The sequence below is a fragment of the Dipodomys merriami genome, unplaced genomic scaffold (assembly GCF_024711535.1).
Source record: "Dipodomys merriami isolate MVZ:Mamm:240054 unplaced genomic scaffold, mDipMer1.0.p SCAF_3, whole genome shotgun sequence".
NCBI classification, from domain to species: domain Eukaryota; kingdom Metazoa; phylum Chordata; class Mammalia; order Rodentia; family Heteromyidae; genus Dipodomys; species Dipodomys merriami.
The window spans coordinates 75,791,526-75,863,614 of NW_027204492.1; the positions used below are offsets into that span (position 1 = coordinate 75,791,526).

Here is a 72,089-nt window from a genome sequence, read left to right on the forward strand (position 1 = left end):
ATGTTAAATTAATTGGATAATAAAATTAGAAAACCACAAGGATATTTTCTTACCTAATTGGAATTCTAGAAACATAGCACCTTAAACATAAAGAGGTAATACCAGACTGACCTCCCTTCAAAAACTACCTCTTGAGCCTTCAGTTCCTCTACCAATTCTATTCTTCTGGCCATTTATTTATTTGCTTTTATTTTAGAATTTGAAGTGAATTATAAGGGGCTCTTTCTGTGAAATTAATTTCAAATGAAATCCCCAGAAAAGATCTGCCTCAAATACTACTATCTTATGAACCCTTTTTTTCCCTTGTCAACTAACAAAATACAGTTTATTATTCTTCCTTGCCATGTTGTACTAAGCAATACTGAAAAATAGGCAAAAGTTACTACTAAGACTATGAAAATTAGCTGGTGGAAAATTTTAAGTTTCATCCTAAATAGACTTAACCACAAGGGTACTTAACAAGTCAGGTCAAATTTCACTTTTTAATAAGGTTACTTTAAAATCAAAGGCTCACTCTTCCAAAACTCCCAAAGCCTTATAACTTAGGCTCTTCTGGACATAGAACTGACAGAAGCTTAAAAGTAACACCTCATAGTTGTCCCTTTTAAATGACCCTTTAAATACCTAAGGAAGAAGGCTAAGGGAAAACCAGTAACAAAACCAGCCAAATGTTCCAGCAATTGGCTTCCTGCCTATGTTCCCATTCCAAAGAAATGCAAGGTACTACCCTGCAATAGCACTTCATCGACAACTGGGCTTTGTCAGGGCCAGTCGACACTTGATACCCCATATCTCCTGGTACTTTTGGCTGGCAATAGTAGGCCTGGCGATGGTGGTGAAATAAGCACAATTAATCTGCAGGTGAGGAAGGGCTTCCCGTAACAGTTGAAGGGTATCATCTGGCACAATTCCGAAAACTTGTAGTGTTTTTAATGTGGGAATTTCTCCAAGTTCAAGTAGAGTTTCAGGTATGATATCATAGCACCGACTAAGTGAGAGGTGTTGGAGGTAGTGGAGATGGAAAAATTCCGGAAAGCAGTCAGTCTTCAGCATGATACTATCACTTAAGTCTAGGTGAACAAGGTTGGGGCATCTTCTAATTAAGGTACAAAGATCTGATTTCTGGAGATTCTTTCGATAGCCACTAAGATTCAGCTGGGTGACAGTCTTTGACACATGTGCCACAGCCACTTGCACGTGCTTTTCAGTAAACTCAAAGCACCAGGAGAGGTTCAGCTCATCCAGTCTGGAACAGCTGCTTAGCAAAGTCTTCAGGGCAGATTCAGAAAACCCCCAACACCCAGAAAGGTTTAGTCTCACTAAGTTTGAGTTCTGTGCAAGCTGATTGACAATGGGATCCGAAAGCTGCAGGCTTTCCAAGCTTACATTCTGTAACTTGAAGCACTCAGACAGAAAACCATGAAGAGCTGACACATTTATAACTGAGTTCGACAAATCCATGTGCTGTACACGAAAAGAGCTGAAATGTTCAACCAATGGTTGCTCCATAAATGATCGTTGGCAATGAAAAGCAATCACCCCTCGAGACAGCAACCGAGCAGTGACATCCGGGTGCAGATTTCTACCTGTGAGGTCTAAAGAATGCCAGAGAGACTCATCAAACGCAAGGCAATACCATCTCTTACAAACCCCAGAGACTCTCAACAGCTCAGGGAGGCACAAACAGTGGAAGATCCCCAGGAGCAGCTCATCAGGAAGACAGTCCCAGGAAACACCTGGACAGGTCTCTCGATTAAGTTTAGGTCGACGGATGATCACAAAGTCTTTGTCATTCCCTTTGCTTTTATGCCTTTTCCTTTGCGGACTCTGGGAGTGGCCCAGGATTGGGAGTAGTTCCTGGGGGATGTTCTCACTGTCCACATCTTCCTTCTCCAGGGTGGAAACTCCCATGCCTGACAGCAGTTCAGACGTTTTGCTGGAATCCCATCCCCACGTGAAGCTGGTGGTAACATTACTACTCTGATCCGGAATCTCTTGGAGATGCTTCCTGTGCATGGCATCCTCTGGCTCGAGAGTTTTAAACTCGTTCATTAGTGACAGAGTGACCTGTCTTCCCAGTTCCCGCTCAACTCGCGTGGCAGCCCCCACAAGCGGCCCGGCCGCAGCAGCCTAGTCCGAGAATTCTAGTAACGTTCCATCCTCCCCGCGCACGCAGACTTCTTCTGTGTAGGACATCTTTAGGTATCTTTTGTGGGGCTGGTTTGGTGGAGATGAATTGTTTCGATTTTTCTTTGATGTGAAGGTTTTTATTTGCTCCTCCATTATGAAAGAGCGTTTAGCGGGGTCCAGTTGATAGTTGTTTGTCTTTAAGGCGTGGCATACACCATTCCAGGCTCTTCTTGCTTTCATATTCTCTGCTGAGAAATCTGAAGTTATTCTGATTGTTTTCCCTTTATAGGTGATTGATCTTTTCTCCTTGACAGGTTTAAGGATGCTTGGTCTCTTTTGATTCTTGGATGTCCTGTTCTGGCCTGTTCTATTTGTGTTTCTAAAGACTTCTTGTATCTGAATAGGCCTATATTTTTGCATATTTGGGAAGTTCTCTGCTAGGAACCTGTTTAATAAATTTCCTCGACCTTTAACTTCTCTCTCTAGGCCCTCCTCTACACTCATTAGCCTTAAGCTAGGCCTTCTGATAGTGTCTTCTATATGTTGAATACATTTATCATGGATTTGCCTGAATACTTGTATGCTCTTTCTCTATAATTTCTAAGATATATTCAATCCCAGAGATTATATCTTCTGCATGACCTAACCTGTCAAGAATTTTTACTTTGTTTTTTTTTTAATTTCCTTTCCTTCTAATTGGTCAGATTTGATAGCTTTAATTATTTGTTGGAGCTTTGTTTTAGATCTTTCATGGACTCTTTTCCTCCATAATTTAGTTTTCAATGTTCATTTTCAAATCCCTTAGTTCTTTGGTTATAGTTTAGTTAGACTCCCTTTCTTTCTCTTGGACTTCATTCAGCATACACTTTGTGGCCTACATGGATTCCTCCAGCTTTCTGTGTGTGGATTCCATGAATGCCTCTGTTAGTCTGTTTATTCTCATCCTTCTCATGAAATTTCTCTATCAATCTTTGATTAGCCTCCTCACGCTGGTGAAATTCCTGTATTAATAGTTGGTTAGCCTCATCACACTCACGCAATTCCCTATCACGTTCACACAGAGCCCTTTGCAGGCTTTCAGTCTTTTCATTCAGCATGTTTACCAGTAGTGTTTGTAGAGCATTTTGGGAGCTCTCCTCTGGATTATTCAATAACTGCTCTGTTGCCTGATTATCATGAGCAGAATTTGAGATACCTGGATTTGCCATTTTTCTTGGGTTTCTATGGCTTGTTCTCCCCATTTGGGTATGAAAGCAAAACCAATTCTGGGCTAAAACACTATTTTAAGGTAAGCATCATCCCAGAGACCTGTAGCTGCACAGATTGTTTGATGCAGTCAAAATGAATACAGATATAATCTAGTTCAACAACAAACAACAAGGGATCAATGCCAGTCCGATTCTTTAGAAAGGAGGGCAAAAATCATAGTTCAAAAAATAGACACCAGGAAATAGACTTTAAAAAGATGGGGTGGCTTAATCACAATAAAAAAAAGAACCTTGGGGAAGGGAGGGAGGGAGGGGATGGTAGGGGGAAAACAATGGAGGGGGTAACAATGTTCAAGAGGATGTGTACTCATTACCTCACTCATGTAACTGTAACCCTTTGTATAGTATCTTTACAATAAGAAAATTAAAAAAAAAGATGGGGTGGGTAATAATGGGGAGAGAGGTGGTTAAACAAATGAAGAGAAGTAGGAAAAAATGCAGTGAAAAAAATGTGTCACCTATACTTTTTAAAAAATTGATTAAAGAGGTTGATTGTGAGGGTTGGGTAAGAATATTAAAAGGGGTGACATTGATTAAGATGCATAAACTGCTTTCTTGAATTACAACTCCTGTGTAGAGCTACATAAAGGTAATAAAAATAAATTTTAAAAAATTACTGCAGCTCAAGTGAAGAGTATGAATCAAAGTGCATCATAACCAAAGTGATCCTTATATCAAGAAGTAATTTAGTCCTCACATTGTGCACATACCTTCATAAATTTACCATCTTCTACATGTTTAAATTTTGACATATCAACACATGGTATTATAAAGCTATGCTATTCAGCTACAGTTATACAGAAAATGTTTTCTCACAACTGTATTTCTTTTTTTAATTTTTATTTATTATTTTTATTGTGAAAATACTGTACAGAGGGGTTACAATTACATGGGCAAGATAATGAGTACATTTCTTATCAGGCAAGTATTTTAGCCTCCTCCTTTGTTTCCCCTTCCCCTCCCCCCGAGCCCCACCCAATCCTCCCTACCTCCCCCTACCGGCACCAAAGTTGTAAAGTTCGTTTTTGACATAACGACTTATACATCTCATTGTTGCAATGGCTCCACCTGTATCCCTATTTAAACGATTTGTTTTTCCCCTTCCCCTCCACAAATTATACCGACATCAAATACAGTGAAAGCAGGGGTTATACTGTGGGAGAGGGAAATACAAAGCAACAAAGAAATAATCTTATAAATGTGTTAGAAACAATTGCATGAAAGAAAAAAAAACATTTGAATATATATCTTAGGGTTCATTTCCCTAACATCAACTTATCTGACCTTTTCTGCTTGACTCATACATATATAGATATTGCAAATAAGGGAAACCATGGGACCTATGTTTCTTTGGGCCTGGCTTACTTCACTTATAATTTTTTCCAAGTCTTTCCATTTCCTAACAAATGGGGAAATATCATTCTTTCTGATGGAGGCATAGAATTCCATTGTATACATATACCACATTTTCTTGATCCATTCATGTACTGAGGGGCATCTGGGTTGCTTCCATATCTTAGCTATAGTAAATAATGCTGGTAGCTTTAGTGTGGTCTTGTTTGTGATCGTTTGGGTAAATGCCCAAAAGTGGGATTTCTGGGTCATAGGGGAGCTCTATGTGGAGTCTTTTGAGGAACCTCTATACTGCTTTCCAAAGTGGTTGAACAAGTTTGCACTCCCACCAACAATGCAGTAAGTTTCCCTACTGTCCACATCCCCTCCAGCATCAGTTGTTATTAGAGTTCTTGATTTTAGCCATTCTAACTGGGGTGAGGTGGTATCTCAATGTTGTTTTGATTTGCATTTCTTTGATGGCTAGGGAGGTTGAGCATTTCTTCATGTGTCTATTGGCCATCCTTCTTTCCTCTTCAGAGAAGTTTCTCTTTAAGTCTTTAGTCTACTTGTTTATTGGGCAGTTGTTTCTTTTAAGAGTTTTTGTTGGTGGATTTAATTTTTTGTGTTCAAGGTATATTTTAAATATGAGACCCTTGTCTGTTGTATGGCTAGTGAAGATCTTCTCCCAATCCGTGGGCTTTCTATCGATCTTGCTAGCTATGTCATTTACCATGCAGAAGCTCTGCAATTTCATGCAATCCCATTTGTCCAACCTTTCTTTGATTTGTTGTGTTTCTGGGTCTCTATTAAGAAAATTTCAGCCTGTGCCAAGGAGACCGAGGGTTTCTCCTATTCCACCCTGAAATGTTTTCAGGGTGTCTGCTTTGACTCCGAGGTCTTTGGTCCATTTGGAATTGATTCTGGTGCAGGGTGATATATAAGAATCTAGCTTTAGTTTTCTACAAGTAATTAACCAATTTTGCCAGCACCATTTACTGAAGAGGCTGTCTTTCTTCCATTCTATTTTTTTAGCTCCCTTATCGAAGATTAGATGGCTATAGGTCTGTAGGTTCATTTCTGGGTTTTCAATTCTATTCCATTGGTCCTGAGGTCTGTTCTTGTGCCAGTACCAAGCTGTTTTGATTACTATGGCTTTATAGTAGAGTTCTTTCTGTTTAGGATCGTTTTTGCTATTTGGGGTCTTTTATTGTTCCATATGAATTTTTGATTGCCTCTTCTATTTCTTTGAAGAATGAGGTTGGAATTTTGATAGGTATCGCATTGAATTTGTAGATAGCATTGCCATTTTTACGATTTTCACAACTATATTTCTGAATTGAATGGTTTTCCTAATTTTATGCATTGTATCAATCATATGTTCTGTCTGTCACTATCACAATGGACTTACAATACAATACATAGTGAGAGGTTATGTAGTTTTGCTCATGGTTTCATACTATCCTAGTGGAGCAGACATTGTGAAGCCGAGCGGCTCACAGAATAACATTCAGGAAAGAGGGAAGAGGAAGAAGAGGGAGAGATGGAGAGAAAGGGAAGGAAGAGAGGGGGATTAGTAGGGTGAGAAGGAAAGAAATTCGTGGTATTGGTAGTTTTCTGCAATTTCGGGTCTACTTTTTTCCCTCTTTTAATCCATCTGATAAAAGTAATATCAAATTATGTTCTACCCATCCATTCTAGTTTCTTCTTCTTATAATTTTTTGGAGAAAGAAGTTGACTTTAAACAAATGATTTGCTCTGTGCTACATTTTTGTTTACTTTATATCCAGAAAAGATAAAATCTTACCTTAACAATTTCCTTAGGCTTCATACTCAGGGTTTAATCTCTGATAGCTGAAAGATAAATATGTAAACACTTTTTTTTTAAACAGTGGCTCAATTTAGGCTGAGCAATCGAGGTACAGCTACACTCATGCAGATAGGATTCATCAGTCATGAGACCATGATATCAGAATGTTAACCAATGTTTACTGATATCATGGTGATGAGATTTTGTGCATTACAAACAGTGGTTATTAGCATTTGTTTTGTAATCAACATCATTTCACGGGTTAGTTGGTAAAGTGAGACATTATCTTTAGAACAAAATTTTAGGATGCATCCAAAATTAGTTACCAAGATATACTTCATTTCACACAATATTTTAAAAGAACAATTCAAGTTGCAAAGCTCTGCAGCCATTGCAAGTGTTCAGACGAGGCATTTAGGTTTACTTTTCTCAATAGGATGATACATGCTTATTGGAAATACCTGCTTCTTGTTCCTACAATGTGGGTATACGTTAGTAGAGCGTCTATGCATTCACTCAGTTCAACCTTTTGAGGAAGTTGAACCTCGCCTTATTTCCCTGTGTGGAAGATTTAAGAAAAAGCCTTCCGTTATTGTGGATGCCACCTATATCCATATATATGTATGCATGCTCACTTGACATATCAGCATCTTAATATTCCACTGTTGTTGTTAGCCAAGTGACCTCTGCCAGGCACACTGAGAATGAGTTTCTGAGCCATCCCAACATAACAACATTTCACTGATTACAATGCTTCTTAGGAAGAATTCCAGAGTTTGTACCACAGGTGCTCCTGGGTAAAATCTTCTGAATACTACGTGGTTTCTTCTACATATTTGAAGTTTGACAGAGCAACTCTGTTTGATTTGTGGAACTATTGGATTTGGAGAGCTCTGAAATGGTTGCAAGTGTTCAGAAGAGGAATTCCAATTTGCTTTCGCCATAGGTTGATACATGCTTTTTGGGAATATCCGTTTCACCTTCTTAAAACATAGGTATTGGTGAGTAGAGCTTTTATGCATTCATCCTTATTCCTCTGTGTTGAAGATTTGAGAACAAGACTTCCATTTTCTTTGATGCGACCTATATCCATACATAAGGACACACGCTGGAAACGTATGCTTCTAACTACTTCACAATTGTTGTTAGCCTAATGACCTTTGCAGTGAACACTGAGAACGAGTTTCTGAAGCATTGCAATATAACAGCATTTCACTTTGTTCAATGCTTCTTAGGAAGAATTTCAGATCCTAGGACCTAGTAGGCCCACAGGTGCTCCTGGTTAAAACCTGCTTCTGAATTCTCCGTGGTTTCTTCTACACACTTGAAGTTTGGCAAAGCAACTCAGTTCGAATTGCTGAAGAATTAGAGTTGCAGACCTTTGCAGGGATTGCAAGGGTTCAGATGAGGCATTCAGGTTTGCTTTTTCCCATAGGACAATACATGCTTATAGGGAATATCTGCTTCTCGTTCCTACAACGTGGGTATTGGTGAGTAGAGCTTTTATGCATTAATTCAGTTCAACCTGTGAAGGAAGGTGAACCTCACCTTATTGTACTGTGTGGAAGATTTGAGAACAAGTCTTCTGTTTTTTTGGACCCAACCTATGTCCATACATATGTATGGAGGCCAACTGGAAATATTAGCTTCTAAATACTCCTCCATTGTTGTTAGCCGAATAACCTCTGTCGGGGACACTGAGTGCCACGCCTACTCCGGTGGAGTCTGCTTAGCATGGGAAACCTGCTTTCAGACCTGAGAATGGGGCTTCACAGAGACCTATGTCTGAGAATGGGACTTCACCGAAGTCTACCTCAGAGAAGGGGGCTTCACAGAGACCTATCTCTGAGAATGGGACTTCACCGAAGTCTACCTCAGAGAATGGGGCTTTAAAGAGGCCTGGGAAAGATGTGTTTCTGTCCCTGCTTTTCTTTTCTTCACTGTATAAGAGTGCCTATTAATCTTTTACTGTTTCTGCTGTTCATTGTACTTACTCATGCTCAAGGTTCCCTTATTCAAAGCTCTTTCTTAAGAGTGTTGACGACTCCAACATCTGATGAGTGTCTTAAAAATATGACTAACTCACCAGAGTTAAGGGCTACCCTGAAAGCCCCTCTTATGGAGGCTAGTAGACAAGTCATAAGTAAATATAAAAGTATTGGGGGTTTCATGACGTCACTTCAGCAGAAGGAATTGTTTGTAAGAGATTTACAAGAAGCTGTAGGCCAACTAGAACAGAAAGAATGTATGGCAATTGCTGGGAGAACTACTTAGGAGAAAGAACTTCCTATTACTCTCTTTTATTTACTAAGAGACTTGCTAGATCTAGGCCTCCTTGGTGCTTACTATTAAAGAAGGAACAGGAAAGATCTTATGGGACAGTTAAGGCCTCTAAAAAAAGGTAATGGTTAATTGGTGATAAACATCGAAACCCATTGTATTTCTTAAAAATAGAGATAAGCCGGAAACAAGTGCCTATCAGGCGACCAACTGGTGACTACCCAAGAATGAAGCCCTGCAGCAAGATTGTGTAACCTTTTGCCCTTTCTCCTGGAGACTTTTGCTATAAAAGTTTGTTATCCTCTGCATTAAATCGCACTCAGCATCCACTCCTCTTGTGTGTGAGTTGTCTGTTTGCCATCTCCCCACCTATTCCAGTTCCTCCACTAGGTGGCCTCCGTTGTCCCGACAGAGCCGGTCCGCGGCAATTGAGAATAATTTTCTGAGCCATACCACATACAACATTTCACTCCATTCAAAGCTTCTTTGGAAGAATTCCAGATTCCTGGACCAGGTAGGTCCACAGGTGCTCCCTGTTAATATCTGCTTCTGAATCCTACATTGTTTCTTCTACAAGTTTGAAGTTTGGCAAAGCAACTCAGTTTGAATTGCTGAATGATTGGAGTTCAGAGCTCTGCAGTGGTTGCAAGTGTTCAGACGAGGCATTCAGGTTTGTTTTTCCCCATATGTTGATCCATGCTTATTGGGATCATTCGCTTTTTGTTCCTACATCGTGATTATTAGTGAGTGGAGCTTTTATGCATTCACTTGGTTCAACCTGTGGAGTAAGTTGAACCTCCCCTTATTGCACTGTGTTGAAGATTTTTTTCTTTTTTAAAATTATCTTTAAGTAGTTGTACAATGAAGTTCCCATTCTACAAAACAGCATATGAGTATAAAGTGTCTGACAACATTGTCACCCATCTCTCTTAACCCATTCCTTCTATCACTATTTTTTCTTAATTAAGATTAGGTGATTACATAAATTTCACGTATTTCACAGTATTGTGGAATAGTGTTAGAATCAAAAACACATTTTGACTTCCATAAGGCAAATTGTCATTATCATGGTCTATACAGTTTGTGAATTCTATGAGCTTTGACAATACAAGTTATTTTTTCCACATAAGGTGATGTTTACATTTCTTTCCTTTTGCTTAGTGTAGGCTCTTCCCACTTATTCTGTTCCTCCTCCTGGCTTCTCTCTGTTGCATGCATATATCTACCATATATATGGTCTAGAACATGGAGTCATTTAGCAATGATATGACAAAATGGATGACTGTCCTTTGTTTCTATTTTTTTTAATTTAATTTTATTTTATTTGTGAACATACTGTACAGAGGAGTTACAATTACATGGGCAGGATAATGCGTACATTTCTTACCAAGCATTGCAGCCTCCTCCTGTGTTTACCCTTCACATCCCTTCCCAGCCTCCCTCCTCCCCCCCAATCCCAATCCTTCTCCTTCCCTCCCCTTCCCCCAACCCCAGCACCGACGTTGTAAAGCTCGTTTTGGACATGACAACTTGTACTTCTCATTGTTGCAACAGGTCCACCTGTATCCTTAAACAACTGGTTTTTCCCCATCTCCTCCACAAGTTATACTGACATCAAATATAGTGAAAGCAGGGGTTATACTGTGGGGGAGGGACATACAAAGCAACAAAGAGATAATCTTATAAATGCATTAGAAACACATGCATGAAAGAAAAAAACCTTAAAACACACATCTAAGGGTTCATTTTCCTGACATCACATTATCTGAACTTTTCCGCTTGACTCATACAAATACTAGATATTACAAATAAGGGAAAGCATGGGACCTATGTTTCTTTGGGCCTGGCTTACTTCACTTAATATAATTTTTTCCAAGTTTTTCCATTTCCTAACAAATGGGGCAATGTCATTCTTTCTGATGGAGGCATAGAATTCCATTGTGTATATATACCACATTTTCTTGATCCATTCATCTACTGAGGGGCATCTGGGTTGGTTCCATATCTTAGCTATGGTAAATAATGCTGCAATAAACATAGGTGTGCTAGTAGCTTTAGTGTGGTCTTGCTTATAAACATTTGGGTAAATGCCCAAAAGTGGGATTGCTGGGTCATAGGGGAGTTCTATGTGAAGTCTTTTGAGGAACCTCCATACTGCTTTCCAAAGTGGTTGAACAAGTTTACATTCCCACCAACAATGAAGTAAGGTTCCTTTCTGTCCACATCCCCTCCAGCATCTGTTGTTGTTAGAGTTCTTGATTTTTGCCGTTCTAACTGGAGTGAGGTGATATCTCAATGTTGTTTTGATTTGCATTTCTTTTATGGCTAGGGATGTTGAACATTTCTTCATGTGTCTATTGGCCATCCTTCTTTCTTCTTCAGAGAAGTTTCTCTTTAAGTCTTTCGCCCACTTATTTATTGGGCAGTTGTTTCTTTGCGGATTTGTTGTTGGGGGGTTTAATTTTTTGAGTTCCAAATATATTTTAGATATGAGACCCTTGTCCGTTGTATGGCTAGTAAAGATCTTCTCCCAATCCGTGGGCTTTCTATTGATCTTGCTAGCTATGTCATTTGCCCTGCAGAAGCTCTGCAATCTTATGCAATCCCATTTGTCCAACCTTTCTTTGATTTACTGTGTTTCCGGATCTCTATTCAGAAAATTTCGGCCTGAGCCAAGAAGACCTAGGGTTTCTCCTATTCCATCCTGTAATGTTTTCAGAGTATCTGCTTTGAGTTCAAGGTCTTTGATCCATTTGGAGTTGATTCTGGTGCAGGGTGATATATAAGGATCTAGCTTAAGTTTTCTACATGTAGTTAACCAATTTTGCCAGCACCATTTACTGAAGAGGTTGTCTTTCTTCCATTCTATTGTTTTAGCTCCCTTAGCGAAGATTAGATGGCTATAGGTCTGTAGGTTAATTTCTGGGTTTTCAATTCTATTCTATTGGTCCTGAGGTCTGTTCTTCTGCCAATACCAAGCTGTTTTGATTACTATGGCTTTATAGTAGAGTTTGAAATTTGGTATTGATATTCCTCCAGCAGTGTTCTTTCCATTGAGGAGCGTTTTTGCTATTCGGGGTCTTTTATTGTTCCATATGAATTTTTGGATTGCCTCTTCTATTTCCTTGAAGAATGAGGTTGGAATTTTGATAGGTATTGCGTTGAATTTGTAGATTGCCTTGGGAAGTATTGCCATTTTCACGATGTTAATCTTGCCAATCCAGGAGCATGGGAGGTTTTGCCATTTTTTAAGTTCTGTGTTGATTTCCTTTTTGAAGATTTTAAAGTTTTCATCACAGAGTTCCTTCACTTCTTTAGTTAAGTTAATTCCTAGGTATTTTATTTTTTGTGGGGCTATTACAAATGGAGTTGCTTTCCTAATTTCAGCCACATTTTTCTCATTGTTGACATACAGAAAAGCCATTGATTTTCTGGGGTTAATTTTATAACCTGCTACTTTGCCAAAGTTTTGAATCAGCTTGAGTAATTTGGGAGTGGAGCCTATGGGATTCTTTAAATACAAGATCATGTCATCTGCAAAGAGGGAGAGTTTTATTTCTTCTTTCCCTATTTGGATCCCCTTTATGTCTGCATCTTGTCTTATTGCTGTAGCTAGGCATTCTAATACTAGATTGAAGAGAAGTGGAGAGAGTGGGCATCCTTGTCTTGTTCCTGAGTTAAGAGGAAATGGCTTTAGTTTTTCACCATTGCGTATAATGCTGGCTGTAGGTTTGTCATATACAACCTTTATTGTATTGAGGAATGTTCCATGGATTACTAATTTTTCCACAACCTTCATCATAAAGGGGTGTTGGATCTTGTCAAATGCTTTTTCTGCATCTATTGAGATAACCATGTGGTTCTTATTCTTGCTCCTGTTGATGTGATGAATAATATTAATTGATTTGCATATATTGAACCAGCTTTGCATCCCTGAAATGAATCCTGTTTGATCATGGTGTATGATTTTTTGGATAAATTGTTGAAGTCGATTGGCCAAAATTTTGTTGAGAATTTTTGCATCAATGTTCATCAAAGAAATGGGTCTATAGTTCTCTTTCTTTGATGAGTCCCTTCCTGGTTTTGGGATGAGGGTTATGATGGCTTCATAGAATGTGTTGGGTAGTGAGCTTTTTTTTCAATTTCATTGAAGAGTTGGAGGAGTATTGGTGTGAGCTCTGCTTTGAAGGCCTTGTAAAATTCCGCTGTAAAACCATCTGGTCCTGGACTTTTCTTAGCTGGGAGATCTCTTATTGCTGTTTCTATTTCAATGCTTGATATGGGCCTGTTAAGCTGGTTTAATTCATCTTGGTTTAGTTTTGGCATGTCAATATTTGCTAGGAAAAGGTCCATTTCTGTCAAGTTCTCAAACTTATTAGCATAAAGTTTTGAGAAGTATACCCTTATAATGTTCTGAATCTTGGTTGTTTCCGTGGTAATGTTTCCATTCTCATCTCTGAGTTTATTAATTTGGGTGTGTTCTCTTCTTTTTCTGATAAGATTTGCTAAGGGTCTGTCAATTTTGTTAAGTTTTTCGAAGAACCAACTCTTTGTTTTGTTGATTCTTTCTATAGTTTTTTGGATTCTAATTCATTTAATTCTGATTTAATTTTGATTATTTCTTTCCATGTAGTGGATTGGGGTTTATCTTGTTGCTCTTTTTCAAGGAGGTTTAGATGTGTCATTAAATTGCTAGTTTCAGATCTCTCCAATTTGTTGATGTAGGAGCTCAGAGCTATAAACTTGCCTCTGAGTACTGCCTTTGCTGTGTCCCAGAGGAGCTGGTAATTTGTGTGTTCATTTTTGTTGAATAGCATGAACATTTGAATTTCCTTTCTAATCTCTTCCATGACCCACTCTTGATTCAGCAGTGTGTTGTTCAGCCTCCATGTGATACCGGACTTTCTTTGGTGGCTTTTGGTGTTGAGTTCTAATTTTATTCCCTTGTGGTCAGAGAGAATGCAAGGTATAACTTCAATGTTTCTGAATTTAGACAAGTTTGCTTTGTGGCCTAAAATGTGGTCTATTTTATAAAATGTTCCATGTGCTGCTTAGAAAAACGTGTATTCTGATGCTGCTGGGTGAAATGTTCGGTAGATGTCTGTTAAGTCTAGTTGATCTATGCAGCTGTTTAGATCTGCGGTTTCTCTGTTGAGTTTTTGCCGAGTTGATCTATCTAGTGGGGAGAGTGGTGTGTTAAAATCCCCAACAATTAATGTCTTTGGATCTATATGGGATTTGAGGGAAAGTAGTGTTTCTTTGATAAATTTGGGTGCTCCATTGTTTGGCGAATAGATATTTAGCATTGTAATATCCTCCTGAAGGAGAGATCCTTTAATTAGTATGTAGGGACCTTCTTTATCTCTTCTCACGAATTTTAATTTGAAGTCTATTTTATGTGATATTAGGATTGCAACTCCCGCCTGTTTATGGGGGCCGTTTGATTGGTAGATTTTGTTCCAGCCTTTAACATTGAAAATGTGTTTGCTTTCATGGGCAAGATGTGACTCCTGCAGGCAGCAGAGAGAAGGGGCTTGTTTTTTAATCCAACTAGACACTCTATGTCGCTTAATTGGAGATTTCAGTCCGTTAACGTTAAGAGATAGTACTGAGAGGTATTTGGGAGTTCCTGCCATGTTATCCACCTTCTTGGGGGCTGCGAAAACTGTGTTCTTCCTATGGTTCTTGGATTCTCAGTTTGGGTGCAGTTTCTTGGCCTTTGTTGCGGTCTTGTTGGTTTTCTATGTGTAAGACATCTTTAAGAATCTTTTGTAGGGCTGGTTTGGTGGAGATGTATTGTTTCAATTTTTCTTTGCTATGGAAGGTTTTTATTTGGCCTTCAGGTATGAAGAAGAGTTTCGCTGGGTACAGTATTCTTGGTTGATAGTTGTTTGTTTTTAGGGCATGGCATACATCATTCCAGGCTCTTCTTGCTTTGATTGTCTCTGCTGAGAAATCTGAGGTGATTCTAATTGGTTTCCCTTTATAAGTGATTACCCTTTTCTCCTTGACAGCTTTAAGGATCTTTTCCTCGGTCTGAGTTGATCCTGTGTGGATTATAATGTGACTGTGGGATGTCCTATTCTGGTCTGGTCTATTTGTGGTTCTAAAAGCTTCTTGTATCTGAATAGGCCTATATTTTGCATGTTTGGGAAGTTCTCTGCTAGGATCCTGTTAAACAAATTTCCTAGACCATTAACTTCTGTTTCTAGGTGCTCCTCTACCCCCATTATCCTTAGATTGGGCCTTCTGATGGTGTCTTCTAGGTGTTGGATAGACCTATCATATTTCTTGGACTTGTCTTGGATGGTTGTATGTTCTTTCTCTATAATATCTAGGCTGTCTTCAATCCCTGAGATTCGATCTTCTGCATGGTCTAACCTGCTGTCAAGACTCTCTACTTTTTTTTTAATCTCTTTTCCTTCTAATTGGTCAGCTTTGATGGCTTCAAGTTCTTTGTTGAAACTCTGTTTTAGGTCTTGTATGAATTTTTTTACTTCCTTAATTTGGTGTTTAGTGTTTGTTCTCAAATCACTTAGTTGATTGGTTATGGTTTCTTTGGACTCCCATTCCTTCTGTTGGGTTCCATTCAGCATTCCCTTTGTGGTCTCCCTGACTTCCTTCAGCTCTTTGTTAATGGATTCCATGAATGCCTTTAGTGATCTTTGTGTATTCTCTTCCTGGTCTCTCAATTCCTGAATTACTCTTTGATTAGCTTCCTCCCGTTTGTGGGATTCCTGCAGTTCTCTTTCCTCCCGTTCGTGGGATTCCTGCAGTTCTCTTTGAGTGTTCTCAGCTTGCTCACGCCATTCCTCCCTTTCTCTTTGAGTATTCTCAAGTTGTTCACGCAAATGCTGTATCAGTTTTTGAGTAGCTTCCTCACGCTTATGATATTCCTGTATAAACTTTTGGGATGCCTCCTCTCTCTCCCTATCACGCTCATACAGAGTCCTTTGTAAGTTGTCAAACTTCTCATTTATCATGTTTGCCACCAGTGTTTGTAGAGCTATTTGGGAACTCTCATCTGGGTTGTTCATTATCTGTTCTAATCCCTGATTATCAAGATTGGGAATTGAGATACCCGGATTTGCCATTTTTCTTGTGTTTTTCCGGCTTACTCTGCCCATTTGAGATGAAAATAGCACCAGTTTTGTGCTAGAACACTATCTTAAGGCAACCCTCAACCAATGTTTGCATTTATACAGTAAATAGTCTACAGATACAATCTAGTTCAACAGATACATCTATTCAACATCAAACAACTATATGTTAATGGGCTTCGAACCACAGAGAAGAATTTGGAAAACCAGAAATTTTTAGGGTTAGGGAGAGATGTGGGTAAAAAATAGGAGTAGATTGGTGTGGGGAGGCACAGTGAGAGTTAACTATGTCTTAATGTCAATGCAGGAAATAGGTTGGGTAGGATGTAAGTAGAGAGAGAGAGAAAAAGAAGAAAGGGAAATGGAAATGAAAAGAGACCAGAAAAAAATAGAAACGTAAAAATTAATATAGTTATGGATATTGAAAGACCATCTATTTAGAGAGGAATGTGAATATATTGAGAAAACAGGAGGGAGATAGAGGAGATGTGAAAAACTTAAAAAATGCTTAGAATATTATATAGGTATAAAGAGGTAGTACTGCTATTAAGGAATTTAAGTCTCAGAGGTTTTGGATTGAATAATAAATTCGTGGATTAAGTGTGTACACAATGGGGGATAGGGTCTACTAGTTAACTATGGGTTTATCTGAGGATGTGCAGGACAAGAGTTAAGTCACATACAGAAGAACAAAAGAGAGGAAAAGGTTAAAAGGATAAGAAAGGGAGAAAAAAAAGATAATTAAGAAAGAAAGAAAAAGAGAAAGAAGACAAGAAAAGGAAGGAAAACGCACATTCACGTATTCCTAAAATAAAAATTATAAGAGGGAAAAAAAGTTCCTGGAAAACAATTATTTTTTCAAAAAAGGCAAAAATTAAAGATTAATAAAAGTTTTAGAAAAGGAAAAAAAATTTATATATAAAAATATATATAAGGTACCAAAAAAAAAAAGAAAAAAGAAAAGAAGAAGAAAAAAAAGTTCTTTGATTTTTTTGGAGGGGTGGGAAGAATCCTGTATCTCCCTTTTGTCTGTTACCAGCCTCTTGTTTGAGTCTCTGGTCAGCTTGAGGTCTTGTGGCTTGATTGGTTTCTTAAGTCAGTTTGTTCGAACAGGCAGAAAAATGCTCTGCTTTACCCAAGATTTTGAGATCCCCCTCCCAGGTTAGGTTAATGAGAGGGTGATCTGCTTTGAGAATCACAAAAGAGGGGTGATGAGGCTAGGTTCTGGTAGAGTTGAGGCCTTTCAACAAACAGTAGCTTTTCCCTGGGGCTATTTTGTGAAAAACTCACAGAGCCCAGCCTGGAGCCATTCTCAAGGTTTTTCAATTGATTGTGGAGGCTGCTAGAGGGAGGGGCAGCCTCTGGCTCTGGTTACCCAGTGAGGAAAGCCACTCCAATGGCTGGTGCCTGAGCTGGGTGACTTTTCCCTGGATGGAGCTGAGTCTTGCAGGTCACTTCGCCGTTAAGTTCTTGTGACCAGCTAAATGACTCGTTTTATTCCAAGGCCTGAGTTGGAGCTGGCAGCTCCTCCGAGCTTTGTCGGTATCCAAGATGGACGTCACCAGTGCTGGGGGGGGGAGGGGTGGCCTTCCCTCCTCTGCTCCCAGAGAAGGAGTGAGGACGTCTGGCTTGTACTCACGCCGAGTCTTGGATCCTGGGTCGTCTCTGGTCTGCGAACTGCAGGATGAAGATGTCCGCTCCTTGTCGGTTCTTGCTGGTGTTGAGTAGAATCCTCTCGCCCGCTGCGTCTGGCTCCTTCGTCCCGGACTCTCTGTGTGAGCACTAAGGTATGGCCGCGGCTGCGGTCGCCGCTGCGACCCTGCCGCTGCTGCGGCGGCTGCTGGCAAGCGCTCAGATGTGTCTCCTTGTCTTGGCTTCCCCTCTCTTGTCTAACTCTCTGTCCTGTGATGGCACACTTGGTGTGATTCTCTGGCTTAGGACTGTTCACTGGAACTCTAAAACTGCTTTCTATGTGAGAGCTTGTTCAGATTCCAGCTTCTCCTCCACCATCTTCCCGGAACTCCTCCTTTGTTTCTTGAGTCCTTTTTGCCATATCTTCTTGTATTTTGGCTTTAGCATCCACATATCAGGGAGGCCACGTGTCGTTTGTGTCTTTGTTTTTGGCTTACTTCACTCAAAATAATCTGCTCTAGTTCCATCCATTTCCCTGCAAATGCCTTTATTTTGTCGTTTCTAATGTCTGCATAATATTCCATTGTATCTTAGGTACCAGAATTTTTGTATCCACTCATCAGTATTGGGGCATCTGGGTTGTTTCCAAATCTTGGCTATTGTAAACAGTGCTGCAATAAACATGGAGATGCACATGTCTTTGTATACTGGTTCCTGTTGCTCAGGATAGAGGCCTAGGAGTGGCATGGCTGGGTCATAGGGGAGGTCTGTATTTAGCTTTCTGAGGTACCTCCAAACTGTTTTCCAAGGTGGTTGTGTTAGTACACATTCCCACCAACAATGCAGTAGGGTTCCTCTTTCTCTGCATCCTGTCCACCATTTGTCCACCAAAGCCATTCTGCTTTGGGTAAGATGGTATCTTAGTGTTGTTTTCATTTGCATTTCCTTTACAGACAGGGATGATGAACATTTCTACATGTGTTTCTTTGCATTTTTATCTCTTCTTCTGAGAAGTCTCTCTTTAGTGCCCTTGCCCATTTCATGATTGATTTGTTAGATTTGTGAGGGGTTAGTTTCTTGAGGTCCCTGTATATAATGGATATTAGACCCTTGTCTGATATTTTTCTGGTAAATATTTTTTCCCAATTGGCCGTCTTTCTAGTTTGGTTGCTATTTCTTTGCCTGTGCGGGACTTTTTATCTTAAGGTAGTCCCATTTGTCCAGTCTTTCTCCAATTTGTTGTGACCCTGGGATTCTGTTCAGGAAGTTCCTGCCTGTGCCTATAAATTCAAGTGTCTCTCCTACTCTGACCTGTAGTAGTTTCAGAGTATCAGGTTTGATGTTAAGGTCTTTAATCCATTTTCAATTGATGTTAGTACATGGTGATAGGCGAGGGTCCACTTTCATTTTTCTGCATGTGGCCACCCAGTTTTCCCAGCACCAATAGTTGAAGAGGTTATGATTCTTCCACTGTATGTCTGTGGCTCATTTGTCAAATATCAACTGACTGTACATATGAGGCTTTATTTCTGGGTCCTCTAGTCTGTTCCATTGGTCTTTGGGTCTCTTTTTGTACCAGTACCAAGCTGTCTTTGTTATTACGGCTCTATAGTAGAGTTTGAATTTTGGTATCCTGATCATTCCTGTGTTGTTTCTTTTGCCTAGAACTATGTTGGCTATTCTAGGTCATTTGTTGTTCCATATGAACTTTTGGACTGTTTTCTCTATTTCAGTAAAGTACATCATTGGTATTTTAATGGGAATTGCATTGAATGTGTGTATCAATTTTGGCATATAGCCATTTTCACTATGTTAATTCTGCCTATCCAGGAATATGGGAGATCTTTCTATTTCCTGGTATCCCCTATGATTCCTTTTTAAGGCTTTTATAGTTTTCATGAAATAGACCCTTTACATCTTTGGTTAGGTTAATTCCTAGATACTTTATTTTTTTTTTGAGGTTATTATGAATGGGGTTGTTTCCTTGATTTTCCTTTCTGCTTGTACATTGTTGGTGTACAGAAAGGCTACTGATTTTTGCGGGTTAATTTTGTATCCTGCTACTTTACTGAAGTGGTTTATGAGCTCTAGGAGTTTGGGGATGGAGCCTTTGGACTCATTAAGGTATAAAATCATGTCATCTGCAAAAAGAGATAGTTTAACTTCTTCCTCCCCTATGCGGATCCCTTTAATGTCTTTTTCCTGCCTTACTGCTCTGGCCAAGGACTCCAGAACTATATGGAATAGGAGTGGAGGGAGTGAGCATCCTTGCCTTGTTCCTGTTTTTAGGGGAATTGGTTGTAGTTTTCCCCATTAAATATGATATTGGCTGTTGGTCTGTCATGTAAGGCTTTTATTATTTTAAGGAATTTTCCTTCTATTCCAATTTTTTCCAGAGCTTTAAACATGAATGAATGTTGTATTTTATCAAAAGCCTTTACTGCATCAATGGAGGTAATCATGTGGTTCTTGACCTTGGATCTGTTGATGTGATGGATTACATTTATTGACTTATGTATGTTAAACCATCCCTGCATCTCTGGGATGAAGCCTACTTGGTCATAATGTATGATTTTTTTTTATATGTTTCTGGATTCTGTTGGCTAGAATTTTATTGAGGAGCTTTGCATCTGTGTTCATCAAGGAGATTGGTCTGTAGTTCTCTTTTTTTGTTGGGTCTTTTCCTAGTTAGGGGCTGAGTGTGATATTGGCTTCAAAGAATGAGTTTGGGATTACTCCCTCTGCTTCTATTTCTCTGAAGAACTTCAGGAGTATGATTATTAGTTTCTCTTTAAAGGTCTTATAGAATTCTGTAGTGAATCCATCTGGTCCTGGGCTTTTCCTTGATGGAAGGTTTCTGATTGCTTCATCTAATTGTAGGTTATTGTCATTTTTAATTGATTTATTTCTTCTTGGTTCAGTTAGAACAATTTGTATTTCTCTAGGAATTCATCCATTTCTGCTAAGTTTTCCTTCTTTTGTGAGCATAGTGTCTGGAAAGATTTCTTTATAATTGTTTGGATGTCTTGGATGTTTGTTGTAATTTTTCCCGTGGCATCTTTGATCTTATTGATTTAGATATCCTCTCTTCTTTTTTGTTTGGTTAATCTTGCCAGTGGTCTGTGAATTTTATTGATTTTTTTAAAAACAAGCTTTTTGTTTTATTGATTTTATTTATTGTGTTGAAGATTTGAGAACAAGACTTCAATTTTTTGACATGACCTATATCAATACATATGCATGGATGCCAACTGGTTAATACCTGCTTCTGAATTCTCCATGGTTTCATCTACATGCTTGAAGTTTGGCAAAACAACTCATTTTCAATTGGTGAACAATTCGAGTGTCCGACCTGCAGTGATTGCATGCCTTCACAAGAGGAATTCAGGTTTGATTTTCCCCATATGAGGATACATGCTTATTTGGAGTATCTGCTTCTCACTCCTACATGGATATTGCAGGGTAGAGCTTTTACGCATTCACTCAGTTCAACCTGTGAACTAAGTTGAACCTTGCCTTATTGCACTGTGTGGAAGATTTGAAAACAAAACTTCCATTTTCCTTGATGTGAGCTATGTCCATACATATGTATTGAAGCCGACTGGAAAAATAAAAGCTTCTAAGGATTCCACCTTTGTTGTTAGCTGCATGACCTCTGCCGGGCATACTGAGAATAAGTTTTTAAGCCATCCCAACATAACAGTATTTCATTGCTTTCAATGCTTCTTAGGAATTATTCCAGATTCTTGGACCCGATAAGCCCACAGGTTGAAGTTTGGCAAAGCAACTCAGTTTGAATTGCTGAAAATTGGAGTTTCAGAACTCTGCAGCAGTTGCAAGCATTCAGACGAGGCATTCAAGTTTTCTTTTCCCCATAGGACCATGCATGCTTATTGGGAATATCCGCTTGTTGTTCCTACAACATGGGAATTGGTGAGTAGAGTTTTTTTTTTTTTTTTTTTTTGGTCCAGTCGTGGGGCCTGAACTCTGGGCCTGGGCGCTGTCCCTCAGCTCTTCAGCTCAAGGCTAGTGCTCTACCACTTGAGCCAGAGCGCCACTTCCGGCTTTTTTCTTTTTTTGCTTATGTGGTGCTGAGGAATCGAACCCAGGGCCTTGAGCATGCAAGGCAAGCGCTCTACCACTGAGCCACCTTCCCAGCCCGAGTAGAGTTTTTATGTGTTCAATCAGGTCAACCTGCAGAGTAAGTTGAATTTCGCCTTATTACACTTATTATATGTTGAAGATTTGAGAACAAGACTTCCTTTACTTCTATTTTCTTATTTATTTATTTATTTACTTATTTATTTATTTTTTATTGTGAAAATACCGTACAGAGGGGTTACAATTACATGGGCAAGATAATGAGTACATTTCTTATCAAGCATTGTTGCCTCCTCCTTTGTTTCCCTTTCCCATCCCTTCCCAACTCCCCCCCCCCTCCTTCCCTCGCCAAAGTTGTAAAATTCATTTTTTGACATAACGATTTGAACATCTCATTTTTGCAATGGGTCCACCTGTATCCCTATTTAAATGATTTGTTTTTTCCCTTCCTTACTTCTGTTTTCTTTGACACGACCTATGTCTATACATATGTATGGACACACGGAGGAAGTATCAGATTCTAAGTACTCCACTGTTGTTGTTAGCTAAATGACCACTGCCAGGCACACTGAGAATGAGTTTCTGAGCCATCACAACATAACAGTATTTCACTACTTTCATTCAGTGCTTCTTAGGAAGAATTCCAGATTCTTTGGACCCAGTAGGCTTAAGGTGCTCCCGGTTAATACCTGCCTCTGCATTCTCCATGATTCTTCTACAAGCTTGAAGTTTTCCAAGAAAATCAGCTAGAATTGCTGAACAATTGGATTTGCAGAGCTCTTCAGCGGTTGCAAGCATGCAGATGAGGCATTCATGTTTACTTTCCCGATCGGATGATACGTACTTATTTTCTGCTTCTGGTCCCTAAAACGTGCTTATTGGTGAATACAGCTTCTATGCATTCACTCAGTTCAATTGGGGAGTAATTGAACCTTGCCTTATTACACTGTGTTGAAGATTTGAGAATAAGACTTCCATTTTCTTTGATGTGACCTATGTCCATACATACGTATGTACGCCGACTGGAAATATCAGCTTCTAAATACTCCACCCTTCTAGTTAGCTGAATGACCTCTGCCGGGCACACTGAGAATGAGTTCTGAGCCATTGCAACCTAACAGCATTTCAATGCTTTCAATCTTTCTTAGGAAGAATTCCAGATTCTTGGACCAGGTAGGCCCACAGGTGCTTCTGGTTAATATCTGCTTCTCAATTCTCCTTGGTTTCTTCTACATGACTGAAGTTTGGCAAAGCAATTCAGTTTGAACTGCTGAACATTTGGAGTTGCAGAGATCTACAGCTGTAGCAAGCATTCACACGAGGCATTCAGGTTTGTTTTTCCAAATAGGACGATCCATGCTTATTGGGAATATCCGCTTCTTCTTCCTATAACGTGGGTATGGATGAATAGAGCTTTTATGCATTCACTCATTTAAACCTGTGGAGTAAGTTGAACCTTGCCTTATTGCAATTTTTTGAATATTAGAGAACAAGACTTCAATTTTCTTAGACACGACCTATGTCCATACATATGTATGGCCACCTGCTGGAAATAGCAGCTTCTAAATACTCAGACATTGGTTTTATCCGAATGACCTGTGCTGAGCACACTGAGAATGAATTTCTGAGCCATTGTAACATAACAGCATTTCACTACTTTCAATGCTTATAAGGAAGAATTCCACTTTCTTGGACCCGGTAGTCCCACAGTTAATATCTGCTTCTGAATCCTATGTCATTTCTTTTACATGCTTGAAGTATGGCAAAGCAACTCAATTTCAATTGCTGAAAGATTGGAGTTGTAGATCTGCAGCAGTTTCAATCGTGCAGATGAGGCATTCAGGTTTGCTTTTCCTCGTAGGATGATGAATGTTATTTTGGAATGTCCACTTCTTGTTCCTACAAAGTGGGTATTAGTGAGTAGAGCTTTACACTTTCACTCAGTCCAACCTCTGGAGTAAGGTGAACCTTGCCTTATTACACTGTGTGGAAGATTTGTGAACAAGACTTCCATTTCCTTTGACCCGACCAACATTCATACATATGCATGGCTGTCGACTGGAAATATCAGCTTCTCAATACTCCACCGTAGTTGTTAGCCAAATGACTTCTACCGGGCCCACTGAGAATGAGTTTTTGAGCTACAGCTACATAACAGCATTTCACTGCTTTCAATGCTTCTAAGGAAGAATTGCAGAGTTTTGAATCCTGTAGGCCCAGAGGGGTACCGGGTTACTATCTGCTTCTGATTTCTAAGTTGTTTCTTCTACACGCTTAATTGGCAAAGCAACTCAGAATGAATTGCACAACAGTTGTGGTTTCAGAGCTCTGTAGGGGTTACAAAGGTATAAGCGAGGCACCTAGGTTTGTACTTCCCCTTAGCCTGATACATGCTTATTAGGGTTATCTGCTTCACATTCCTACAACGTGGGTATGGTTGAAAAGAGCCTTTATGCATTCACTAGGGTCAAATTGCAGAGTAAGTTGAACCTCGACTTATTGGACTGCGTTAACAATTTGAGAACAAGAATTCTGTTTTATTTGATGAGACCTAGGTCCATACATATGTATGGATGCTGACTGGAAATATCAGCTTCTAAATATGCCACCTCTCCTGGGCATGCTGAGAAGGAGTTTCTGAGCTGTAGCTACATAACAGCATTTCACTGCTTTCAATGCTTCTTTGGAAGAATTGCAGATTCTTGGACACAGTAGACCCACGGTTGCTCCTGTTTAATATCTGCTTCTGAGTTCTACGTGGTTTCTTCTACACACTTCACATTTGGCAAAGAAACTCACTTTGAATTGCTGAACAATGGGATTTGCAGAGCTCTGCAACATTTGCAAGTGTTCAGACGAGGCATTCCTTTTTGCCATAGGACAATACATGCTTACTGGGAATATATGCTTTTGATTCCTACAACGTGGTTATTGGTGAGTAGAGCTTTTAGGTATTACTCAACTCAACCTGGGGAGTAAGTTGAACCTCACCTTATTGTACTGTGTTGAAGATTTGAGCACACCACTTCCGTTTTCTTTGATGGGATGTATGTCCACACATCTGTATGGACCCTGACTGGAAATATCAGCTTCTAAATACTCCACTGTTGTTGGTAGCCGAATTACATCTGAGGGGCACACTTAGAATAAGTTTCTGAGCCTTCGCAACATAACAGCATTTCTCTGTTTTCAATGCATCTTAGGAAGAACTGCAGATTCTTGGACCCGGTATGCCCACAGATGCTCCCCATTAATATCTGCTTCTGAATTCTTCATGGTTTCTTCTACAGGCTGGAAGGTTGGCAAACAACTCAGTTTGAATTGCTGAACAATTGGACTTTCATAGTTCTGCAGTGGTTGCAAGTATTTAGAACAGGTATTCAGGTTTGCTTTTTGCCTATGACAATACACACTTACTGGTAATATCTGCTTCTGGTTTGTACAATGTGCATATGGGTGAGTAGAGCTTTTACAGATTCACCCAGATCAACCTGCAGAGTAAGTTGAACCTCACCTTACTGCAGTGTGTTGAAGATTTGAGAGCAAGACTTCTGTTTCCTTTGATGCGATTTATGTCCATATATATGTATGGACACCAAGTGAAAATATCAGCTTCTAAATACTGCACTGTTGTTGTTAGCCGAATGACCTCTGCCAGGCACACTGAGAATGAGTTTCTGATCCATTACAACATAACATCATTTCACTGCTTTCAATGCTTCTTAGGAAGAATTGCAGATTCTTGGACGCAGTAGGCAGACAGGTGCTCCTGGTTAACATTTGCTTCTGATTTCTACATGGTTTCTTCTATACTCTTGAGGTCTGGAAAAGCAACTCAATGTGAATTTCTGAACAATTGGAGTTACAGAGTTTTGCAGCAATTGCAAGCTTTCAGATGAGGTTTTCAGGTTTGTTTTTCCCCATAGGACAATGCATCCTTATTGGAAATATCTGCTTGTCATTCCTACAATGTGGTATTGGTGCTTAGAGCTTTTACTCATTCACTCAGTTCTTTCTTGCCAGTGTTTTTAATAGACTTACAATACACTAAGTGTTTCTTTTGTATATTCTTCCTCCATGGTATAACCCCTGTTTTCACTGGATTTGATGCCAGTGTTTTTCACTTTGTATATACATTTTTGTAATTTGGGGAGGGGAAGGGATATTGCAGAACGCTTAAATGGGGATGCAGGCTGACCCATTGTAACGACGAGATGTACAGGACACTATATTGAAAACGAATGTTACAATGACGGGGTGGGGGGCACGGGACCAGTTGGGGAGGCAGGGAGGGAAGTGATGTTAGGGGGGAAAATAAAGGATGAGGTAACAATGCTCGCTATGAAATGTGCTCATTACCTTACTCATGTAACTGTAACCCCTCTGTACAACATTTTTACAATAAAAAAAATAAAAAATTTAATACTAAAAAAAAAAGAATTCCAGATTCTTGGATTGGGTAGGCCCACAGGTACTACCGGTTAATGGCTGCTTCTGAATTCTACATGGTTTTCTCTACACAGTTTAAGTTTAGCAAAGCAACTCAGTTTGAATTGTTGAAAAATTGGAGTTGTAGAGCTCTGCAGTGGTTCAAGCATTCAGATGAGGCTTTCAGGTTTGCTTTTCCCCATAGGACAATACATGCTTATAGGGACTATCCACTTCTCTTTCCTACAACGTGGGTATTGGTGAGTAGAGCTTTTACTCATTGATTCAGTTCAACCTGCAGAGTAAGTCGAACCTCGCCTTATTGCACAGTGCTGAAGATTTGAGAACAAGACTTCCTTTTTCTTTGATGAGACCTATGTCCATACATATGTATGGATGCAGACTGGAAATATCAGATTCTAAATACTCCACCATTGTTGTTGGCCGAAAGACCTCTTCCAGGCATACTGAGAAGGAGATTCTGATCTATCTCAACACAACAGCATTTTACTTCTTTAAATGCTGCTTTGGAGAATTCCAGATGCTTGTATCTGATAGGTCCACAGGTGCTCCCAGTTAATATCTGCTTCTGGATTCTACTTGGTTTCTGCTACACACTTGAAGTTTGGCAAAGCAATTGCTGAACAGTTGGAGGTGCAGAGCTCTGCAGTGGTGGGAAGTGTTCAGATGTGTCATTCAGGTTTTCTTTTCCCCATAGGATGATACATGCTTATTTGGAATATCTGCTTCTCATTCAATAACGTGGGTATTGGTGAGTAGAGCTTTTACACTTTCATTCAGTTCACTTGTGGAATAAGTTGAACCTCACCTTATTGCTATGTGTTGAAGATTTGAGAACAAGTTTTCCCTTTCCTTTGATGTGACCTATGTCCATACGTTTGCATGGATGCCGACTGGAAATATCAGCTTCTAAATAATCCACCATTCTTAGCTGAATGACCTCTACTGGGCACATTGAGAATGAGTTTCTGAGCCATTGCAACATAACAGCATCTCAATGCTTTGAAGGATTCTTAGAAAGAGCTCCAGATTCTTGGGCCCGGTAGGCCCATAAGTGCTCCCAGTAAATATCTGCTTCTGAATTCTATGTGGTTTCTTCTATATGGTTAAAGTTTGGGAAAGGAACTCAGTTTGAATTGTTATACAGTTGGAGTTCCAGAGCTCTGCAGTGGTTCTAAGCTTTCAGACGAGGCATTCAGGTTTGCTTTTCCCCTGAGGATGATACATGCTTATTGGGAGTATCCACTTCTGGTTCCTACAACGTGTGTATTGGTGAATAGAACTTTTACAGATTCACTCACTTCAACCTGTGGAGTAAGTTGAAACTTGCATTATTGCACAGTGAAGATTTGAGAACAAGAATCCCATTTTTTTTACTCGACCTATGTCCATAAATTTGTATGGATGCCAAGTAGAAATATCAGCTTCTAAATATTCCACTGTTGTTGTTAGCCTGATGACCTCTGCCAAGCAGACTGAGAATGAGTTTCCAAGCCATCACAACATAACAGCATTTCACTGCTTTCACTGCTTCTTAGGAAGAATTAAAGACTTTTGGACCCTGTAGGTCCACAGGTGCTCTCTGTAAATGTCTGCTTCTCAATTCTACATGGTTTCTTCTACACACTTGAAGTTTGGGAAAACAATTCAGTTTAAATTGCTGAACAGAAGTTCTGGGAAGATGGCAGAGGAGAAGCTTGAGGCTAAACAAGCTCTCGCATAGAAAGCAGTTTTAGTGTTCCAGTGAACAGTCCTAAGCCAGAGATCACACCAAGTGTGCCATCACAGGACAGAGAATTAGGCCAGAGAGGGAAAATCCAGGCAAGGATACAGATCTGAGTATTTGCCAGTAGCAGTGGCTGCGGCGGCAGCGGCAGCTGCGGTGGCAGTGGCCGTAGCCGCCATACCTGCAACACAGAGAGTCCAGGACGAAGGCGCCAGACGCAGCGGGTGAATGGATTCGACTCAACACCAGCAAGAACTGACAAGGAGCAGGTATCTTCACCCTGCAGATCACAGACCAGAGACGACCCAGGACCCAAGACTTGGCGTGAGTAGAAGCCTCATATCCTCACTCCTTCTCAGGGAGCAGAGGAGGGAAGGCCACCCTTCCCCCACCCACTACCAGAGATCTCCATCTTTGATACTGACAAAGGCCTGGCTGAGCAGCTAGCTCCAACTCAGGCCTTGGAAGAAAACTAGAGTCATTTAACAGGTCACAGGAGCCTAACCTGACCTGCCAGGCTCAGCTCCACCCAGGGAAAAATCACCCAGCCCAGGCTGCCAGCCCCAGGAGTGGCTTTCTTCACTGGGTAAACAGAGCCAGAGGATGAACCTCCCTACAGCAGCCCAGACAATCAATTGGAATTCAGTAAACATAAACATGAGAATGGCTCCAGGCTGGGCTCTGTGAGTGTCTCAGAAGCTAGCCCCTAAGGGAAAAGCTATTGTTTGCTGAAAGGCCTCAACTCTACCCAGAACCTAGCCTCATCAAAGCATCTCCCAACTAGAGGAAACAGCCATCTCCCTCTTTTGTGATACTCAAAGCAGATCTCCCTCCTATTGAACTAGCCTGGGAGGAGGATCACAAAATCCTGGGTAAAGCAGAGCATTTTCTTGCCTGCTCAAACTAACCGACTTAAGAAACCATCCAAGCCACAGGAAAATCAAACACCACATCAGACCAGAGACTCCAACTAGAGACTGGTTACAGACACACGGGAGATACAGGATCTTCCCATCACCCCCCCAAAAAATCAAAGAACTCTTTTTTTTTGTACCTTTTATAAAAATTTTTTTTCTAAATTTTTTTTAATTTTTAATTTTTAAATTTTTTTAAAGATTTGTTTTCTATTAACTTTTTTTTCTTCCTCTTAATTTTTATTTTAAGGGTATGAGTGTGTGTGCTTTTTTCTCTTTTTCTTTCTTTTTTTTTCTTTTTTTCTTTCTTTTTTTTTTTAGCTCTACTGACCTTTTGATCCTCTTTTTTTCTTTCCTTCTCATTCTTTTCACCTTTTCTTTTGTTCTTTTTTGCATGACTTAATTGCTGTTCTGCTCATCCTCAGATATACCCGTAGTCGATTATTATACTTATCCCCCATTGTGTACACACTTAATCCAGAAATTTATTACTCAATTCAAAATCTTTTAGACTTAAATTCCTTAATAGCAGTGCTACCTACCTCTTTATACCTATATAATATTTTAAGCATTTTTATTTTTAAGTTTTTCACGTCTTCTTTCTATCCTTACACTTATCCTATCCTCGTTCTTTTCTGAAAATTACGTTTTAAAATTTGCATAATTTTTAAGTTATTAAGTGTTTCACTTTTTAATTTTTAATATTTGTTTTTCTATTTTTTCTTGTGTCTTTTTTCTCTTTCTCTTCTTTTTTCTCTCTCTCTACTACCATTCTACCATTCTATCCAACCTATTTCCTGCTTTGAGATTAGGACTTAGTAAACTCACCCTCTGCCTTTCCACATCCGTCTTTTCCTATTTTTACACACATCTCTCCCTAAACCTAATAATTTCTGGTTTGCCAGAAAAGGTCAGATAATTTGATGTTAGGGAAATGAACCCTAAGATATGTATTCAAATGTTTTTTTCTTCCAGGTGATTGTTTCTAACACATTTATAACATTATTATAACATTTATAACATTATTTCTTTGTTGCTTTGTATGTCCCTCCCCCATGGTATAATCCCTGCATTCACTGTATTTGAGATTGTTATAATTTGTGGAGGGGAAGGGAAAAAACACATCGTTTAAATAAGTATACAGGTGGATCCATTGCAACAATGAGATGTACAAGTCGTTATGTGGAAAATGAACTTTATAACTTTGGTGGAGGGGGAGGATTGGGTGTGGGGCCGGGGGGAGGATGGGAAGGGATGGGAAGGGGAAACAAAGGAGGACCTTACAATGCTTGATAAGAAATGTACTCTATCTTGCCCATGTAATTGTAACCCCTCTGTACAGTATTTTCACAATTAAAAAAATAAAAGTAAAATAAAAAATAAAATAACAAATAACATGAAAATACTGACAGAAAAAATTGCTGAACAATTAGAGTTGCTGAGCTCTGTAATGGTTGCAAGCTTTCAGATGGGGCATTGAGATTGCTTTTCCACATAGGAGTATACACGTTTATTGGGAATATCCACTTCTCTTTCTTACCACCTGGGTATTGGTGAATAGAGCTTTTATGTATTCACTAAGTTCAATTTGGGGATTAACTTGAACCTTGCCTTATTGTACTCTTGAAGATTTGAGAACAAGACTTCCGTTTTCTTACCCATTGCAACAATGAGATGTACAAGTCGTTATGTCGAAAAACAAACTTTACAACTTTGGTGGGGTGTGGGGGGAGGATCGGGTGGAGGGAGGGGTTGAGTGTGGGAAGGGATGGGAAGGGGAAACAAAGAGGAGGCAACAATGCTTGATAAGAAATGTACTTGTTATCTTGCCCATGTAATTGTAACTCCTCTGTATGGTATTCTCACAATAAAAAAAAAATGAGATGACAGGCAGTTCCCAGGACCTGAGATCGAGCCCCAGGGCTTGACAAAATAAGAATAGAGTGACACCCAGATGGTAGTATTCTAATAAATATATGTCTTTATAGATTGCCAGAGATGTCTACACATTATTCAGTTATATAGACTACATTCCTACCAATTCTTGGGTTTTATGCCTCTGTGTAATTAATGTTATAGTTTTCATCCTTAATAAACTATTAAGTAAAAAAAAAGACTTCCATTTTCTTTGACACAACCTATGTTCATGCATTTGTATGGACGCCAATTCGAAATATCTGCTTCTAAATACACCATCGTTGTTAGCCAAATGACATCTGCTGGGCACCCTAAGAATGATTTTCTGAGCTATGGCAACATAACAGCATCTCACTGCTTTAAATGCTTGTTAGGAAGAATTCAGGTTCTTGAACCGGGTAGGCCAACAGGTGCTTCTGGCTAATGTCTGCTTCTGAATTCTATGTGGTTTCTTCTATGAGACTGAAGTGTTGCAAAGTAACTCAGTTTGAATTGCTGAACAATTAGAGTTGCAGAGTTCGGCAGCACTTGTTGAAGATTTGAGAACAAGACTTCAGTTTTCTTTGAGGTGACCTCTGTCAATATATTTGTATGGACTTGAAATATCAGCTTCTAAATACTGCACCGTTTTTGTTAGCCAAATGACCTCTGCTGGGGACACTCAGAATCATTTTCTTAGCCATTGCAACATAACCTCATTTCACTGTTTTCAATGATTCTTACTAAGAGTTCCAGATTCTTGGACCCAGTAAACTCACGGGTGCTCCTAGTGAATATCTGCATTTGAATTCTATGTGGTTATTTCTACATGCTTGAATTTTAGAAAAGCAACTCAGTTTGAATTGCTGAAAAATTACAGGTGCAGAGCTCTTCAGTGGTTGCAAGCATTCAGACAAGGCATTCAGTTTTCCTTTTCCCCATAGTGCAATACATGCTTATTGGGAATATCTGCTTATCGTTCCTAAGATGTGGGTATTGGTGAGTAGAGATTTTAGGTCTTCACTTAGTGAAACCTGTGGAGTAAGTTGAACCTCACCTTATTGCACTGTGTTGAAGATTTGGGAAAAGACTTCCGTTTTCCTGGACACGACCTATGTCCATCCATTTGAATGGACACCAATTGCAAATATCAGCTTCTAAATACTCCACCATTGTTGTTAGCATAATGACCTCTGCCGTGCACACTCAGAATGAGTTTCTGAGCCATCGCAGCATAACAGTATTTCACTGATTTCAATGTTTCTTAGGAAAAGTTCCAGATTTTTGGACCCGGCGAGCCCACAGGTGCTCCTGGTTAATATCTGCTTCTGAATTCTATGTGATTGCTTCTGCTTGCTTGAAGTTTAGCAAAGTAACTCAGTTTGAATTGCTTAATAATTGCAGTTGCAGAGCTCTTCATTCATTGGAAGCCTTTAGACAAGGCATTCAGGTTTTCTTTTCCCCACTTAGTACTACACATGCTTATTGTGAATATCCTCTTCTTGTTCCTACAACCTATGTATTGGTGATTAGAGCTTTTACCGATTTACTCACTTCCACCTGCAGAGTAAGTTGAACCTCACCTTACTGAACTGTTTTGAAGATTGAGAACAAGACTTCAGTTTTCTTTGAGGTGACCTATTTCCATACATTTGTATGGATGTTGACTGGAAATATCAGCTTCTAAATACACCACCATTGTTGTTAACCAAGTGATCTCTGCCAGACACACTTAGAATCAGTTTCTGAGCCATTGCAACATAACATTTCACTGCTTTCAAAGCTTCTTAGAAAGAGTTCCAGATTCTTGGAGCCAGTAAGCCCACAGGTGCTCCCGGTTAATATCTGCTTCTGAATTCTTCGTGGTTTGTTCTATCCACTTGAAGGTTGGCAAAGCAATTCAGTTTGAATTCCTGAACAATTGCACTAACAGAGCTCAGCAGGGCAATGGTTGCAAGTGTTCAGACAAGGCATTCAGGTTTGCTTTTCCCCATAGGACAATACATGCCTATTGGGAATATCTGCTTCTCTTTCATACAACCTGTTTATTTGTGATTAGAGCTTTTACCCTTTCACTCAGTCCAACCTGTGGAGTAGGTTGAACCTCGCCTTATTACACTGTGTGGAAGATTTGAGAACAAGTCTTCCATTTTCTTTGAGGCTACCCATGTCCATTCATTTGTATGGACACTGAGTGATAATATCAGCTTCTAAATACTCCACCATTGTTGTTAGCCAAATGACCTCTGCCAGGAACACTCAAAATCATTTTCTGAGCCATTGCAACATAACATCATTTCCCTGCTTTCAATGCTTCTTAGGAAAAGGTCCATATTGTTGGACCCGGTGAGCACACAAGTGCTCCTGGTCAATATCTGCTTCTGAATTCTATGTGATTTCTTCTGCTCAGTTGAAGTTTGGCACAGTAACTCAGTTTGAATTGCTTAATAATTGCAGTTCCAGAGCTCTTCAGTATTGGAAGCTTTCAGACAAGGCATTCAGGTTTGCTTTTTTCCATAGGACGATACATGCTTATTGGGAATATCTGCTTCTCTTTTCTACAACCTGTTTATTTGTGATTAGAGCTTTTACCCATTCACTCACTTCCATCTGTGGAGTAAGTTGAGCCTCACCTTATTGCACTGTGTTGAAGATATGAGAACCAGACTTCCGTTTTCTTGAACGTGACCTATGGGCATTGATTTGTATGGACGGCGATTGGAAATATCAACTTCTGAATACTCCACGGTTGTTGATAGCCGAATGACCTCTGCTGGGGACGCCAAGAGTCAGTTTCTGAGCCATTGCAACATAACAACATTTCACTGCTTTCAAAGCTTCTTAGAAAGAGTTCCAGATTCTTGGAGCCAGTAAGCCCACAGGTGCTCCGGGTTAATATCTGCTTCTGAATTCTTCGTGGTTTGTTCTACCCACTTGAAGGTTGGCGAAACAATTCAGTTTGAATTGCTGAACAATTGCACTTGCAGAGCTCAGCAGCAGTTGCAAGCGTTCAGACAAGGCATTCAGGTTTGCTTTTCTCCATAGGACGATACATACTTATTGGGAATATCAGCTTCTCATTTCTAAAACGTGGGTATTGGTGAGTAGAACTTTTACGCCTTCACTCAGTGCAACCTGAGTAAGTTGAACCTCACCTTATTGAATTGTGTTGAAGATTTGAGAACAAGACTTCCATTTTTCTGGACTCAACCTATGTCCATACATTTGTATTGATGCCGAGTGGAAATATCAGCTTCTAAATACTCCACCATTGTTGTTAGCATAATGACCTCTGCAGGGCATACTCAGAGAGTTTCTGAGTCATCGCAACATAACAGCATTTCACTGCTTTCAATACTTCTTAGGAAAATTTTCAGATTCTTGGACCAGGTGAGCCTACAGGTGCTCCTGGTCAATATATGCTTCTGAATTCTACATAGTTGCTTCTGCATGCTTGAAGTTTTGCAAAAAACTCATTTTGAATTACATAATAATAGCAGCTAGAGAGCTGTGCAGCAGTTGCAAGCTTTCAGACTGGGCATGCGGGTTTGCTTTTCCCCATAGGACTATACATGCTTCTTGGGAAAATCCGCATCTCGATCCTAGAACCTGTGTATTGGTGAGTAGAAGTGTTAGGCATTCACTCAGTTCAACCTGCGGAGTAAGTTGAACCTCACCTTATTGCACTGTGTTGAAGATTTGAGAAAAAGACTTCCATTTTTTTTAGGTGACCTATGTCCATACACTTGTATGGACCCGAATGGAAATATCAGCTTATAAATACTCCACTGGAGAAGCGCTGGGTGAAGGGGAGGCACCATCCCAGGACTCCAGCCAGAGTAATGCCATCTGTAGTTTTGTTATCTGCAATAATTCTTCCCTTCAAGGTCAGCCAATTATCTTCAATCCTGACTTTTTTGTGGAGAAGCTCTGACATGAGAAACTTGAGGTGTTCACTGAGTTGGTGGTCAGCAATATCACAAGACTTATCGATTTACCTGGAACTGAGCTGGCTTAGCTGATGGGAGAAATGGACCCTAATTTGCCTGGTGGGGCTGGCCGAGCAATGGATTCTTCTGGTCTCTGATGACTTTCAAGTGAAAGGAAAAAGGAGTGGTATTTGGATCTCCACTGACTGAAGAAGGCACTGCCCAAATATACCAATTGATTGAATATCTTCACAAAAATTTTTGAGTAGAGGGTTTGTTTAGAGTACCAGGCAATAGTGTTCAACAGCAGATTTTAAGAGATGCTCTCAATAATGGAACTGACTTGAAATCAGGGGAATTTCATTCAACAATGTTGTCACCTTGCTGAAGATATTTCTAGGAGAGTTACCAGAGCCCTTACTGACACATAAACATTTCAGTGCACAGCTCAAAATTGCTGATTTGATGCAGTTTGATGATAAAGGAAACAAGACCAATGTACCAGATAAAGAGCAGCAAATTGAGGCTCTTCAGTTGCTTTTCTCATTCTCCCTCCACCCAATCATAACTTGTTGAAGTTATTGCTTAATCTCCTATACCAGACAGCAAAAAAAAAAAAAAGATAAGAATAAGATGTCTGCTCTTATGTTTGCGCCACATGTTCTATGGCCAAAAATTGTCACTACAAATGACCTTCAGGAGAATATTACAAAATTAAACAATGGATGGCTTTTATGATCAAACACTCACAGAAGCTTTTTAAGGCTTCTGCTTATATTCATGAATGTGCCAGGTTGCACTATTTGAGCTCCAGAAATCAAGTCTCAAAGGATGACCTTGATCTAATGGCTTCATGTCATGCTAAGTCCTTCCAGCTGGTAAAACCTAAGAAATGGAACCAGTCAGATTCCTCCTCTCAGCAGGAGGAAACCCAGCAGTGGACAGAAGAGGCCCTGAGAGAGCTCTTCCAGCATGTTCACAATATGCCAGAGTCAGCAAAGAAGAAGCAGCTTATTCGACAGTTTCATAAAAAATCTTTGACCCAAACACCAGGCAGAGAACAGTCTACTTCCCGTGTACAGAAGAGGGCCCATTGGTGCTCCTTTAGTGGGCTAATTAAGTGCAAAGTCCTAGGAAGTCAGATGATGACAGAAGAGAAACAAGTCCCCTACTCCAGAGTCTGTGGCCATGAGTGAATTGGAGAGCACCAGCAAAGAAAATATGAACTTATCATATTCTGGTTCTCCTGCTGTCATGATGCCAACAAGTTTGAAATGGTCTGAGGGGAAGAAGGAGAGGAGAAAAGATTCCTCTGAAGGATTAAGACCTCTCCTGTCATCCACCAGAATTTTCTCCTTAGTGGACCAGGTGTTATTTCTGCTCACTGCGAAGTTGGGACTTGCAGTTTGCTTGCTGCATTTTGATTTGTGAGAGCCAATTTATACCATATATGACTGAATAACCTCTAACCCACTCACTGGCTATCATTTATAAGCTGTGCCTTCTGAGAGAGTGCTGTGCTCTCTCTCTCTCTCTCTCTCTCTCTCTCTCTCTCTCTCTCTCTCTCTCTCTCTCTCTCTCTCTCTCTCTCTCTAAAGTATTATAAGGGAAAACCACTAACTAGAGAACAACCAACTTATATTGTATAGTAAATCAGCAGTACCAGTTGGACTCCAGTGTTTATTCAATATGCTTTGTTAGGCCAGGTCTGTTTTTTCAACTGTTTTTCAACTGCTTTGTGCCCAACTGTCAGTGATTATTTTTTAAAAGTACTGTTGATCTTAGTGGATTAGTAATTTTAACTGATATTTTGGGCTTTTCTCTGTTTTAATAATGTTGAGGAGTAACTGGTTGTTGTCACTTTTTTGTTTTAAAAGCCATTTCTTTTGGATTGGTAATCCAAATGGACTCTTAAACTGGATACCTTTGATCCCTTTTCTACTTAAACTTTGGGAAAGCTCTTGATTTTATGAGGCGATATTCCTTAGTATCTTTTTGTGTTGAGAGAATTTATGGTTTTCTGGAAATTCTTTTTTTTTGGGGGGTCGGGTCCTGGGGCCTGAACTCTGGGCTTGGGCGCTGTCCCTCAGCTCTTCAGCTCAAGGCTAGCACTCTACCACTTGAGCCACAGCGCCACTTCCAGCTTTTTTCTTTTTGCTTATGTGGTGCTGAGGAATCGAACCCAGGGCCTCAGGCATGCAAGGCAAGCACTCTATCCTTGAGCCACCTTCCCAGCCCTTGGAAATTCTTTATTTCTTGTGTCTGTAGTTGTAGGGGAATTGACCTATTGTATTGGAAAAAGGAGAATATTGTATTTTAGTGAATTTTTGCTTTTCCTTCTCTGCTTCCTCCTTCTCCCTCCTCCATCTCTCACTGTCTTCTGTCCTCAGTTATGTGAAAGTAGTTGTGTGGTCACTGAGCTTATTTCCTTCACTCAATATTCTCTCACCTAAACCATGTGAAATACTTTTCTGCTAAGAAAAGAAAAGTTACTGACTGCTTCACAGAAATCTTTGTATGTGGCAGGAAGCTCTGGTGTGCCTGGAGGAACTGGCTGGCTTTGGATGGGATTCTGTTGCACTTTTCCAGGCATCAGGTGCAACTAGAGCATCTCCTGAGAGCAAGGTGGGGTCACAGGAAAGGCATGATTAGCAATGTCTGGAGTCTGATAGGATTTGGAGGATAGAATTCTCACTGGGAAGCAGTTGGAGCTTCTCAGTGCTTATGAGTGGTTCCTGCCACAGATAGTAATTGGAGCTGGAGCTGGAGCACTTGGCGATTGGATTGGACATGTTTATCTGTATTTATGGTAAAGAAAGAAAGACATGGCTTTGATCTGGTATGAAATTATATTCACTGTGCAGAGAGCAGGACGTGGCAGATGAAGATGTTGAAGTTTGTGCCTGGCTGTTAAGCTGCATAACTTTTTGCCTTGTGTGTAAAAGCTGAGTCTGGCCACTGTGGGGAGGCAGGTATCCAACAAAATACAGTTTGCTAATCAAATTTTAGGCAGTTGGAAATCTTCACTATCCTGAAACAATGACTCCAGAGCAACAGGGTTTGACTTGTTTCTGGCCATCAGGCCTCTCTTCTGCTTGACTTTTTTTGCTAATGTGGTGCTGAGTAATCGAACCCAGGGCCTCATGCATGCAAGGCAAGTGTTCTACCACTGAGCCACCTTCCCAGCCCGACTTTTTTTGTTAAGAAAAGAATAATTCTGTGCCAGGTAACAATGAGTTTAAACAGAAATCCCATTTGGTGTCAATACATCAAAGTAGTATTCTTCCTCAACTCTTCCAAAGTAGTGTGTTTCCTTCCTTTGTTACTTAAGTGTGTTCTATCTTGGAGTGGCACAGTGATCTGTTGAGTATGGACTGTCTTCAGGTTGAGAGAACATGGCAATGACTTGATACCCCCTTGTCATCTAGTTGGTTTTGTGTGTGAGAGAGTTAAGAGACAAAGGAGATTCCGTTTGGATGAATGGAATCAGCAGCCGTAGGTAGTGTTCTGGGGTGAGGGTGCAGGTGAGATGCTTTTATATAGCTGGTCCCCTTGGGCAGTTCACATGTGTATTTGGGTATGGGTGTTTTGTTTATTCATTGACTATGCTTTCTCTTGTTTTTTAAAATTATTTTATTATTTTTAAAAAATTTTTTATTGTGAAAATACTGTGCAGAGGGGTTACAATTACATGGGCAAGATAATGAGTACATTTCCTATCAAGCATTGTAGCCTCCTCCTTTCTTACCACTTCCCATCCCTTCCCAGCCACCCCCCAATCCTCCCCCCCACCACAGTTGTAAAGTTCGTTTTTGACATGACAACTTGTACAATAAGTTTTGTTTTCTTTTTTTTTGGGTCTTTTTTTGGGGGCCTGAACTCTGAGCCTGGGTGCGGCCCCTCAGCTCTTCAGCTCAAGGCTAGTGATCTACCACTTGAGCCACAGCGCCACTTCCAGCTTTTTTTCTTTTTGCTTATGTGGTGCTGAGGAATCGAACCCAGAGCCTCATGCATGCAAGGCAAGCGCTCTACCACTGAGCCACCTTCCCAGCTGCTTTCTCTTGTTTTAAGGGCTTTATAGATCATATTTCTTAGGTAAGCTGTGATCCAGTTGGGAGCCAAGGTTGAGGAATAAGCTGCATAACCTAATAGTAAATATTCTAATCATGTGGAATCTTCTAGGGAACTCAGAGAAAAACCGTTGCCACAGGAGGTTGCTATCTCCCTTCTGACATGACGGCAGTTGTTATTTTTGAGCCAGTATTTAATTTTTTAATTTTAATTTTAATTTTTTTATTGTGAAAATACTGTACAGAGGGGTTACAATTACATGGGCAAGATAGTGAGTACATTTCTTATCAAGCATTGTAGCCTCCTCCTTTGTTTACCCTTCCAATACATTCCCATACTCCCTCCCCCACCACCCAATCCTGCCCCCCCCCGCAAGTTGTAAAGTTCGTTTTTGACTTGACAACTTGTACTTCTCACTGTTGCAACAGGTCTACCTGTATCCTTTTTAAACGACTTGTTTTTCCCCTTCCCATCCACAAATTATACCGACATCAAATACAGTGAAAGCAGGGGTTATACTGTGGGGGAGGGACATACAAAGCAACAAGGAAATAATCTTATAATTATGTAAGAAACAAATGCATGAAAGAAAAAAAACATTTAAAATACATATCTTAGGGTTCATTTTTCTGACATCACCTTATCTGACCTTTTCTGCTTGACTTATACATATACTAGATATTGCAAATAAGGGAAATCATGGGAGCTATGTTTCTTCGGGCTTGGCTTACTTCGCTTAATATAATTTTTTTCCAAGTCTTTCCATTTCCTAACAAATGGGGCAATGTCATTCTTTCTGATGGAGGCATAGAATTCCATTGTGTATATATACCACATTTCCTTGATCCATTCATGTACTGAGGGGCATCTGGGTTAGTTCCATATCTTAGCTATGGTAAATAATGCTGCAATAAACATAGTTGTGCTGGTAGCTTTAGTGTGGTCTTGCTTGTAAACATTTGGGTAAATGCCCAAAAGTGGGACAGCTGGGTCATAGGAGAGCTCTATGTAGAGTTTTTTGAGGAACCTCCATACTGCTTTCCAAAGTGGTTGAACAAGTTTACACTCCCACCAACAATGAAGTAAGGTTCCCTTCTGTCCACATCCCCTCCAGCATCTGTTGTTATTAGAGTTCTTGATTTTTGCCATTCTAACTGGGGTGAGGTGGTATCTCAATGTTGTTTTGATTTGCATTTCTTTTATGGCTAGGGATGTTGAACATTTCTTCATGTGTCTATTGGCCATCCTTCTTTCTTCTTCAGAGAAGTTTCTCTTTAAGTCTTTAACCCACTTATTTATTGGGCAGTTGTTTCTTTGAGGATTTGTTGTTGGGTGGTTTAATTTTTTGAGTTCCAAGTATATTTTAGATATGAGACCCTTGTCAATCTGTGGGCTTTCTATTGATCTTGCTAGCTATGTCCTTTGCCATGCAGAATCTCTGAAACGTCATGCAGTCCCATTTGTCCAACCTTTCTTTGATTTGTTGTGTTCCCGGGTCTCTATTCAGAAAATTTCGGCCTGTGCCAAGGAGACCTAGAGTTTCTCCTATTCCATCCTGTAATGTTTTCAGACTGTCTGCTTTGACTCAGAGGTCTTTGATCCATTTGGAGTTGATTCTGGTGCAGGGTAATATATAAGGATCTAGCTTTAGTTTTCTACCAGTAGTTCACCAATTTTGCCAGCACCATTTACTGATGAGGCTGTCTTTCTTCCATTCTATTGTTTTAGCTCCCTTATCAAAGAGTAGATGGCTATAGGTATGTGGGTTCATTTCTGGGTTTTCAATTCTATTCCATTGGTCCTGAGGTCTGTTCTTATGCCAATACCAAGCTGTTTTGATTACTATGGCTTTATAGTAGAGTTTGAAATTTGTTATTGATATTCCTCCAGCAGTGTTCTTTCCGTCAAGGAGCGTTTTTGCTATTCGGGGTCTTTTATTGTTCCATATGAATTTTTGGATTGCCTCTTCTATTTCCTTGAAGAATGAGGTTGGAATTTTGATAGGTATTGCATTGAATTTGTAAATAGCCTTGGGAAGTATTGCCATTTTCACGATGTTAATCTTGCCAATCCAGGAGCATGGGAGGTTTTGCCATTTTCTAAGTTCTGTTTTGATTTCCTTTTTCAAGTTTTTAAAGTTTTCATCATAGAGGTCCTTCACTTATTTGGTTAAGTTAATTCCTAGTTATTTAATTTTTTGTGGGGCTATTGCAGATGGAGTTGCTTTCCTAATTTCAGCCCCACTTTTCTCATTGCTGGCATACAAAAAAGCCATTGTTTTTTGAGGGTTAATTTTATACCCTACTACTTTGCCAAAGTTTTGAATCAGCTTGAATAATTTGGGAGTGGAGTCTCTTTGATTGTTTAAATACAAAATCATGTCATCTGCAAAGAGGAAGAGTTTTATTTCTTCTTTCCCTATTTGGATCCTCTTTATGTTTGCATCTTGTCTTATTGCTGTAGCTGGGCATTCTAATAGTAGGTTGAAGAGAAGTGGAGAGGGTGGACATCCTTGTCTTGTTCTTGAGTTAAGATGAAATGGCTTTAGTTTTTCACCATTAAGTATAATGCTGGCTGTAGGTTTGTCATATACAGCCTTTATTGTATTCAGGAATCCATGGAATCCTAATTTTTCCAAAACCTTCATCATAAAGGGGTGTTGGATCTTGTCGAATACTTTTTCTGCGTCTATTGAGATAACTATGTGGTTCTTATCCTTGCTCCTGTTGATGTGATGAATAATATTAATTAATTTGCGTATATTGAACCAGCTTTGCATCCCTGAAATGCATCCTGTTTGATTATGGTGTATGATTTTTTGGATGAATTGTTGAAGTCGATTGGCCAAAATTTTGTTGAGAAGTGTTACATCAATGTTCATCAAAGAAATGGGTCTATAGTTCTCTTTCTTTGATGAGTCCCTGTCTGGTTTTGGGATGAGGGTTATGATGGCTTCATAGAATGTGTTCGCTTCTGAACTTTCTCTTTCAATTTCATTGCAGAGTTGGAAGAGTATTCTTGTGAGCTCTGCTGTGAAGGCCTTGTAGAATTCTGCTGTAAAACCACCTGGTCCTGGACTTTTCTTAGCTTGGAGGTCTCTTATTGTTGTTTCTATTTCAATGCTTGATATGGGCCTGTTAAGATGGTTTAACTCATCTTGGTTTAGTTTTGGCATGTGAATATTTGCTAGGAAAAGATCCATTTCTGCCAAGTTCCCAAACTTATTAGCATAAAGTTTTGAGAAGTATTCACTTAAAATGTTCTGAATCTTGGTTGTTTCCGTGGTGATATTTCCATTCTCTGAGTTTATTAATTTGGGTGTGTTCTCTTCTTTTTCTGATAAGATTTGCTAAGGGTCTGTCAATTTTGTTAAGTTTTTCGAAGAACCAACTCTTTGTTTTGTTGATTCTTTCTTTAGTTTTTTTGGATTCTAATTCATTTAATTCTGATTTAATTTTAATTATTTCTTTCCAGCTACTGGATTGGGGTTTATCTTGCTGCTCTTTTTCAAGGAGGTTCAGATGTATCATTAAATTGTTGGTTTTAGATCTCTCCAATTTGTTGATGTTGGAGCTCAGAGCTATAAACTTTTCTCTGAGTACTGCCTTTCCTGTGTCCCAGAGGAGCTGGTAATTTGGGTGTTTATTTTTGTTGAATAGCTTGAACATTTGAATTTCCTTTCTAATCTCTTCCATGACCCACTAGTGAGTGAGCAGTGTGTTTTTCAGCCTCCATGTGTTACAAGACTTTCTTTGGTGGCTTTTGGTGTTGAGTTCTAATTTTATTCCTTTGTGGTCAGAGGGAATGCAAGGTATAACTTCAGTTTTTCTGAATTTAGACAAGTGTGCTTTGTGGTCTATTTTAGAAAATGTTCCATGTGGTGCTCAGAAAAACGTGTATTCTGATGCTCCTGGGTGAAATATTCGGTAGATGTCTGTTAAATCTAGTTGATCTATGCAGTTGTTTAGATCTGCAATTTCTCTGTTGAGTTTTTGCCTAGTTGATCTATCTAGTGGGGAGAGTGGTGTTTTAAAATCCCCAACAATTAATGTCTTTGGATCTATGTGGGATTTGAGGGTAAGTAGTGTTTCTTGGATAAATTTGGGTGCTCCATTGTTTGATGAATAGATATTTAGAATTGTAATATCCTCCTGAAGGTGAGGACCCTTAATTAGTATGTAGCGACCTTCTTTATCTCTTCTCACAAATTTTAATTTGAAGTCTATTTTATCTGCTATTAGGATTGCAACTCCCACCTGTTTATGGGGGCCGTTTGCTTGATAGATTTTGTTCCAGCCTTTAACATTGAAAATGTGTTTGCTTTCATGGGCAAGATGTGACTCCTGAAGGCAGCAGATAGAAGGGGCTTGTTTTTTTAATCCTACTAGAAAATCTATGTCGCTTAATTGGAGAGTTAAGTCCGTTAATGTTAAGAGATAGGACTGAGAGGTATTTGGGAGTTCCTGCCATGTTATCCACCTTCTTTGGGGCTGGGAAAACTGGGTTCTTCCTATGGTTCTTGGATTCCCAGCTTGGGTGCAGTTTCTTGGCCTTTATTATGGTCTTATTGGTTTTCTATGTGTAGGACGTCTTTAAGAATCTTTTGTAAGGCTGGTTTGGTGGAGATGTATTGTTTCAATTTTTCTTTGCTATGGAAGGTTTTTATTTGGCCTTCAGTTATGAAGGAGAGTTTCGCTGGGTACAGTATTCTTGGTTGATAGTTGTTTGTTTTTAGGGCATGGCATACATCATTCCAGGCTCTTCTTGCTTTGATTGTCTCTGCTGAGAAATCTGAGGTGATTCTAATTGGTTTCCCTTTATAGGTGATTAAAATTTTCTACTTGATAGCTTTTAAGGATCTTTTCCTTGGTCTGAATTGATCCTGTGTGGATTATAATGTGACTGTGGAATGTCCTATTCTGATCTGGTCTATTTGGAGTTCTAAAAGCTTCTGGTATTGAATAGGCCTATCTTTTTGCATGTTTGGGAAGTTCTCTGCTAGGATCCTGTTAAACAAATTTCCTAGACCATTAACTTCTGTTTCTAGGTGCTCCTCTACACCCATTATCCTTAGATTAGGCCTTCTGATGGTGTCTTCCAGGTGTTGGATAGATCTCTCATATTTCTTGGACTTGTCTTTGATGGTTGTATGTTTTTTGTCTATAATGTCTAGGCTGTCTTCTATCCCCGAGATTCGATCTTCTGCATGGTCTAACCTGCAGTCGAGACTTTCTACTTTGTTTTTTTATTTCTTTTCCTTCTAGTTGGTCAGCTTTGATGGCTTCAAATTCTTTGTTGAAGTTTTGTTTTAGGTCTTGTATGAACTTCTTTACTTCCTTAATTTGGTGTTCAGTGTTTATTCTCAAATCACTTAGTTGATTGGTTATCGTTTCCTTGGACTCCCATTCCTTCTGTTGGTTTCCATTTAGCATTCCCTTTGTGGTCTCCCTGACTTCCTTCAGCTCTTTGTTAATGGATTCTATGAATGCCTTTAGTGATCTTTGTGCATTCGCATCCTGCTCTCTCAATTCCTGTATTACTCTTTGATTAGCTTCCCCCGGTTCATGTGATTCCTGTAGTTCTCTTTGAGTGTTCTCATCCTACTCACGCTATTCCTGCCTTTCTCTTTGAGTATTCTCAAGCTGCTCAGGCAAATCCTATATCCGTTTTTGAGTAGCTTCCTCATGCTTATGATATTCCTGTATAAACTTTTGGATTGCCTCCTTCCTCTCCCTATCATGCTCATACAGAGTCCTTTGTAGGTTTTCAATCTTTTCATTTATCATGTTTGCCAGCAGTGTTTGTAGAGATATTTGGGAACTCTCTTCTGGATTATTCATTATCTGTTCTCTCCCCTGATTATCATGAGCGGGAGTTGAGATACCCAGACTTGCCATTTTTCTTGTGATTTTCCGGCTTACTCTTCCCATTTGGGATGAAAATAACACCAGTTTTGTGCTAGAACACTATCTTAAGGCAAGCATCAACCAAAGTCTGAATTTGCAACGTCAATAGTCTGCAGATATAATCTAGTTCAACAGATACATCTATTCAACATCAAACAACTATATATTAATGGGCTACGAACCGCAAATTATTAGGTTTAGGAAGAGATGTGGGTAAAATATAGGATTAGAGTGATGTGGGAATGCACAGGGAGTGTTAACTAAGTCCTAATCTCAATGCAGGAAAAAGGTTGGATAGGATGAAAGTAGAGAGAGAGAAAAAAAAAGAAGAAAGAGAAAGGGAACAAAAAGAGACCAGAAAAAATAGAAAGGTAAAAATTAAAAATATTTTACAGATTCGAAAACAAACTATTCAGAGAACATGAATATAATAAGAGAAGGGGAGGGATATAAAGGAGATGTAAAAAACTTAAAAATAAAAATACTTAAAATATTATATAGGTATAAAGAGGTAGTATTGCTATTAAGGAATTTAAGTCTAAGAGGTTTTGAATTGAGTAATAAATTTGTGGATTAAGTGTGTACACAATGGGGAATTAGGTCTAATAATCGACTATGGGTTTATCTGAGGATGTGCACAACAACAATTATGCCACATAAAGAAGAACGAAAGAGAAGAACAGGTGAAAAGGATAAGAAAGAAAGAAAAAAGATCAGAAGTTCAGTAGAGCTAAACAAAAAACAAAACAAAAAAAAGAAAGAAAAACGCACACACACTTACACCCCTAAAATAAAATTCGAAGAGGAAAAAAAATTACTAGAAAACAATTTTTTTCAAAAAAGGTAAAAATTAAAAAAAAAGTTATAAAAGATACAACAACAACAAAAAAAAGTTCTTTGATTTTTTGGGGAGGGGTGGGAAAAATCCTGTGTCTCCCTTGTGTCTGTAACCAGCCTCTTGTTGGAGTCTCTGGTCTGCTTGTGTTCCTGTGGCTTGGTTGGTTACTGAAGTCAGTTTCTTTCAGCAGGCAGAAAAATGCTCTGTGATCCTCCTCTCAGGTTAGTTCAATGGGAGGGAGATCTGCTTTGAGCATCACAAAAGAGGGAGATGGCTTTTTCCTCAAGTTTGGAGTTGCTGTGTTGAGGCTAGGTTCTGGGTAGAGTTGAGGCCTTTCAGCAAATAGTAGCTTTTCCCTGGGCTGGTTTGTGAGAAACTCACAGAGCCCAGCCTGGAGCCACTCTCTGGGTTTCTGTTTACTGAATTTCAATTGATTGTCCAGGCTGCTAAAGGGAGGGGCAGCCTCTGGCTCTGATTACCCGGTGAAGAAAGCCACTCCTGGGGCTGGCGCCTGAGTTGGGTGACTTTTCCCTGGGTGGAGCTGAGTCTGGCAAGTCAGGTTAGGCTCTTGTGACCTGCTAGATGACTCTAGATTTATTCCAAGGCCTGAGTTGGAGCTAGCTGCTCCGCCAGGCTTTGTCAGTATCCAAGATGGAGATCTCTGGTGCCTTCTCTCCTCTGCTTCCTGAGAAGGAGTGTGGACATCAGGCTTCTACTCATGCCGAGTCTTGGTTCCTGGGTCGTCTCTTGTCTGCAAACTGCAGGATGAAGATGTCTGCTCCTTGTCAGTTCTTGCTGGTGTTGAGTAGAATCAGCTCGCCCGCCACGTCTGGCTCCTTCATTCTGGACTCTCTGATATTCAGGTATGGCGGCTGCCGCTGGTGTGGCGGCTGCTGGCAAGTGCTCAGGGCTGTCTCTTTGCCTGTATTTTCTCTCTCTGTCCCGTGATGGCACACTTGGTGTGATTCTCTGGCTTAGGACTGGTCATTGGAACTCTAAAACTGCTTTCAATGCGAGAGCTTGTTTAGCCTCCAGGTTCTCTTCCACCATCTTCCTGGAACTTCCCAGTATTTAATTTTTTAACCTATATAATATGTGTTAAAAATTGTTTTGTTGTGTTTATTTTCATGTTAGAAGAGTTTCTTTGGAAATGCCTCTTCTTGTGGCTTTTCAAGTTTCATTCCTTTTTAGAGTTGTCTTTGGTTTTGATGTGTATAACTATGGGGCAATGCCAGGACACAAGCATAAAAACGCAGACCACCTCCTTCATTCACATCTGCACTGAGTGAGTTAGTGGAAGCCATAGATGCTGCATTTTTAACCTTTCACAGCAGTGGACTTTGCCCTGAGGCCAGTGAATTTGGTTTAGAAACCTTGCTCAGCAGTGGCAGATGATCAGAAAGTCCAAGTGCAGGAGTGCAGGACATATTAGAGGAGTGGGTATTGAATTATAACTGAATTCACAGTTGGCCCACCAAAAAGGAAAGCTCTTTGCTCTGCATGTCTTCTATAGTTAGAAAGGACAGGGGACAGTTGGAAGATGGGGTCATGCTTCACTGACTGGTGGTGGTTGCTGGGTTTTCTAAGTGAGCTTTGTTGGTCAGGTTGACAGAGTAGAGCCGTTCTTTCCTCTAGGGATTCAAGTTCCTTCACAGGGGCTGGTGTCAGCAAATGGTTCGTAATACTGCATGCAGTGGGGAGACTGGTATTGGAGGCTGTGCCCTAGTACCTGGCCATGTGACCATGCTGAACTGGGAGGTCATCCTTGGGAGTGGCTTCCTTGCTTTGTACAGGGCGCTGCACAGAGGCTGGAAGTTAATAGGTCCCATTCTTGAAATGAATTCCTGAGATGAGGAACTCATCCCTGCTCCACTGCCCCTGAGGTCTTGAGACTAAAGATAGAGCCAAGATCTAATCTGGGTGCCAGCAGGACTGTCCCAGAGCTGAGGGAGAAATTTGGGTTTCTAAATTGCTCAAGCCTTTGAATCCAGTGGTGGTTTGCTCAGTGGCAGATTCACTAAAAGCTGGCTGTTGGAGACAACTAATGTTAAGATCAGTGTAAAGTTTATAAGAGGAAGGCTCAAGAGGAGGTGGAGTCCAAATAGCCTGAGTGCTAGGGTTACCATGGAAACTACAGTGTGTGAGGCCATAGCCTGTGCTGAAGAGCTGTTGAGCATGCCTCTGACATGTTTAGGGACCAGTTGCAAATGTGAGGGAAGCATTCCCTTACCCTAGGAGCCTTTCTTTGTAGCAAGGACAGTGCAAATGCCTCTGAGCTCACTCAACCACCAAAATAAGGTTTCTCAAAGTTTCACCATTTTTTTATTTTTCTTTTTATTTGGCTATTTTATATATATATATATATATATATATATATATATATATATATATATATATAATATGTAATTGTAAAGAAACGTATGTAATATTTTGAAATTAAATTTCGTTTCATTAAAAAAATACTCTACTGTTGTTAGCTGAATGACCTTTCCCAGGAACACTCAGAATCAGTTTCTGAGCCATCGCAACATAATAGCATTTCACTTCTTAGGAAGAATTCCAGATTCTTGCACCCAGTAGGCCCTCAGGTGTTCCACGTTAATATCTGCTTCTGAATTCTACGTGGTTTCTTCAACGTTGGTATTCGTGAGTAGAGTTTTAGTCATTCACTGAGTTTATTCTGTTGAGTAATTGAACCTCACCTTATCTCATTGGATTGAAGATTTGAAAACAACATGTCCCTTTTTTTGATGCCACCTATGTCCATATATATGTATGGACAAGGACTGGAAATATGAGCCTCGAAATACTCCGTGGTTGGGGTTAGCCAAATAACGTCTGCCGCCACACTGAGAATGCGTTTCTAAACCATGCCAATGTAACAGCATTTATCTGCTGTCAATACTTTTTTAGGAAGAATTGCAGATTTTTGGACCCAGTAGGCCCACAGGTGTCCCGGTGAATATCTGCTTCTTTATTCTACGAGGTCTCTCCTACATACTTGAAATTCGGCAAAGCAACTCCGTTTGAGTTGCTGAGCAACTGGCGTTGCAGAGCTCTTCCGTGGTTGCAAGTGTTCAGATGAAGCATTCAGCTTTGCTTTTCCCCATAATGACACCTGCTTAATGGAAACATCTGCTTCTCGTTCCTGCAATGTGGGCATTCATGAGTAGAGCTTCTAGGAATTCACTGAGTTCACCCTGCTGAATGAGATGAACCTGGCATTGCACTGTATTGAAAATTTGACAACAGGACTTCTGCTTACCTGTACGGGACCTATGTCCACACATTTGTATGGATGCGGACTGGAAATATGAGCTTCTGTATACTCCACTATTGTGGTTAGCTGAATGACCTCTGCCAAGCACACTCAGAATCAGTTTCTGAGCCATCACAACATAACAGCATTTCACTGTTCTCAACAATTGAAGTTTGGAAAGCAACTCAATTTGAATTGTTGAAGAATTGCACTTGCAGAACTCTGCAGTGGTTGCAAGCATTCAGACCAGGCATTCAGGTTTGCTTTTCCCCATAGGATGATACATGCTTATTAGAAATATCTGCTTCTCCATCCTACAACCTGTGTATTGGTGAGTAGAGGTTTTAGACTTTTGCTCAGTTCAACCTGTGGAATAAGTTGAACCTTGCCTTATTGCACTGTGTTGAAGATTGAGAACAAGATTTCTGTTTTCTTTGAGGCGACTTTTGTCTATACATTTTTATGGATGCTGACTGGAACTATCAGCTTAAATAGTCCACCGTGATTGAAATCTGAATGACCTCTGCTGGGCACACTCAGAATGAGTTTCTGAGACATCGCAACATAACAGCATTTCACTGCTTTCAATGCTTCTTAGGAAAAGTTCCAGATTCTTGGACCCGGTCAGCCCACAGTTGCTCCTGGTTAATATCTGCTTTTGAATTGTACATGATTGCTTCTGCATGCTTGATGTTTGCTAAAGTAACTCAGTTTGAATTGCTTAATAATTGCAGTTGCAGATCTCTGCAGTGGTTGCAAGCTTTCAGACAAGGCATTCACATTTGCTTTTCCCCATAGGATGATACATGCTTATTGGGAATATTCCCTCCTCATTCCTTCAATGTGGGTATTGGTGGTAGACTTTTAGGTCTTCACTTAGTGCAACCTGTGGAGTAAGGTGAACCTCGCTTTATTGCACTGTTTTGAAGATTTAAGAATGCAACTTATATCCATACATTTGTATGGGTGCTGAATGGCAATAGCAGCTTCTAAATACTTCACCATTGTTAGCCTAATGACCTCTGCTGGGCACACTCAGAATGAGTTTCTGAGCCAACACTATATAAAAACATTTCACTGCTTTCAATGCTTCTTAGGAAGAGTTCAAGATTCTTGGACTCGGTAAGCCTACAGGAGCTCCTGGTTAATATTGGCTTCTGAATTGTACGTGGTTTGTTCTACATGATTGAAGTTTGGCAAAGCAACTTAGTTTGAGTTGCTGAACAATTGGAGTTGCAGAGCTCTGCAGCAATTGCAAGTGTTCAGAGGAGGCATTCAGGTTTGCTTTTACCCATAGGACAGTATATGCTTATTGGGAATATCTGCTTCTGCTTCCTACATCTTGTCTATTGGTGAGTAGCACTTTTAGGCATTCACTCATTTCAATGTGTTGAGTAAGTTGAATCTTTCCTTATTACACTGTGTTGAAGATTTAAGAACAAGACTTCCATTTTCTTTGAGATGACCAATGTCTATCAATATTTATGGATGCCAACTGGAAATATCAACTTCTAAATACTCCAAAAAATTTGTTGTTAGCCAAATGACCTCAGTTTAACCTGCAGAGTAAGTTCAACCTTGAATTATTGCAATTTGTTGAAGATTTGAGACAAAACTTCCATTTTTCTAGACTGGACCTATGTCCATACATTTGTATGGATGCCAAATGGAAATATCAGCTTCCAAATACTCTACCGTTGTTGTTACCTGAATGACCTCTGCCAGGCACACTCAGAATGAGTTTCTGAGCCATCCCAACATAACAGTATTTCACTGTTTTCAATGCTTCTTAGGAAGAATTCCAGATTCTTTCAATCGGTAGGCCCATAGGTATTCTAGGTAAATATCTGCTTCTGAATTCCACGTGATTTGTTCCACATGATTGAAGTTTGGCAAAACAACTCAGTTTGAATTGCTGAACAATTGCACTTGCAGAACTCTGCATCAGATGCAAGCATTCAGACGTGGCATTCAGGTTTCCTTTTCTACTTAGGACCATACATGCTTATTGGGAATATCCCATTCTGGTTCCTACACCCTGTGTATTGGTGAGTAGAGGTTTTAGGCATTCACTCAGTTCCACCTGTGGAGTAAGTTGAACCTTGCCTTATTACAGTGTGTTGATGATTTGAGAACACTTCCATTTTCTTTGACCCAAACTATGTCCGTACGTATGAATGCATGCTGACTGGAATATCTGCTTCTAAATATTCTATCTTGGGGTTGGGAAGGTGGCTCAGTGGTAGAGCACTTGCTTTGCATGCACGAGGCCCTGGATTAGATTCCTCAGCACCACATAAGCAAAAAGAAAAAAACCCAGAAGTCGTGCTGTGGCTCAAGTAGTAGAGTGCTAGTCTTGAGCTGAAGAGCTGTGAGACAGTGCCCAGGCCCAGAGTTCAGGCCCCACGACCGGACCCCCCCCAAAAAAAAAATTCTATCTTGTTGGTAGAAGAATAACCTCTGCTGGGCAAACTGAGAATGAGTTTCTGAGTCATGTCAACATGGCAGCATTTCTCTGCTTTCAATGCTTCTTAGGAAGAATTGCAGATTCATGGACGTGGTAGGCCACAGGTGTTCCTGGTTAACATCTACTTCTGGATATTACGGCGTATCTTCTAAACTTTTGAAGTTTGCATTGGTTGCAAGTGTTCAGATGAGGCATTCAGTTTCTCTTTTCCCCATAGGAGGATACCTGCTTATTGGAAACATTTGCTTCTTGTTCCTGCAACGTGGGTACTTGTGAGTGGAGCTTTTAGGCATTCAATCAGTTCATACTGCGGAGTAAGTTGAACCTTGGTTTATTGCACAGGTTTGAAGATTTGAAAAAAACACTTCCGTTTTCTTTGACATGACTGATGTTCATACATATGTATGGAAAAGGACTGGAAATATAAGCTAAATACTCCACGGTTGGGTTTAGCTAAATGACCTCTGCTGGGCACACTGAGAATGTGTTTCTGATCCATGGCAAAATAACAGCATTTCTCGGCTTTCAATGGTTGTTAGAAAGAATGGCAGATTCTTGGACCCAGTAGGCCCACAGGTGCCTGCGGTTAATATCTGCTTTTGAATTCTACGTGGTTTCATCTAACCATTTGAACTTTGGAGAACCAATTCATTTTGAATTGCTGTACAATTGGAGTCGCAGAGCTCTATAGAAGTTGCAAGCAAACAGATGAGGCATTCCCCATAGGAGGATACCTGCTTATTGGAAATATCTGCTTCTTGTTCCTGCAACGTGGGTATTTGTGCGTAGAACTTTTAGGCTTTCACTGAGTTCTCCCTGCTGAGTGAGTTGAACCTCGCCTTATTGCACAAGGTTGAAGATTTGAAAACAACACTTCCATTTTTTTTGAAGCGACCTATGTCCATACATATGTATGGGCAAGGAATAGGAATATCAGATTCTAAATACTCCATTGTTGGGCATAGCCAAATGACCTCTTCATGTCACACTGAGAATGTGTTTCTGACCTATGGCAACCTAACAACATTTCTCTGCTTTCAATGGTTCTTAGGAAGAATGGCAGATTCTTGGATGCCATAGCCCCACAACTCTTCCCAGATAATATATGTTTCTGAATTCTACTTGGTTTCTTCTACCCACTTGAAATTTTTCAAAGCAATTCATTGTGAATTGATGAATAAGTAGAGTTGCAGAACTCTGCAGTGGTTGAAAGTTTCAGATGAGGCATTCAGGTTTGAATTTCCCCATAGGGGGATACCTGCCTATTGGAAACATCTACTTCTTATTAATGCAAGGTGGGTATTTGTGAGTAGAGCTTTTAGGCATTCACTGAGTTCTCCCTGTTGAGTAAGCTGAACCTTGCCTTTTTGCACAGGCTTGAAGATTTGAGAACAGGACTTCTGCAACTTATGTCCATACATTTGAAAGGCCATGGACTGGAAATATCAACTTCTAAATATTCCACCGTTGTTGTTAGCCTAATGACCTTTGCCGAGTACACAGAGAATGAGTTTCTGAGCCATGGCAACATGACTGCATTTCTCTGCTTTCAGTACTTTCACCCAACTATGTCTATATATATATATATATATATATATATATATATATATATATATATATATATATATATATATATATATATATATGTATGTATGGACTCGGAATGGAAATATCATCTTCTAAATCTTCCACTGTTGTTGTTAGCCGAATGACTTCTGCTGGATACACTGAGAATGAGTTTCAGAGTCCTCGCAACATTTCTCTGCTTTAAATGCTTCTTAGGAAGGATTGCAAATTCTTGGACGAGGTAGGCCCACGGGTGCTCATGGTCAATAGCTACTTCTGAATAGTACTGACTTTCTTTTACACGTTTGAAGTTTGACAAAGCAATCTAGTTTGAATTGCTGAACAGCTGGATTTGCAGAGCGCTGCAGCAGTTCCAAGCATTCAGACAAGGCATTCAGTTTTGCTTTTCCCCATAAGGCAGTACCTGCTTATTGGAAACATCTGCTTCTCGTTCCTGTAAAGTGGGTATCGTGAGTAGAATTTTATGCATTCACTGAGTTTATTCTGTTGAGTAATTTAACCTCATCTTATTGAACAGTGTTGAATATTTGAGAACAAGATTTTCATTTCCTCTGAAGCAACCTATTTCCATACCTATGAATGGACACTGCCTGGAACTATCAGCTTCTAAATAGTCCCGGGTTGGTGTTAGCCAAAAGACCTCTGCCGGGTCAACTGAGAATGTGGTTCTGAGACATGGCAATATAACATCATTTCTTTGCTTTAAATGCTTCTTAGGAAAAATTCCAGATTCTTGGACCTGTTAGGCCCACAGGTGCTCCTGGTTAATATCTGCTTCAGAATTCTATGTGGTTTCTCCTACACACTTGGAGTTTGGCAAAGCAATTCAGTTTCAATTAATGTACAGTTGGAGTTACAGAGCTTTGCTGCTGTACCAAGCATTCAGATTAGGCATTCAGTTTGCTTTTTACCATAGGAGGAAACCTGCTTATTGGAAACCCCTGCTTCCTGTTCTTGCAAGGTCGGTATTCATGAGTAGAGCTTTTAGGCATTCACTCAGTGCACCCTGCTGAGTAAGTTGAACCTCCCCTTATTGCACAGGGATGGTTTGAAAATAACACTTCCATTTTCTTTGACACACACTATGTCCATACATATGTATTGGCAAGGGCTGGAAGTATCAGCCTATAAATACTCCATGGTTGGGGTTAGCCAAATGATCTCTGCTGGACACACAGTGAATGAATTTCTGAACCATGGCAAAAATAACAGAATTTCTCTGTTTTCAGTTGTTCTTCGGAAGAATGGCAGATTCCTGGACCTAGTAGGCCCACAGGTATTCCCGGTTAATATCTGCTTCTGAATTCTACATGGTTTCTCCTAAACGCTTGAAGTTTGGCAAACCAACTTAATTTGAGTTGCTGAAGAATTGGACTTGCAGAGCTCTGCAGTGGTTGCAAGTCTTTAGATGGGGCATTTAGGTTTGCTTTTTTCCCCTTAAGATAATACATTATAATTGGGAATATCTCCTTCTGCTTCCTATAACTTGTCTATGGGTGAGTAGAACTTTTAGATATTCACTCATTTCAACCTGCTGAGTAATTTAAACCTCGCCTTATTACACTGTGTTGAAGATTTGAAAACAAGATTTCAGTTTTCTTTGACAACCTATGTCCATCCATATGAATGGACATGGACTGGAAATATCAGCTTCTCAATATTCCACCGTTGTTGTTAGCTGAATGACCTCTTCCAGACACACTGAAAATGAGTTTCTGAGCCATGGCACATGATAGCATTTCTCTGCTTTCAATGCTTCTTAGGAAGAATTGGAGATTCTTGGACCCAATTGGCCCACAGGTACTCCTGGTTAATATCTGCTTCTGAATTCTATGTGGTCTTCTACACACACAAAGTTTTGGCAAAGCAATTCAGTTTGAAATGCTGAACAGTTGGAATTGCAGAGCTCTGAAGCCAATCAAGTTTTCAGAGGAGACATTCATGTTTGCTCTTCACCATAGGAGCATACATGCTTATTGAGATTATTCACTTCTTTTTCCTACAACGTGGCTGTTGGTAAGTAGAGCTTTTAGGGGTTCACTCATTTCAACCTGCTGAGTAATTTGAACCTCGCCTTATTACACTGTGTTGAAGGTTTGAGAACAAGACTTCCATTTTCTTTCAACAACCTATGTCCATACATATGTATGTATGGAGACTGTAATTATCAGTGTCTAAATCCCCCACCTTAGTTGTTAGCCGAATGACCTTTGCTGGACAAACTGAGAATGAGTTTCTAAGCATTGCAACACAACAGCATTACTCTGCTTTTAATGCTTCTTAGGAAAAATTGCAGATTCTTGGACCCAATAGGCCCACACATGCTCAAGGTTAATATCTACTTCTGAATACTATGGCATTTTTCTAAAGGTTTGAAATTTGGCAAAGCAATTCATATGGAATTACTGAACAGTTAGAGTTGCAGGGCTCTGCAGCTGTTCCAAGCTTTCAGAGGAGGCATTCAGTTTTGCTTTTTCCCATAGGAGGATACCTGCTTATAGGAAACATCTGCTTCTCATTCCTGCAACGTGGGTATTCCTGAGTAGAGCTTTTAGGCATTCACTCAGTTCACCTTTCTGAGTAGGTTGAAACTTGACTTACTGCACAGGGTTGAAGATTTGGAAAAAAAACCCACTTTCGTTTTATTTGATGTGGCATATGCCCATACATGTGTATGGACACGAACTAGAAATATCAGTTTCTAAATACTCCACAGTTGTTATTCAAATGACCTCTCACGGGCTCACTGAGAATGAGCTTCTGAGTCATGACAACATGACATATTTTCCCTTCTTTCAATGCTTCTTAGAAGTATTGCAGATTGTTGTACCTGATTGGCCCACAGGTGCTCCCAGTTAATATCTGCTTCTGAATTCTAGGTGGTTTTTTCTACAAGCTCAAATTTGGCAAAGCAATTCAGTTTTAATTGCTGAACAGTTGAAGTTGCAGAGCTCTGCAGCCGGTCATGTGTTCAGACAAGACATTCAGGTTAGCTCTTTGCCATAGGGCGATACATATTTATTGGGAGTATCCACTTCTTATTCCTACAATGTGGCTGTTGGTAAGTAAAGCTTTTACCAATTGATTCATTTCAAACTAGGGAGTAAGTTGAACCTCGACTGATTGAACTGTGTTGAATATTTGAGAACAAGACTTCCATTTTCTTTCATGTGACCTCTGCCCATACATATGAATGAATGCTAACTGGAAATATCAGCTTCTAAATGCTCCACGGTTGGGTTTAGCCAGATGACATCTGATGGGCACACTGAGATGTGTTTCTTAGCCATGGCAAATGACAGCATTTGTCTGCTTTCAATGCTTCTTAGGAAGAATTGTGGATTCTTGGAAATGATAGGTGATCCTGGTTAATATCTGCTTTTGAATTCTATGTGGTTTCTTCTACATGCTCAATGATTGGCAAAGCAATTCAGTTTGAATTGCTGAACAGTTGGATTTGCAGAGCTCTGCAAAGGGTGCAAGTGTTCAAATGAGGCGTTCAATTTTGCTTTTCCCCATAGGAGGATACATGCTTATTGGAAACATCTGCTTCTGGTTCCTGCAACGTGGGTATTTGTGAGTAGAGGTTTTAGGCATTCACTCAGTTGACCCTACTGAGTAAGGTGAAATTCACCGTATTGCACAGGGTTGAAGATTTGAAAACAACACTTCCATTTTCTTTGACGCAACGTATGTCCATACATATGTATGGACATATGGAAACATCAGCTTCTAAATAATCCACGGTTGGGTTTAGCCAAATGACTTCTGCCGGGCACACTGAGAATGTGTTTCTGAGCCATGGAAACATAACTGCATTTCTCTGCTTTCAATGGTCCTTAGGAAGAATGGCAGAATCTTGGACACCATAGACCCATAGGTGCTCCCAGTTAATATCTGCTTCTGAATTCTAGGTAGTTTCTTCTACACCCACAAAGTTTGGTAAAGCAATTCAGTTTGAATGTTTGAATAGTTGGAGTTGCAGAGCTCTGCAACCTTCAAGTGTTCAAATGTGACATTCAGGTTGGCAGTTTGCCATAGCACAATACATGCTTATTGGGAATATCCACTAATTATTCCTACAATGTGGCTGTTGGTGAGTAGAACTTTTAGGAATTAACTCATTTAAAACTGCAGAGTAAGTTGAACCTCGACTTAATGCACTAGGTTGAAGATTTGAGAACAAGACTTCCGTTTTCTTTCACTGACCTATGTCTCTACATATGTATGGTCAGGGACTGGAAATATCAGCTTTTAATATTCCACAGTTGTTGTTAGCTGATGGACTTCTGCTGGAAAAACTGCGAATGAGTTTCTGAGCCATTACAACATAACAGAATTTCTTTGCTTTCAATGGTTCTTAAGAAGCACTGCAGATTCTTGGACTGGATAGGCCCACAGGTGCTCCCGGTTAATATGTGTTTCTGAATTCTACATGGTTTCCCTTACACGCTTGAAGTTTGGCAAAACAACTGTTTGAATTGCTGAACAACTGGAGTTGCAGAGCTCTCCAGTGGTTGCAAGCTTTCAGATGAAGCATGCAGTTTTGCTTTTTCCTCTAGGAGGATACCTGCTTATTGGAAACATCTGCTTCTGCTACCAGCAACATGGGTATTGGTGAGTAGAACTTTTAGGCATTCACTGAGTTCATCTTGTTGAGTAATTGAATCTCGTCTTATAGCACAGTATTGAAGATTTGAGAACAAGATTTCCATTTTCTTTGATGAGACCTATGTCCATATATATGTATGAATGCTCACTGGAAATATCAGGTTCTAAATAGTCCCTGGTTGGAGTTAGCCAAATGACCTCTGCTGGACACACTGAGAATGTGTTTCTGAACTACGTATGACAACATAACAGCATTACTCTGCTTTCAATGCTTCATAGGAAGAATTCCAGATTCTTGATTGCAGTAGACCCACAGGTGCTCCCGTTTATTATCTGCTTCTGAATTCTGCATGGTTTCTCCTACACGCTTGAAGTTTGGCAAAGCAACTTAGTTTGAGTTGCTGAACAATTGGAGTTGCAGAGCACTGCAGCAGTTCCAGGCCTTCAGACAAGACATTCAGTTTTGCTTTTCCCCATAGGGGGATACCTGCTTATTGGACACATCTGCTTCTGGTTCCTACAATGTAGGTATTGGTGAGAAGAGCTTGTAGGCATTCCCTCACTTCACCCTGCTGACTACGGTGAACCATGCCTTATTGCAGAGGGTTGAAGATTTGAAACCAAAAGTTCCATTTTTTTATGCGACCTATATCCATACATATGTAGCGAAGCCGACTGGAAATATCAGCTTGTAAATTCTCCAAGGTTGGTGTTAGCCAAATGACCTCTGCCGAGTACACTGAGAATGAGTTTCTGAACCATGGCAACATAACAGCATTTCTCTTCTTTTAATGCTTCTTATGAAGAATTCCAGATTCTTGGATGAGGTAAGCCCACAGGTGCTCAGGGATAATATATGCTTCTGAATTCTACATGGTTTCACCTACATGCTTGAAGTTTGGCAAAGCAACTCAGTTTGAGGTGCTGAACAATTGGTTTTGCAGAGCTCTGCAGCAGTTGCAAGCATTCACATGAGGCATTCAGTTGTGCTTTTTCCCATAGGAACATACCTGTTTATTGGAAACATATGCTTCTTGTTCCTTCAACTTCTGTATTTGTGAGTAGAACTTTTAGGCATTAACACAGTCCACCATGCTGAGTAAGTGGAACCTCACCTTATTGCACTGTGCTGAAGATTTGAGAACAAGACTTCCATTTTCTTTCAACAACCTATGTACATGCATATATATGGACCCCTACTGGAAATATCAGCTTGTAAATACTCCAAGGTTAGGATTAGTCAAATGACCTCTGCAGGGAACACTGAGAAGTGTTTCTGAGCCATGGCAACAACAGAATTTCCCTGCTTTCAATGCTTCTTAGGAAGAATTGTATATTCTAGGACCCAAAAGGCCCACAGGTGCTCTAGGTTAATATCTGCTTCTGAATTCTACATTTTTTTCTCCTACACGCTTGACATTGGCAAAGCAACTCCATTTGAGTTACTGCACAATTGGAGTTGCAGAGCTCTGCAGGGGTTGCAATCGTTCAGAAGAGGCATTCAGGTTTGCTTTTCCCCATAGGATACCTGCTTATTGGAAACATGTGCTTCTCATTCCTGCAACATGGGTATTCGTGAGTAGAGCTTTTAGGCATTCACTCAGTTCACCCAACTAAGTTGAACCTCACCTTATTGCACTGTGTTGAAGATTTGAGAAGAAGACTTCTGTTTTCTTCCACAAGCCTATGTCCATAAATATGTATGGTCTCAGACTGGAAATATCAGCTTCTAAATCCTCCACCATTGAAGTTAGCCAAATGACCTCTGCCAGACAATCTGAGAATCAATTCTGAGCCATCACAACATAATAGCATTTCTCTGCTTTCAATACTTCTTAGGAAGTATTGCAGATTCTTTGACTCAGTAGGACACAGGTGCTCATGGTTAATATCTACTTCTGAATACTATGATGTTTCTTCTACACACTTGAAGTTTTCCAAGCAATTCAGTGTGAATTGCAGAACATCTGGAGTTGCAGAATTTCACAGTGATTCCAAGCAATCAGATGAGGTATTCAGTTTTGCTTTTCCCTATAAGAGGATACCTGCTTATTGGAAACGTCGGCTTCTGGTTCCTACAACTTGTCTATTGGTGAGTAGATCTTTTAGGCATTCATTCCTTTCAACCTGCTGAGTAATTGAACCTTGCCTTATTACACTGTGTTGAAGATTTGAGAACAAGACTCCCATTTTATTTTGAGGCAACCTATGTCTATACATATGAATGGACAGGGACTGGAAATACCAGCTTCTAAACATTCCACCATTGTTGTTAGCTGAATGACCTCTTCCATGCACACTTAGAATGAGTTTTTGAGCCCTGGCAACATGACAGAATTTCTCTGCTTTCAATACTTCTTAGGATGAATTGCAGATTCTTGGACCCGTTAGGCCACATGCTCCTGATTTAATATCTGCTTCTGAATACTACGGCGTTTCTTCTACACGTTTGAAGTTTGGCAAACAAATTCAGTGTGAATTGCTGAACAGTTGGAGTTGTAGAGCTCTGCAGTGGTTCCAAGCATTCAGGCGAGGCATTCAGTTTTGCTTTTCCCCATAGGAAGATACCTGCTTATCAGATACATCTGCTTCTCGTTCCTGCAACGTGGGTATTGCTGAGTAGAGCTTTTAGGAATTCACGCAGTTCACTCTGCTGAATAAGGTGAACCTCGCCTTATTGCACAGGAGTGAAGATTTGAAAACAATACTTCCATATTCTTTGAGGAGGCCTATGTCCATACATATGTATGGACACTGACTGGAAATATCAGCTTGTAAGTAGTTCATGGTTGGGGTTTGCCAAATGATCTCTGCCAGGCACACTGAGAATATGATTCTGAGGCATGGCAATATAACAGCATTTCTCTAATTTTAATTCTTCTTGGGAAGAATTCCAGATTCTTTGACCAGATAGGCCCACAGGTGCTCCAGTTGATACCTGCTTTTGAATTCTACAAGGCTTCTCATACTTGCTTGAAGTTTGGCAAAGCAACTCAGTTTGAGTCACTGAACAATTGGAGTTGCTGAGCTCTACAGAGGTTGCAAGCATTCAGACGAGGCATTCAGGTTTGCTTTTTCCCATAGAACAATAGATTCTTATCGGGGATATCTGCTTCTGGATCTAACAACTGGTCTATTGCTGAGTAGAGCTTTTAAGCTTTCACTCATTTCAACCGGTTGAGTAATGTGAACCTTGCCTTATTACACTGTGTTGAACATTTGAAAACAAGACTTCCATTTTCTTTGATGGGACCTATGTCGATACATATGAATGGATGCAACTGGAAATATCAGCGTCTAAATATTTGACCACTGTTGTTAGCCAAATGACCTCTGCTGGGCACACTGAGAGTGTGTTTCTGAGCCATGGCAACATAACAGCATTTCCCTGTTTACCATGCTTATTATGAAAAAATCAGACTCTTAGACCCGGTAGGCTCACAGGTGGTCCCTGTTAAAATCTGCTTATGAATTGTATGGGTTTCTTCTATCCACTTGAAGTTTGGCAAAGCAATTCAATTTGAATTGTTGAACAGTTGTAATTGCACAGCCCTGCAGCAGTTGCAAGTGTTCAGAGGAAGCATTCAGGTTTGCTTTTCCCCAAAGGATAATGCATGCTTATTGCAATCATCTGCTTCTATTCCTACAATGTGGGTATTCGTGGGTAGAGCTCTTAGGCATTCACTCATTTCACCCTGCTGAGTAAGGTGAACCTCACCTTATTGCACATGGTTTAAGATTTGAAAAAAAAACACTTGCCCTTTTTTGATGTGACCTATGCCCATACATATGTATGGACAAGGACTGAAAATATCAGCCTCTAAATATTCCACGATTGGGGTTATCAAAATGACCTCTGCCAGGTACACTGAGAATGAATTTCTGAAACATGACAACATAACAGGATTTCTCTGCTTTCAATGTTTCTTAGGAAGAATAGCAGATTCTTGGACCTGATAGGCCCCCAGGTGCTCCAGGTTAATATCTGCTTCTGAATTCTATGTGACTCCTTCTACATGCTTGAAGTTTGGCAGAGCAACTCAGTTTGAGTTGCTGAACAAGTGGAGTTTTAGAGTTCTTCAGTGGTTGCATGTGTTCAGATGAGGCATTCCATTTTACTTTTCCACATAGGAGGATATGTGCTTATTGGAAACATTTGTAACTCATTCCTGAAATGAGAGTAGAGCTTTCAGGCAATCACTCAGTTCACCCTGCTGAGTAACTTGAACCTCGTCTTATTGCACATGGTTGAAGACTTGAAAACAACACTTCCATTTTCTTTGACACGACCTATGTCCATAAATATGTATGGACAAGGACTGGAAATATCAGCTTCTATATACTCCACAGTTGGGATTAGCCTGCTGTGCACACTTAGAATGTGTTTCTGAACCATGGCAAAACAACAGCCTTTCTCTGCTTTCAATGGTTCTTAGGGAAAATGGCAGATATTTGGAGGAGGTAGGCCCATAGCAGCTGCTGGTGAATATCTGCTTCTCTATTCTAGGTGTTTTCTTCTACCTGCAAAGCAATTCATTTTCAATTGCTGAACAAATGGAGTTGCAGAGCTCTGCAGCCGTTGCAAGTGTTCAAATGAGACATTCAGGTTTACTCTTTGCCATAGAACGATATATCCTTATTGGGAATATCCCCTTCTTGTTCCTACAACGTGGCTGTAGGTGAGTAGAGCATTTAGGAATTAGCTCATTTCAAACTGCAGAGTAAGTGGAACCTCGATTTATTGTACTGTGTTGAAGATTTGAGAACAAGATCTCCGTTTTCTTTTACCAGCTTATGTCCATACATATGTTTGTACATGGACTGGAAATATTAGCTTCTAAATCCCCCACCTTTGTTGTTAGCCTAATGACCTTTGTCAGACACACTGAGAATGAGTTTCTGAGCCATTGCAACATAACACCATTTCTCTGTTTTAAAGAATTCTTATGAAGATTTGCAGATTTTGGACCCAGTAAGCCATAGCCCCTCCTGGTTAATATCTACTTCTGAATACTACAGTGCTTCTTCTACATGTTTGAATTTTGGCAAAGCAATTCAGTTTGAAACTCTGAACAGATCAGCTGAAGAGCTCTACAGCAGTTCCAAGCATACAGATGAGGTATTCAGTTTTGCTTTTCCCCATAGGAGGATACCTGATTATTGGAAACATCTGCTTCTCGTTCCTGCAACGTGGGTAATAATGAGTAGAGCTTTTAGGCATTCACTGAGGTTCATCCTGTTGAGTAATTGAACCTCATCTTATTGCAGAGTGTTGAAGATTTGAGAAGAATACTTCTGTTTTGTCTGACTTGACCTATGTTCATACACATGTATGGACATAAACTGGAAATATCAGCTTCTAAATAGTCCACTGTTGGGGTTAGCAGAATGACCTCTGGCATACACACTGAGAATGTGTTACTGAGCCATGGCAACCCAAAGGTGCTCACGATTAATATCTGCTTCTGAATTTGACGTGATTTCTTGTTACCCACTTGAAGTTTGGCAAAGCAATTCAATTTGAATTGCTGAACAAGTGGAGTTGAAGAGCGCTACAGTGGTTGCAAGCATTCAAATGAGGCATTCATTTGTGTTTTCCCTATAGGAGGATACTTGCCTATTGGAAACATCTGCTTCTTCTTCCTGCAATGTGGGTATTTGTGAGATTTTAGGCATTCACTCAGTTCACCCTGCTGAGAAAGTTGAACCTTGCATTATTGCACAGGGTTGAAGATTTGAAAACAACACTTCCATTTTCTTTTATTGGACCAATGTCCATACATATGTATGGAAAAGGACTGGAAATATCAGCTTCTAAATACTCCATGATTGAGTTTAGCCAAATGACCTCTGCTGGGCACAATGAGAATGTGTTTCTGAACCATGGCAACAGAACAGCATTTCTCTGCTTTTGATGGTTCTTAGGAAGAAGGCCAGATTCTTGGACACGGAAGGCCCACCAAGGTTGCAGGATAATATCTACTTCTGAATTCTACGTGGTTCCTTCTACCCACTATAAGTTTGGCAAAGCAATTCAATTTGAATTGTGGAGCATGTGGAGTTGCAGCACTCTGCCGCAGTTGCATGCGTTCAGATGAGACATTCAGGTATGCTTTTCCATATAGCACAATACATGTTTATTTGGAATATCCACTTCTGGTTCCTACATCTTGTGTATTGGTGAGTAGAGGTTTTAGGCATTCACTCACTTCAACCTGCTGAGTAATATGAACCTCACCTAATTACACTGTGTTGAAGATTTGTGAACAAGTCTTCTGTTTTCTTTGACGTGAACTATGTCCATATATATGCGTGGATGCATATATCAGGTTCAGGTTCTAAATATTTCATGGTTATTGTTAGCCAAATGAACTCTGCTGGGCACACTGAGTGTGTGTTTCTGAGCCATGGTAACATGACAGCATTTCTCTGCTTGCAATGATTTTTAGGAAGAATTGCAGATTCTTGGCCTCAGTAGGCCACAGGTGCTCCTTGTTAATATCTACTTCTGAATACTATGGCTTTTCTTCTACAGGCTTGAAGTTTGGCAAAGCAATTCAAATTGAATTGCTGAACAGTTGGAGTTGTAGAGCTCTGCACAGATGGCAAGCATTGAGAGAAAGCATTCAGTTTTGCTTTCCCCATAGGACAATACATGCTTATTGGGATTATCCATTTCTGGTTCCTACATCTTATCTATTGGTGAGTAGAGGTTTTAGGCATTCATTCATTTCAACCTGCCAAGTAATTTGAACCTCACCTTATTACACTGTTGAAGATTTGAGAACAAGACTTCTGTTTCCTTTGATGTGAACTAGGTCCATACATATGAATGGATGTTGACTGGAAATATCAGATTCTAAATATTCCACCGTTGTTGTTAGCAGAATGACCTCTGCCGGGCAAACTGAGAATGAGATTCTGAGCCATGGCAACATGACAGCATTTCACTGTTTTCAATGTTTCGTAGGAAGAAGGACAGAGCCTTAGACACGGTAGGCCCACAATTGTTCCCGGATAATATCTGCTTCTGAATTCTACGTGGTTTCTTCCACCCACTTGAAATTTGGCAAAGTAATTCAACTTGAATTGCTGAACAAGTGGAGTTTCTGAGCTTTGAAGTAGTTGCAAGTGTTCAGATGAGGCATTCAGGTTTGCTTTTCCCCATAGGACAATGCTTATTGGAAGCATCTGCTTCTCTTTCCGGAAATGTGGGTATTTGTGAGAAGATATTTTAGGCATTCACTCAGTTTATCCTGCTGAGTAAGTTGAACCTGGCCTTATTGCACAGGGTTGAAGATTTGAAAACAATACTTATGTTTTCTTTTACGTGATCTATGTCCATACGTATTTATGGTCAAGGACTGGAAATATCAGCCTCTAAGTACTCCACAGTTGGGGTTAGTCAAGTGACCACTGCTGGGCACACTGAGAATGTGTTTCTGAACCATGGCAACATAAAAACATTTATTTGCTTTTAATGTTTCTTAGGAAGAAGGGAAGACCCTTGGTCCCGTATGCCCACAAGTGTTCCTGGATAATATCTGCTTCTGAATTCTATGTGGTTTCTTCTACCCACTTCAACTTTGACTAAGAAATATGAATTGCTGAACAAGTGGAGTTGCAGAGCTCTGCAGTGATTGCAATCATTCAGATGAGGCATTCAGTTTTGTTTTTTCCCATGGGCGCATACCTGCTTATTGGAAACATCTGCTTCTCATTTCTGAAACGTGGTTATTCTTGAGTACAGTTTTTAGGCATTCACACAGTTCACCCTGCTGAGCAAGGTGAACCACCCCTTATTGCACAGGGTTGGAGATTTGAGAACAACACTTCCCTTTCCTTTGACGCAACCCATGTCCATACTCTGTATGAACAAGGACTGTATTTATCAGCATCTATATACTCCACAGTTGAATTAGCCAAACGACCTGTACTGGGCACACTGAGAATGAGTTGCTGAACCATTGCAACATAACAATATTTCTCTGCTTTCAATGGTTCTTAGGAAGAATGGCATATTCATGGACGTGGTAGGTCCACAGCTGCTCCTAGTTAATATCTAATTCTGAGTACTATGGCATTTGTTTTTACCCATTTGAAGTTTGGCAAAGCAATTCAGTTTGAATTGCTGAATAGTTGGAGTTGCAGAGCTCCGAATCAGTTCCAAGCATTCAGAGGAGGCATTGAATTTTGCTTTTCCCCATAGAGGATACCTGCTCATTGGAAACATGTGCTTCTCATTCCTGCAATATGGGTATTCGTGAGTAGAGCATTCAGGCCTTCACTGAGTCCATCCTGTTGAGTAACTGAACCTTGTCTTATTGCACAGTGTTGAAGATTTGAGAAGAAGACTTCCATTTTCTTTGATGCGACCTATGTCCATATGTATGGAAAAGGGCAGGAAATATTAGCTCCTAAATATTCCATGGCTGGGGTTAGCAAAATGACCTCTGCTGGACACACAAAGAATGTACATCTTAGCCATGGCAAAATGACAGAATTTCTCTTCTCTCAATGCTTCTTCAGAAGAATTGCAGATTCTTGCACCTGATAGGCCCACAGGTGCTCCCAGTTAATATCTGCTTCTGAATTCTAGTTGGTTTCTTCTACATGCTCAAATTTTGGCAAAGCAATTCAGTTCGAATTGCCGAACAGTTGGGGTTGCAGAGATCTGCAAACATTGCAAGTGTTCAGACGAGATATTCAGGTTTGCTATTCAACATAGGACGATACATGCTTATTTTTTATATCTGCTTCTTGTTGCTACAAATGTGGCTTTTGATGAGTAGAGCTTTTAGGAATTAACTAATTTCAAATTGCAGAGTAAGTTGAACCTTGACTTATTGCACTGTGTTGAAGATTTGAGAACCAGACTTCCTTTTTCTTTCACTGATCTATGTCCATATATATATATGTATATATACATATATATATATATACATACATATATATGTATATATATATATAAACATGGAATGGAAATACCAGATTCTAAAAACTCCACATTTGTTGTTAGATGATTGACCTCTACAGGACACACTGAGAATGAGTTTCTGAGCCATCACAACATAAAAGCATTTCCCTACTTTCTATAATTCTTTGGGAGATTTGCAGATTCTTGGATCTGGTAGTCCACAGGTGCTCCCAGTCAATATCTACTTCTGAATACTATGGAATTTCTTCTACAACTTTGAAGTTTGGCAAAGCAATTCAGTTTGAATTACTAAACAGTTGGAATTGCAGAGTTCTGCAGCAATTGCAAGCATTCAGACTAGTCATTCAGTTTTGCTTTTCCCCTAGGATGATTCCTGCTTTTTGGAAATACCTGCTTCTCATTACTGCAATGTGGGTATTGCTGAGTAGAGCTTTTAGGCATTCACTGAGTTCATCCTGTTGAGTAATTGAACTTCATCTTATTGCACAGTGTTGAAGATTTGAAAACAAGACTTCCATTTTCTTTGACATGACCTATGTCCATACATATGTATGGATGCCGCCTGGAAATATGAGCTTCTAAATACTCCAAAGTTGAGGTTAGCCAAATGACCGCTATCGGGCACACTGAGAATGTGCTTCTGAGCCATGGGAACATACCAGCCTTTCCCTGCTTTCAATGCTTATTAGGAAGAAATTGAGATTCTTAGATGCAATAGGCCCACAGGTGGTCTCTGTTAATATCTGCTTATGAATTCTACATGTTTTCTTCTACCCACTTGATGTTTGGCAAAGCAATCCAATTTGAAGTGCTAGACAATTGGAGTTGCATGGCTCTGCTGTAGTTGCAAGCATTCAGGTTTGCTTTTCCCCATAGGACAATACATGCTTATTTGAAACATTTGCTTCTAATTCCTATGACGTGGGTATTTGTGAGTAGAGCTCTTAGGCATTCACTTAGTTCACCCTGCTGAGTAAAGTGAACCACACCTTATTGCACACGGTTTAAAATTTGAAAAAAAAAAACACTTCTCTTTTCTTTGACGTGACCATGCCCATACATATGAATGGACAAGGATTGGACATATCAGCTGCTAACTACTTCACGATTGGGGTTAGCCAAATGACCTCTGCCGGGCACAATGAGAATGAGTTTCAGAATCATAGCAACATAACTGCATTGCTCTGCTTTCAATGGTTCTTAGGAAAAATGGCAGATCCTTGGACACATTAGGCCCACAAGTTATCCCTGCTAATATCTGCTTCTAACTTCTATGTGGTTCATCCTACATGCTTGAAGTTTGACAAAGCAACTAAGTTTGAGTTGCTGAACAACTCGAGTTTCAGAGCTCTGCAGCAGTTGCAAGCTTTCAAATGAGAAATTCAGGTTTGCTTTTCCCTATAGGACAATACATGTTTATTGGGAATATGTGCTTCTGGTTCATACAACTTGTCCATTAGTGAGTACAGCTTTTAGGCAATCATTTCAACCTGCTGAGTAATTTGAACCTCACCTTACTACACTGTGTTGACGATTTGAGAAGAAGACTTCCATTTTCTTTTAAACAACCTGTGTCCATAGATATAAATAGACCACAACTGTAAATATCAGCTTCTACATATTCCACCCTTGTTGTTAGCTGAATGACCTCTGCTGGGTACACTGAGAATGTGTTTCTGAGCCATGGCACCATAACAGCATTTCCCTGCTTACAATGCTTATTAGGAAGAATTCCAGAGTCTTGGACCCTGTAGGCCCACATGTGTTCCGGGTTCATATGTGCTTTTGAATTCTACATGGTTTCTTCTACCCACTTGAAGTTTGGCAAAGCAATTCACTTTGAATTGCTGAATAAATGGAATTGGAGATCTCTTCAGCAGTTCCAAGCATTTAGATGAGGCCTTCAGTTTTGCTTTTCCACATAGGACAATACCTGCTTATTGGAATCATGTGCTTCTTTTTCCTGCAACGTGGGTATTGATGAATAGAGCTTTTAGGTATTCACTCAGTTCATCCTGCTGAGTAAAGTGAACCTTGCCTTATTGAAAAAGGTTGAAGATTTGAAAAAACACTTCTGTTTTCTTAGGGCGACCTATGTCAATACATATATATTGACAAGTATATTGACAAGTACTGGAAATATCAGTTTCTAAATAATCCACAGTTGTTGTTAGCCGAATGACCTCTGCCGGGCACAGTGAGAATGAATTTCTGAGCCATAGCAACATAACAATATTACTCTGCTTTCAATACTTCTTAGGCAGAATTGCAGATTCTTGGACCCTATCGTCCCACAAGTGCTCTTGTTAATATCTGCTTCTGTATTATAGGTGATTTCTTCTACAAGCTCAAATTTTGGCAAAGCAATTCATTTTGAATTGCTAAACAGTTGGAGTTGCAGAGCTCTGCAGCCGTTCAAGTGTTCTGATTCAGGTTTGCTTTCGCCATAGGACGATACATACTTATTGGGAATAATGACTTATTGTTCCTACAATGTGGCTGTTGGTAAGTAGAGCTTTTAGGAAATAACTCATTTTAAACTGTGGAGTAAGTTCAACCTCGACGTATTACACTGTGTTGAAGATTTGAGAACTAAACTTCCATTTTCTTTCACTGACTTTTATTCATACATACGTATGGAAGCATATCCTACACTGTATACGTATATTACCCTGTTGTGTTAGCCCAAATGACCTCTGCTGGAGACAGTGGGAATGAGTTTCTGAGCCATTGCAACATAACAGCACTTCTCTGCTTTGAATACTTCTTAGGAAGAATGGCAGATTCTTGGACCCAGTAGGCCACAGGTTGTCCCGGATAATATCTGCCTCTGAATTCTATGTGGTTTCTTCTACCCACTTGAAGTTTAGCAAAGGAATTCAATTTGGATTGCTGAACAATTGGAGTTGCAGACTTCTGCAGCTGTTGCAAGCATTTGGACAAGGCATTCAGGTTTTCTTTTCACATAAGACAATACATGCTCATTGGGAAAATCTGCTTCTGCTTTTTACAACTTGTCTATTGGTGAATAGAATTTGTAGGCATTCACTCATTTCAACCTGCTGAGTAATATTAACCTTACCTTAATTAACTGTGTTGAAGATTTGAGAAAAAGACTCCCATTTTCTTTCACCGACCTATATCCATATGTATGTATGGACGTGGACTGCAAATATGTTTCTAAATTCTCCACCGTTGTTGTTAGCTGAATGACCTCTACCGGACACGCAAAGAATGAGTTTCTGAGCCATCATAACATAACAGCATTTCTATGATTTCAATGATTCTGAGGAAGAATTGCAGATTCTTCGACCTGGTAGGCCACAGGTGCTTCTGGTTAATATCTACTTCTGAACACTACAACATTTCTCCTATGTGTTTGTATGGCAAAGCAATTTAGTTTGAATTGCTGAACAGCTGGAGTTGCAGAGCACTGCAGCGGTTCCAAGCATTCAGATGAGGCATTGAATTTTGCTTTCCCCATAGGATGATACCTTCTTATTGGAAACATCTGATTCTCATTTCTGCAACATGGGTATTCATGTGTAGAGCTTTTAGGCATTCACTGAGTCCATCCTGTTGAATAATTGAACCTTGTCTTATTGCACAGTGTTGAAGATTTGAGAACAAGATTTCCATTTTCTTTGACGTGACCTATGTCCATACCTATGAATAGATGTGGACTGGAATTATCAGCTTCTAAATATTCCACATTTGGTGTTAGCCAAATGACCTCTGCCGGCCACACTGAGAATGTGTTTCTGAGTCAGGGCAATATAAAGCATTTCTCAGCTTTCAATGCTTCTTCGGAAGAATTCCAGATTGTGGACCCAGTAGGCCCCCAGGTGGTTCCTGGTAATATCTGCTTCTGAATTCTACCTGGTTTCTTCTAGCCACTTGAAGTTTGGTGAAGCTATTCAATTTTAATTTCTGAACAATTGCAGTTGCAGAGCTCTGAAGCTGTTGCAAGCGACCAGATGCGACATTCAGTTTAACTTTTTCCCATAGGAGGATACCTGCTTATTGGAAACATCTGCTTCTCGTTCCTGCAATGTGGGTATTGGTGAGTGGAGCTTTTAGACATTTACTCAGTTCATCCTACTGAGTAAGGTAAACCTCTCCTTAATGCACAGGGTTGAAGATTTGAAAACAACACTTCCATTTTCTTTGACCCGACCTATGTACATACATATGTATATACAAGGACTGGAAATATTAGCTTCTAAATACTCCATGGTTGGATTTTAGCCAAATGACCTCAGCCAGGCACACTGAAAATGTTTTCCTGAACCATGGCAACATAACAGTATTTCTCTGCTTTCAATGGTACATAGGAAGAATGGCAGATTTTTTTAGTAAGTGCTTTTTATTGGGAAAATACAGTACAGAGGGATTGTAATTACATGAGCAAGTTAATAAGTACATTTCTTATCAAGCATTGTTACCTCCTCCTTTGTTTTTCCCTGACCATCCCTGCCCTCCCATCTCCACGTCTATACTCCCTCCATGTCCCTCCCCAATCAAAGTTGTAAAGTTTGTTTTTCAACATACATTTTGTACATCTCATTGTTGCAATGGGTCCACCTATATCCCTATTCAAACAATTTGTTTTTTTTCCCTTTCGCTCCCCAAATTAAACCAACATCAAATACAGTGAAAACAGGGGTTATACTGTGGAGGAGGGATGTATAAAACAACCAAAAATCACCTTATAAATATGTTAGAAACAATTCAACTCCAAATGGATCAAAGACTTCAGAGTCAAAGTAGACACCCTGAAAATATTACAGGATGGAATAGGAGAAACCCTAGGACTCCTTGGCACGGGCCAGAATTTTCTTAATAGAGACCCAGAAACACAACAAATCAAAGAAAGGTTGGACAAATGGGATTGCATGAAATTTCAGAGCTTCTGCATGGCAAATGACATAGCTAGCAAGATGAATAGAAAGCCCACGGATTGGGAGAAGATCTTTACTAGCCTTACAACAGACAAAAAATTAAATCCCCCAATAACAAATCTTCAAAGAAACAACTGCCCAATAAATAAGTGGGCTAAAGACTGAAAGAGAAACTTCTCTGAAGAGGAAAGAAGGATGGCCAATAGACACATGAAGAAATGCTCAACCTCCCTAGCCATAAAAGAAATGCAAATCAAAACAACATTGAGATACCACCTCACCCCAGTTAGAATGGCTAGAATCAAGAACTCTAATAACAACAGATGCTGGAATGGATGTGGACAGAAGGGAACCTTACTGCATTGTTGGTGAGAGTGTAAAATTGTTCAACCACTTTGGAAAACAGTATGGAGGTTCCTCAAAAGACTCCACATAGAGCTCCCCTATGACCCAGTAATCCCACTTTTGGACATTTACCCAAATGATCACAAACAAGGCCACACTAAAGCTAGGAGCATGACTATGTTTATTGCAGCATTATTTACCATAGCTAAGATATGGAACCAACCCAGATTCCCCTCAGTAGATGAGTGGATCAAGAAAATGTGGTATATATACACAATGGAATTCTATTCCTCCATGAGAAACAATGCCATTGCCCCATTTGTTAGTAAATGGAAAGACTTGGAAAAAATTATATTAAGTGAAGTAAGCCAGGCCCAAAGAAACTTAGGCCTGGCTTACTTCACTTAAGAAAGGTCAGATAAGATGATGTTAGGTGAAATGACCCCCAAGATAAGGACACAAGTGTTTTTTTCTTTCTTTCTTTTGTTTCTAACATTTTTTTAATTGTGAAAATACTGTACATAGGGGTTACAATTACATGAGCAAGATAATGAGTACATTTCTTTTCTTTTTTTTTTTTTTTTGCCAGTCATAGTGCC

General features: G+C 39.9%; 2 pseudogenes; one reads left to right on the forward strand and one right to left on the reverse strand.

The window, feature by feature from the left end:
- Positions 1-741: 741 nt before the first annotated feature.
- LOC138839861 (S-phase kinase-associated protein 2 pseudogene) lies at positions 742-2,016 on the reverse strand (annotated as a pseudogene).
- A 25,021-nt stretch (positions 2,017-27,037) lies between these two features.
- LOC138839862 (rho GTPase-activating protein 19-like) lies at positions 27,038-35,998 on the forward strand (annotated as a pseudogene).
- Positions 35,999-72,089: the final 36,091 nt, after the last annotated feature.